At 44.9% G+C, this 71,412-nt stretch overlaps 2 protein-coding genes and 1 long non-coding RNA gene across 8 annotated transcripts; 1 reads left to right on the top strand and 2 right to left on the bottom strand.

Moving 5' to 3' along the window:
• Positions 1-19,749: 19,749 nt before the first annotated feature.
• RTP2 (receptor transporter protein 2) lies at positions 19,750-23,335 on the bottom strand. The gene is made up of 2 exons (XM_036348548.1): positions 23,172-23,335; positions 19,750-20,260 (listed from the first exon to the last, which is right to left on the bottom strand). The coding sequence occupies exons 1-2, from the start codon at positions 23,333-23,335 to the stop codon at positions 19,750-19,752; spliced, it is 675 nt and encodes a 224-aa protein (XP_036204441.1).
• Positions 23,336-39,702: 16,367 nt separating this feature from the next.
• BCL6 (BCL6 transcription repressor) lies at positions 39,703-63,034 on the bottom strand. 6 transcript variants are annotated; one of them, XM_036351219.1, is made up of 10 exons: positions 53,378-54,474; positions 52,168-52,206; positions 51,175-51,346; positions 49,447-49,668; positions 47,011-47,982; positions 46,543-46,736; positions 44,974-45,141; positions 43,745-43,875; positions 43,501-43,638; positions 39,703-40,917 (listed from the first exon to the last, which is right to left on the bottom strand). In XM_036351219.1, the coding sequence occupies exons 3-10, from the start codon at positions 51,333-51,335 to the stop codon at positions 40,774-40,776; spliced, it is 2,130 nt and encodes a 709-aa protein (XP_036207112.1). In that variant the 5' UTR covers positions 51,336-51,346; positions 52,168-52,206; positions 53,378-54,474; the 3' UTR covers positions 39,703-40,773. The 6 variants fall into 6 exon arrangements, with proteins under 6 accessions (XP_036207112.1, XP_036207113.1, XP_036207114.1 ...); XM_036351216.1 differs by lacking the exon at positions 53,378-54,474 and adding an exon at positions 62,960-63,034 and having other exon boundaries at positions 40,774-40,917; XM_036351217.1 differs by lacking the exon at positions 53,378-54,474 and adding an exon at positions 61,236-62,942 and having other exon boundaries at positions 40,774-40,917.
• A 317-nt stretch (positions 63,035-63,351) lies between these two features.
• Positions 63,352-68,101, top strand: LOC118676767. Its single transcript, XR_004974215.1, has 2 exons — positions 63,352-63,621; positions 67,909-68,101. It is a non-coding gene; the product is annotated as an uncharacterized LOC118676767 (long non-coding RNA).
• The last annotated feature ends 3,311 nt before the right edge of the window (positions 68,102-71,412 follow it).

The raw sequence follows: 71,412 nt of genomic DNA, 5'->3' as shown, positions 1-71,412 counted from the left end.
AGAAGTCCTGAGGGCCTAAGTGCCTTGCACAAGGCACACAGGCAGGAAGTAAAAAGGATCAGAGGGAGGATGCTCTTCCAGTTTAGCACCTTTCACACTCCCCTGACTCAGAGATGCCTGAGATACCTGGCTGAGCAGACTGCATCCAGGATACAAGTATCTCTAGAAGGCATCCAGGCCTCTCTACGGTGCAGCTCTTCTGGCCAGAATAGGATTGGCCACCTCCTGTGAAATAAATGTACATGTGGGTGACTACCTCCCTATATGAGTAGAAACTCGTTTTAATGAGAGACAGTAAAATCTTCTGAGCAGAGTCAGATGTTCAATATTAAGCAATGCAGGGAAAGTACAGAAAGTGTCTGTACTGGGAGTTAAAAGACCTGGATTCTAGTTCTGACTCTGCCACAATCCAACTGTGGGACTCCCTCTCTGGGCCTTAGTTTCCAGTCTGCAAAATCAAAGGTTTGATAGGTAACCTTTGTGGTTTCTTCCAGCCCCGATAATCAGAGTTTAAATTTGAGAAAATAAAGGGGCAAACTAGAGTGTATTGTAATGTTAAATGCTGTTTCTTTCTTAAAATGAGGACTCTATGTTAGAAAAGCTCCTGGTTGGGAAAGTATGAAGTGCCTTTATACTAAATCAAATAGCTGGGCCATAGGTGTTTAAGGCACTTCATACCTTCCCAACCAGGGCCTGTTTCCATGGAAGAGGAGGTGGCTTGTGATTGTTATTGGGCACCTATTCTCCAGACTAGTTCAGACAAGAGAAGAATGGTGTTTGAGGCTGGAGTGGTAGGAAGGAAGTGAAGACTGGTTAGGTCTGAAGTTCATTTTGAAAGAGTAGACAGAACATTCTGATGCTTCTTTGAATATAGACTTAAAAAATGAGAAAAACTGGTAACATTCTCTAAAATTGACTTTTTAGACTTCCTGGACTTTTTTTTGCAAGTGGAAAACCTTTTTATTTCCCAGTCAGAAGAAAGTAAAAATTACAGGCTATGGAGAGAAGAAACATGGAATACTGGAAAGAGCCCTGGACTGGATCTCTGAGCCCTAGACTTAAGTGCTCAGTTTTCTCCTGTTTAAAATAGGCCTGAACTCCTGCATTTGTTAAAATATGATTTAAGAACCATATCAAACAGTGTACGTAAAAGTTCTTGGTAACTCATAAAACACGATAAAAAGAAAAAGGCCTGTTTTTTTTTATTGCTGTTCAGGTGGAGGCAGCCAGCCCAAGCCAAGGGGTAAATGTTCAATGAGCCAGTCTTTGGGAGCTGGAATGTCCCTGTGATGCTCTGAGCTGGCTAGGAAGACAGGCCTTCCTCATACTGGGGGCATGTAGGGTGTGATTTGAAGGTCCAGGAAGAAGTGCAGCAGATGGAAGCTGAAATTTATCAACTAGAAAATAGTCTCTTCTCTTTTATATACTTTCTTCTTGGAGATACAGCACATTAAAACTTGGAAGCTATTAACACTTTAGTGTGAATTCATTTGTTGAATTGTCTTCCAGATTTATATCTGGCTAAAGAAAATCTAACATTTACTTAAGGTTTGACTTAAATAAGGTTGGGAGCAAGAGATCAATTTGGAGTAAGTGACCCACCTAGTAGGGGGAAGACTTTTTGGTGAATGTTGTTGGGGATGAGGGCAGGCTATGGTGAGCATGTGGATTTCCTGCTGAAGGACAGGAGCCTGACAATACCATAGAGACCTTTCCTTCTACAGCAACTCTACTACTATGGAGCACAAAATGAAAACTTGTAAACCTCACCCAGTTGGTGTGGCTCAGTGGTTGAGCACCAACCAGTGAACCAGGAGGTCATTGTTCAATTCCAAGCACACATGACCGGGTTGTGGGCTTGATCCCCAGTAGGAGGTGTGCTCAGATATGTGTCTTTTGTGCCCCTAGCAGAGATCCTCACAGATTATAGTTCTGTGCCTTAAAGGTCTATACGTCTCATCTATGAGAGATTCACTGAGCAGAAAGCTTGTCTCAGCCATGTTTGTATCTTTCTCAGAGACCAAAAAGCATGAAGCACAGAGTAGTTGCTGAAAAATAATGCTTGGGTTGGACACAAACTTCTCTCTTCTTATATGTGAGGTCTCTGGATTCTGTGAGTAGGACAAGCATCGCACGCTTCTGGTAACAGAGGACTGTATCATTTGACCTCTAACCCTAAGTAGCTGATACATTTAGGAACACATATCTATTGATCCTTTAGTCATCTCTGAGCTTCAGAAAGAAGAAAAGACCCTAAAAGTTGCTCAGTGTCACTGCTCCTACGTGCTAACTGAAGTGGTCATATCAATATGCTAATATAATCACTGGAAGGACTGGGAGGACATAACCATCCTCCACAGCATTAAGCACATGCCGATAGTGCACAACAGAAGTGAATAACAATGTTAACTCACCTCTTTGTAGTGTTTCACATTTGTTGAAGTGTGTTGATATCAACTGGACAAGGGAATGAAGGCCCCAGGTTATGTAGTAGTGTGTAGCTGGGCTGATGTCAGAGCCCTTTCTGCCACTCCAATATTTCCTCTCTCACCAGACATAGGTTAGGAAACTTTTCCCCTAATTCTCTCTTAGTTTCCCTTTCTCTTTGTGGATCCATCAGTCTCCCATAAGCACCCCACTTGTTTGTCTCTGACTTCTGCTCAGGGCTCCTCAGTGAAATGAAACTGAGCTGTGCTCTGCCCCACTGTGCCATCCAGAGAACATCCCCCAGGTATGTTTATTTACTTTCCTCCTAAAAACAATAAGGATATTTACTCATCAAGGGAGAGGACAATCTGTGCAAAGGCCCTGAGGTGAAAGCATGCCTGGTACAATCAAACATCAACAACAAGGCAAGAGGACCAAACAGATTGGGTGAATCAGAGAGGGCTAAGAGATGGGGCCAATAAAGCAGCCAGGAGCCAGACATAGCCCCTCAAAGGCTGTGGTAAGAAAAAAATTGAAATTTTTTGAGCAAGGAATTGACCTTATTTGTTAAATCTGAGGTGTGAAATCTGAGGTCTTCCATAAGCTTTCCTAGGGCAGCTGGCAGGAGAGAAGTTGTCTTGACCAGCTGGGTCTAGCAAAATAGGGCCAGAAACCAATGGACCTCTCCCCTGAACCGTGCAGAACAAATGGCAAAGTTCCTCTTTAGGGGATCCTGAGACCTCCACTTTGAAATGGAATGATAGAGACTATAATCACAGAAATGCCCTGTGAAGTGAATGTATCCCTACAACTACTTCAATTCCCCTGCACTCAAACCTCTGAGGATTAATCTAGACTTCTGGGTCTTAACCCTGGCTCTGCACCAGGATTGCCTAGGAAACATTTTAAAAGCATAGGTGTCTGGGCCCCAGTGCAAAGATTCTGATGCATAAACTTGTATCTCCTCTTCTCTCCTCCTTGATCTTATCCTCATCATCTCTCTCACATTTCCTTTCATTTTCTGGCTCATGTCTTCTTCTCTTATTTAACCCCAACTCTCCATTTTTTCCCCATCCCACCCTTGACACGAGCACAACAGACTTAATTCTGCTCCATCGCCTCTCCTGATGTTACCCCCAAAATTGAGGGCAGAGATAGGACTGGGGCCAGCAGGGGACCCATCCACAGACCAGAGCCTTCAAAATCATCGAGTCCCACCCATCCAGTTACATATGGGAAAACTGAAGTCAAGAGAAGGGAAGGAATTCAAGGAACTTTACAGCACACGTGTGTCACAGAAAGAATAAACACAGAACTGAGAAAATCAGAGACCCTTCATACATTCTTTCCCTGGCACAAGTGCACTGTGACATTCCTTGAATTTCTTCTAGCCAAGTGGTTGATATCATGTAACAAGATGGTCCTGTCCAGTCCTCTGTGTACCTCACAATTAGCTTGCAGCAAAACCCCACTCCCTGACGAAAGCTTTGGGGATTAATATTCAGGCCTTCTTGCTTCCTGTCTCCATCCATTTCTGGTTGTGTATTTTCTAATCCCATGAAACAAGCGGACCGGCTCCTCCTGGCGGTGACTGCCTGTGGCTGCATCAGCACACAGGGCAGGTTGCTGTTGTTAAACTGAACTCTCTTGCCCTCTGCTGGCTAGATTGTAGAAGACAACTTCAGCTAAAATTTTAGGGCACGATTTTATTCATTTCTTCATTTATTCGGCCGACTCTTTAAAAACAGCTACTATGCAGAGAACACGGTGCTTGGTGCTGAAGTTGCAAAGAAGTGTGCAAAAAAATATTCTCTTCCTGCAAACATTCTAATATTGAACACTTCGGGCCAAATGCTGTGCTGGGAATTAGAAAATGAACAAAACTTCAAAGAGAAGTGATCTGGTAAATTACACAGAACTTTATCTGCGCCATAGGATCCTATAATTAGCGTTAGAAGGGGCCACAAACACCTTCTAACCAAATTATAGACTTCTCCAATTAGGTCTAGAACCCCCTGAACACAGGCCTTAGGGACTATCAAGATGGGGAAGAAGCAAGTTATAGGGATTCTGTTTCATTGAACAGGATTTTGCCACAAAGTTTCAGAAGAACAAAGGGATTGGAGGGAAAACACAATTCAAAACCTGCAGTCTAAAACAAAAGGTCTCTTACCTGTGACCTGAATGCCCTCCAGCCTCACGAACCTTTCCTTTCGTTCTCTGACTCATGTCTTCTTTGCTCACCTAACTCCAACTCTCCTTTTTTCCACATCCCACCTTTGACTTGAGTACAAAGGTCTTAACTCTGCTCCATTGCCTCTCCTGATATTACCCACAGAGTTGTGGGCAGAGACAGGACTGGGGCCAGCAGGGGACCAACTGATGTCACATTTGTGGCTGGTCTCAGAGCCATCAACTTAATCACCCTTTTCACCCACATATCTATGGAACCTCAGCTTTGCAAGGTCTCTCCAAGAGGGAGGATGCTCCCAAGGGGGTCTGTCATGTGTCCAAAGCTTCTTCTTGTACCTGGTCACACCTTTGCCACAGAGCCATTATTCCCAATGCTGCGCCCAGAACCAAGGACACTTCCCTGGATCTCTGCTCTTTCTGGGATGTTCTAAAGTGGACACTAAGGCCTCTTACACCAGTGGCTTTCAAACTTTTGATGACAATTTACATAAGAAATATACTTTATGTCACAATCCAACATACGCACACACACACACCTTCCCACGTTTCTCAAAACATACATACTTTTGTTACTTGCAGTAAACTGGTACATTCTATTCTTTTTTTTAAAATATATTTTTATTTATTTCAGAGAGGAAGAGAGAGGAAGAGAGAGGTAGATACATCAATGATGAGAGGGAATCATTGATTGTCTGCCTCCTGCACGTTGGACCGAGCCCACAACCCAGGCATGTGCCCTTGACCAAATCGAACCTGGGACCCTCCAGTCCTCAGGCCGATGCTCTATCCACTGAGTCAGACTGACTAGGGACATTCTATTCTTTTTTTTTTATTTCTTTCTTTGGAATGCTGGCCATGATCTGCTAAATGAACTGTGACCCTACTGAGTCATAAACCTCACTCTGAAATGCACTGCTCTGGGTCCTGGGCCTTATGCACTACCCTCTGCATGGACCCTTGGATTTCCTAGGTTGCTGTGCAACCCTAGTGGGACACTAGGTACCAGGCCCTGCCATCCCAGGTGCTGGGCTCACTTTTCCTCTTCTTTCTTTTTCTCTGCCTCCCAGCCTTTTAGAGAATCTCACTGCTGTTTTAACACCAGGGTTTACGTGATTAAGCAACAAGGCTCCTGGCTGTTAAAACAACAGTGTTTACCAACTGCAATAATTTGAATGGTGGCCCCCAAAGAGGTTTTAACCCCAGGCACCTGTGAAGAAATGCGACTTTATTTGGGGGTAGCAGGGAGAGGTCTTTGCAAATATAATTAAGTTAGGATGTCAAGATGAGATCATCCTGGATTATCTGTGTGGGCCCTAAATCCAAAGATAAGTGTACTTACGAAAGATAGAGAAGACAGAGGAGGCAGTGGGGAGAGGCAGGCAGAGATTAGAGTGATGCCACCACAAGCCAAGGAACAGCAGGATTCACCAAAAATGGGAAGTAGAAGAAGGGCGGGGGGAGAATAGAGCTTTTGGAGGAACTGTGGCCCCTAACCCTTTAATTTCAGAGTTTTGAATGCCAGAACTGCAAGCAGATAATTTTCTGTTATTTGAAGCCACCAGTTTGTGGTAATTTATTACAGCATCTGTCAAAAACAAGTAGACTAGCTAACTTTTCCTAAGCTCTAAGGCAGTGGTTCTCAACCTTCCTAATGCCGCGACCCTTTAATACAGTTCCTCATGTTGTGGTGACCCCCAACCATACAATTATTTTCATTGCTATTTCATAACTGTAATTTTGCTACTGTTATGAATTGTGATATAAATATCTGATATGCAGGATATATTTTCATTGTTATAAAATGAACATAATTAAAGCATAGTGATTAATCACAAAACAATATGTAATTATATATGTGTTTTCCGATGGTCTTAGGTGACTCCTGTGAAAGGGTCGCTCGACCCCCAAAGGGGTCGCAACCCACAGGTTGAGAACCGCTGCTCTAAGGGGACCAGATGGAGCCGGATTCCAGTCACAGTCACCCTCTACATGTGGAGCCACTCCTCCCCCTCCAAACCTCCAGTGCCTTTGTGGAGTCAGTTTCATCTGCCAGATGTTTCTTCCAAACAGTAGTCTCCTAAGGGGCTCTAGAATTTCTTCTTGCAATTATTGCAAGACCCTCCCCCATCTCCTTCCAACATATAGAGCTTGATCAACTAAATCCCAACCATGGGCACAGTGAAATTTTTTTCCCCAAAAAGTTCCTCAATTTCCATGTAATGCATACATCGGTTTTTGAAACTGGAAACCAGGCTTAGCATGGCACTAAAAGCCCAGAGGAGTGAAATGATTTGCCCAAAGCCACACAGTGAATTAGTAGCAGGTGGGTGTTTTTCTGACTGCTAACAACATAAATATAAACAGTTTCAGGGTGTTCTCCAGCATTATGAGAAATACAATCTCTAGATAGGTAAGGCCAAACCTCCATTCCTCAGGCATATTTTGTATCCACTCAGCTTTCAACCTGTTTATAACACCATCTGCTTCACTTGCTGAAGGGGCATCACTGCTGTCTCCCTTTGATCCTAGCTCTGCACTTCTTACTCATAAAACCTTTCTGATTAATTGATGAACCAACACCATGCCTTGAGAGAGAAGAAAAAAAAACTATTGGCTAAGCAACATTTCCAGCAGGAGTCCCAGGGAAACAGATGTCAGCTTGGGTTCCTGACAGTGCAGCTGAAAAACAACTGTGTTCTTAGATCCAAGGAGACATGAAGTGAGCACTAGTCCCCCTCACCCCCTCCCCAGTCCTGAGATTATATGCCCATCTAGAGTCATGACTTCCAGATCCAAATTCCCATTTTCTTCTTTAAAAGAGAAGAAACATTTCTGTTCAGATTTACTCTTCATAACTCTAGAAACTGATGGAAACCACATACGTCCTATTCTTCTAGAAGCCACAACACACAGGAGTAGACCCATACATCTAAATAATTCGGAAACCAAGCTGTCTGTAGATTGCTTTTCATTGTAGCAATTACCTGATTATCTAGCAACTAGAGGCCCAGTGCACGAAATTCATGCAGGGTGGGTCCCTCAGCCAAGCCTGCACCCTCTTGCAATCCAGGACCCCTCAGGAGATGGCTGACGGCTGGTTTAAACCAGCAGTTGAACATCCCTCTCACAATCCGGGACCATTGGCTCCTAACCACTGGCCTCCCTGCCTGCCTGATCACCCCTAACTGCTTGCCTGCCTGCCTGATAGCCCCTAACGACTCACCTGCCTGCCTTATCACCCCTAACCACTTTGCCTGCCTGCCTGATTGCCTCTAACGGCTCATCTGCCTGCCTGATCGCCCCTAACTGTCTCTGCCTCAGCCCCAGCCACCATGGCTTTGTCTGGAAGGATGTCCGGAATGACGTCTGGAAGGTCGTTTGGCTGTCCCATCTAATTAGCATATTATGCTTTTATTATTATAGATAGTTTGCTTGCATGCCTGGTCCCTTACAAAAGGGGTTTTCACAGAGACTGTGTACCCACCCTGATTAACCCAGAAGATTGCCCCAAACATATAAAATCTTCACAAAATGCTGGTCAAATATTGAATGAATATAGACCCTAATGCTAATCAATGTCTTTGACTACTGTATTTACACAAACGACTCCTAAACTTACCTTTTCTCTTATCATGTAGTCCAACCTCTTTAAATCTATTCTATATCCTATGGCCTGGTTCAACTTTTAAATAAACATTTGATCACATAATTGTCTCCCTTTAAAACTCCAAATGCAGATCAGTGTCTTTTTTAAAATGTCCACACTCTTTACACAGGTTTCTGAGGTTCTCAGGAATGCGGTTCCAACTTCTTCAATTTTATTTCCCACTGATACCTCACCTTTAGAAAAGGTGTGTGCTCACTGTTCCCTAAAAGGGCCATACAGTTCAGTCTCTATCAAACTACTCATCCTGTCCCATTTCTCTGCAGTTCACGCACACTCAAGTGCTCTCAAAGTCTACCCACTCCTCAGGGAACATTTCCAATTTTATATTTTCTGGAAAGAAGTTAATCCAGATATTTTAGGACCTGGAATGTATAGGATTTGGTGTGAGTCAGGGGTCTCTTTAACAAAAAATAATACAAAATTATGAATGCAAAATTCTCTCCTATCATCATGGAGATAGCTTAATAGGGATCCATAAAACAAAAATATTGAAACTCACTGAGCACAAAGACTCCAAGGTAAGTGTGCTGAAAAACAGCCATGCAGAAGGACTATAAGAATACGTGTTAAATGCTTCTCAACCTCAAGACATTTACAACACACCAGGAGATGTAAAGATATGCTTACAACTATCATACAAGAAAGTATGAATTTATTAAGTATAGATTCAAGAAAGAGGTTGTGGGAATGTGCTGAATAATATCCTTAATTCTGTCTCTAGATATTTGAGACAGCTTCTTAAAAGATGGCATTTGGGAGTGGGGTGGGGGGAGACTTAAAGGAAGAAAATAAATAAGCTTTGGGAAAAGAATGGGAACCAGAGAATTACAGGCTTGGGGATCATTGTGCTGGAGGACAGGGAACAGCAAAAACACCGTGTGTTTGGGGAATAACCCATAGCACTCTGTGAGGGCAGCTCTAGTTGTACAGACTGATGAGCTGGGAGACTGTGGCTAGGGTCAGCTCCAAGTGACCAAAAATAGGGGTGCCTTTGAAAGCAGAAAAGTTTATTTCTCACTTGCATAAAATTTCTTGTTGATTTGATTAGGTACCAAATCATGTCTATCTTGTTCTTCTGCCATGTATGATCTTGACTTCATGATCAAAGATAGCAGCATCCATGCTGAGGGAGCAAGGTAAAAAAAAAAAAAAAAAAAAAAAAAAGAATAAAGATGAAGAGAGTACAGGACACATGGCTATTATCTGTGGGAGACTGCATGGCTATAACAGTGTCTCCCATTCCATATGTTCTTCTTACAATGTGCCTTTGGCATACCTCTTTTTCCAAGGCAGGGCCTTTGCCTCCTACTTATGAAACTGGGCAGATTTAGTGACTGTTCTGATTAGAATATGGTATCATTGATACTATGTGATTGTCAAACTAAGTCATAAAAGAGGTGTTAATTTTTGCTTTCCTCACTGGGATACACATTCGTGAAGCCTTCAGCCACCAGGTCAGTCTAACTGCCCTAAGGTGGCCATGTTTTGAGGAAGCCCAACAGCCCGCATGGAGAAGTGCCAGGACTATGTGGAAAAAGAGAGTTACCCAGCCAGCCCTAGATGCTTCAACCAGCCACTGTCTGACTGCAACTGCCTGAGAGACCCAGAATCAGAAGCACTCAGTTGAGTCCTTCCCATATTTCTGACCCTCAACAATGATGAGAGATCATAAAATGGTTACTCTTGTATTATACCACGAGGTTTTTTGTTAAACAGCAATAGATAACCTAAATACTATTTTTTTTTAGGAAGTTTCCCCCCAAAATTTCACATATAACTTCTGTGTAATGTATCTTTTAGCCAGAACTTAGTCTATAGCCATACCTAACAGCAAAGGGGTATGAGCTAAAACCCTATCCCTATGGGAAAAAGAGAAAACAAATTTTAGGAGATAACTGGTCTGCCACCACTAGGATAGAAACTGCTTAAAGACTAGAGATATATGAATACAATGTACTATTTTTTTTTCAAAAAAAAGACTTATTTAAAGATCACCTAATATGCATCTACATCTATATAAGTTATCTATAATAATAAAAAGCATAATATGCAAATTGACCAAATTGCCACACAGCGGAATGACGATCCAGACAACCTTCTGGATGAAGCCAGGATTACAAGGGCGGCTCAGGCAGCCAGGTCTGTGAAGGCCTACTCTTGTACAAATTTCATGCATCTGGCTTCTAGTTTATTTATAATCATCTTGTTTTAGTAAAGATTCAAATTAATTTATGGGAGTTGATTTTTTTAAATGCAAGTTAGACGTAGTAACTTTAGGTTTAAGGTGGTAAACTCAGCCCATGTACTTACTTCCCAAACCTTCCAAACTTTACAAATTCCACCATGGGCATTATCAAATGCAAAGCATCTATCTTGCAAAGAGATTTGTATGTACTAGAAACCACAGATGCTGCATTCCCAAAGCACTAAGAAACATATGTATATGTAGTGGCAGTCATGACAAGGCTGAATGTGGACCAACCTGTGGATCTCCATAGGCAAACAGAAAGTTGACCTCAGGAGTAAGAGGAAAAGACCACTTTTCTGACCAGACCAGAACACTAACATTCTGAAGCTTGGAGTGGAAGGGTATTTAGATGAGGGCAAGTGAAAGGACAGTCGATGGGAGCAAATCAATCCTACCTCTGGAACTGTACCAGGTCCCCAGGCAGAGAGCATCTGGTCACTGCACTAACTTCCTGATTAAGTTTGCATGAAATATAAGGCAAGGGGACCCTGTCTCCTAAAGTCACACCTAATAAGGTATCCATGTCAGTCAGTGAGAGAAACAGTACTCTTACAACCTGATCTACAACAAAACACAGCAAAGACATTTTTTCCTGTGCTCCCTGGACCATGCAGGGTGAACACATCTGAGTGAGCTCACTCCCCACCCACCCTTAGCAACAAGATCCCTCTTCAAGTGAAGAAAACTTTGGTAAAATAGGAATTTTCTTTCTTCCTTTGTTTGAGACCACATAATTTGAAGAGGCATGACATAATATCTAATAGAACATTCCCTACTTACCTGGCTGTAAACAACAGCAAAAAATAGTCATTACGCAAGTGAAAAGTTATAGTTCAAACACATGAAAACAATCTAAAGAATCAGAGTAAATGCCTCCATCTCCCCTATGGATATGACTATAAGAAACAATAAAACAAACAAACAAAACCTTACTGACTTTAGCTTGAATTTTTTTTACCAGATTTGTGAGGTATTGCACCAATAATTTTTACATTAGATTAGACAATATAAAAGAAAATATACATTATTATGTTGATAGCATAATTTTCTCTATATAATTGCCTCAATAAATTCCAGAAAAACATTGAAATAATGCCTATCAGCTTTTGAGAAGAACTCAGAGTAAAAGACTGTGATCAGAAGATGTAATACTCAGCCAAGTTAATTTTGGGGGGAGTGGGGGGAGTGGATAAGAACAAGAGAAAGGCATTCTGAGTCAGCAGACCAACTGCATACCCTTTCTGAAAATATTACTCACAAAAGTACCTCACATGAGCCCTAACCAGTTTGGCTCAGTGAACAGAGCATCGGCCTGCAGACTCAAGGGTCCCAGGTTCTATTCCAATCAAGGGCATGTACCTTGGTTGTGGGCACATACCCAGTAGAGAGTGTGCAGAAGGCAGCTGATCGATGTTTCTCTCTCATCAATGTTTCCAACTCTCTATCCCTCTCCCTTCCTCTCTATGAAAAATCAATTAAAATATATATATATTTTTAAAAAGTACCTAACATGAAAGAAAGTAAGTCAAAATAAAGAACTCAAAGTGGAGTGAACTGGTTAAAGATGGTGAGAAGACATCCTATATAATAAAGGCTAATATGCAAATTATCCGCTCGAGAGTTTGACCAACCAGGAGTCCAACCACTTGCTATGATATGTGCTGACCACCAGGGGGTGGTGTGAAACAAAGGACAGGGTAGGGGGTGGCACAGGATGAAGGAAGGCCCCAGCTGGCAGCCGGCAGCTGGCAGCAGAGAGAAGGAAGGCCCTGATCGCCCCTGATTGCTGACCAGGCCTAAGGGCCCTACCCGTGCACAAATTTCATGCACTGGGCTTCTAGTAAACCTATAAAATGTAAGAGTTGATTCGTAAATTAATATTATAAAACATAATGCATATATCTAAGATAACTCTTGAAAGAGAATGTATGAGTTATAAAGTCCTTTATTCATTTAATTATAAAATATTAGATTTTTCTAACAAAACTGGAAGTTGAAAGCTGGCAGAGAAGAGGATGCATGAAATTCCTCCTCACCTACCAAAATAATTAATAGCTTATATAATTTTCATGAAATGCATACAAGACTATGGGTAAAAATATTTTTTCTAAAAATGTGAAGATAATAAATAGTGGAATAAACATTTGTTGCATAACTTTCTATGGGAAAATGATTTTTAAAAATTTAACAATAGTGTAAAATAAATTTTTAAGATTAATAAGCATTAAAACAGAAATAATTTTTATGTGTAGTGCTTTCCTCCTTAATTTCTAAATAAACTATATATGTATATATTTTATCCTGTGATTTGGAAACACCCTTTTTAAATTTCCAAAAACTTGAATTTTATTTTATTTTGGTTAACCATTTGGTTTTCACAATTAAATATCTCACATTCAGGGAAAAAATCCTTTTGGCATATTTTTGTTTTATTTTTTACATTTATTGAGACATCTGAGTATCCCACAGACATTGAATAAGAGATATATCATTTGTCAATGCCCTGCAGCCAAAGATCACCAAAAATATATGTGTTCTGTAATCAATTGGGTTTTTGACTCATTGCAATGAGTGAGGATGCACCCTGGAAGAATGAAACATCTCAGAAAAGGATGTTAGAAAGAGCACACTGTAGCTCTGGGGCCTGTATTAGGAAAAGATTCTTGTGAGTGGGCTTTGTTCTGGATTGGGTGACATCAGAAAGTAGAGATGATTCTATGTAGATATCTTAATAATTCTTTTCTAGAAGGTGAGAATACAAGAACAAGGCAAAAGTTATTATGGGTAAAGAAGTAGCAGCCACTAATATTGGCCAGGACAAAGGGTTGTGTAACCATTTTTGTGGTTTGGACCATGTTCATGCTTCTATCTGTATGCTTCTACGTGGGTTATGGAGTGGTCTTACTCTTCCCTTGATCTAGCATCATCCCAGGGTAGTGTTATCTGAGGTTGGTGTTCTATGGAATTGTTTATGTTCAGCAGGAGAGCACCATGACCTCATACCTTCAGATGTTTTGGGCTGCTTTTCCCTTTCTCATCTTTTATAAAAAACATTTTCATATATGAATGCACACACACATACATAATAAAAAGTTAATGCATTTTATTTAACTAGGAACATTTATTCTTGTTTAATTAATTTACTATATATAACAGATAGTGACATAGTATATTTAAAACTTTAAGGAAGTAATTCATTCTTATTGTGGAAACAAACAACAAAAAGCAAATATACAAAAATGAAAATCATCTATATCATAACTGTTTTCAATTAAATTCAACATGCATTAACAATTGGAATCAGAAACGAATTGCCTGCTTTCACTGGTTAATAAATTAGTTAGTTGACCTTATTTTGAACATTGAATAAACAAAGCTTTCTGTGTTGTTTGACTTAAATTAGTTTTTTGACCTGCAGCTCAAATTCTCATTGTCCACAGAGCACTTGAAGAGATCTTTCACTTCTACCATATAACTAAAGTGAGAACTAAAACTATTCTTAGCTACTTGAATGTGAAAGAGAGATGGATGGGAAAAGATCAGAATGAGAAGGGAAACACTGAATGCTTCTCTTAATATATACATAGTGCCTGGTACAATATATATAGTCATTCAGATGTTCATAGAAGGCCTGAAGGCAGGGTTTCTGTTCATCACTACCTTTTTTAAATTTTGTTTTTAAAGACAAATTCTAAAAATGACTATAAAATATTTATTATGCTCTCCCCACACTCTTTATTTGAGCCCAAAAAATGTTGTCTTCACCCACTTCCAGCCTACCTGGTTTTCCTGCCCTATTTCTAGCCAGTGCTCCCAGGTTCCTCTGGTGTTCTGTGTTCCATCCCCTGCCTCTTCCTGTACTTATTTGCTTCCACTTCCTAAACATGAAGCACCTTCTTTTTTCTTCATGAAGCTTGGGATGCACTTAGCCCATTGCCAGCCCCAGTCTTGACCTCCTGACCACTTCTGCAAAACATCTCCTTACATGACTTCTCTCCTAAGAGGCTGTTCCTAACCCTTCAGCCCTAAGGTATGATGAGGACACAGTGTGAGCCCTCCAAGTCAGGGACTATGTCTGATTATCTTTGTGATTGTGCAATCTCTAGGATAGGTCAGGAATAAAATAGAGCACCATAGATATATGTTGACTTGTGGATGAAAATGAAGGAATATAGCTGTATAATCATAGAATCTACTCCATGCCAATGTTAAGGGGTGGTACTGGATTTATAATGACTCATTCTACTGTACCATTGAACTGGTACCCAGATCTCAGGAGTCTCAGTTCAGCATTCCTTTGCATGCCTTACTGTCCCCTTCATCTGTACTCTGCAAACAACTCCCACCAGCAACCCCTGAAAGCCACATTTGCTTTCTCAACAGTGTAAAATCAGCACAAAGATACACACAGGGTTAGAGCACACTGCCTTCTTGTAACACCCACAACAGAGATGTGGTTACAGGACAGATACAGAAACAAAAGACATAATAGTAAGGGACCTATCATGACAGGTCAGGAAAGCCTCATGAGGGGTGGGGAACAAACACTCATTCCATGTGACAGCAACAAACTTTGTGAGCACATGGTTCATTTCTCCCCCAAAACCTACAAGAGGTCTCTCCTAACCTCTGTCCTCATGCTAGCAGAAAATTTTTGCACATTTTTTCAGACATCTGTTTTCAGGTTTCTAGAATCCCAACTTCCCTCTCTGTCTCCAGGTACTGGCCTGGAGTCCACCTGTCACCTAGATATTAGCAAGTGGCTCTGTCTTCTGGGCAAAGTACTGTGTCCTTGTCCAGGATCTGACCTGAGTCTCAATATATATATAATGTGTTAAGCACAAACAGTCTTTATTTTATTTTCTCAAATTTACTGGGGCAACATTGGTTAATAAGATTATATAGGTTTCAAGTGTATGAGTCTATAAAACATCATCCATATATTGCATTGCCTGCTCACCACCCAAAGTCAAGTGTCCTTTCATTACCATATATTTCACCCCCTTCACCAAATTTAACTGCTGCCCCTCCCTCTCTGGTAACCACTATGCTGTTGTCTGAGTCTATGAGGTTTTATTTGTTTGTTTTTCCCAAACAGGATTATTTAATTCTTCATTTCTTGGCAGGCTGGACTCCCATACCAGATTAAAACTAACCAGCTCACAAACATTACAAAACTGGACACCTCACTAAACCCTAGTTTCCCCTCAGTAAGTGTGGATAGTAAGAGTGCCTGTTTCATAGGTTATTATTAAAGGGAAGTTATACATCATAGCTGGCACAAAGTCAGTATTTTATTCACTTCCAGCTTGGGGGTACCACGTACATGAAATATACACAGGATGATTCTTGCTGGGGGGCAGGTGTGATAGAGAATATGGCATACAAGACAAGAATTTAGTCAGTCAACCCTTCTGGGGACAGACGATGAAAAATAACCAACAGTGGTAGACAGACACACATGCACACAAGCGTGACAATACAATATAATAAGGGCAATAGCAGAGGAAGCCTCAAGGTGGTGCTATTCTAACGCTGCCTTGGGCTGTGAAAGAGGCTTCACATGGGACGAGTGCTCCAACTGACACTGAAGATAAAACAGTTGAAAGCTGGATGGGATATGTGTTCCAGGAGAGTTGGCATCAGGGTTAGATGAGCACAGGCTTAGCCCAAGTCGCAGGATCACATAGTGATTGAAAACTTAAGTTCTGGAATCAGAGAGGCCCTGAATTCCAGCCTCAGCACTGTGCCATAATAACTGGGTCATCATGCACCAGTTTCTAAACCTCTGTAAGTCTCAGCCATAAAATGGAGATAATATAATAGTACCTGCCTCAAACGGTGATTTTCAGAACTAATTGAGACAATGCACAAAAAGCTCTTAGCACAGCACTTCACACACAGTAAATTATTGTAATAGCAAATGTTTATTGAGCACCTTCTCAATAAATCTTCTATATTATTATTTCTAGGAAATGAGATGTGCCTGGCTAATGAGACTTAGGTGTTACCGTTAGCAGGAAAAAGCTCTGGAAGAGTTTAGGAGGGGGGTGGGCTGTTCATATCTGATTATTAGAAAACCACCCCAGGATAGTGGAAGGTGGGCTGTAAGGGAGGAACCTACAGGAATGATAACCATTAAGAAGGCTACAGAGGCAAAGCACAAAAATGATGCATTTGGGCAGCAGTAAACAGGAAGGAAAGAAAGGAAACCAATCCTAGAGGTCCTTGGGAAGAACAATCAAGAGGACAGGGCAACTGATTCATCATGGTGGTATAGGGTGGGGAGAGAAGGTCAGAAAATAACTCCCAGATTTCTGAGAAGTAGGAGGAGCAAGTTTGGATGGAAAAATAATGAGATCAGCTCTGATCATGCTGAGGGTACTCCCAGGGGGAGGTCAATTGGTCTGGGGGCCTAAAGCTCATCAGACATGCTTAGAGGAACTACAACAACCCAGAATTCATATGCAGTGAAAACGTAAGCCATGAATGGGTATATGTTACTGAGGGAAAACCAGCAGAGTCAGAGACTCCCCGGAAACACCAGTGTATAAGGGATGGTGAGCGAAAGATTATCACAGTGGAGAAAAAACAGGAGTGGGAGAGCCAGGAGCAAGTGCTGTCATGGCATCTTCAAGAAGATGATGCAAAATGCAACAGCAAGACCAAGTGAGATACAGACAGAAAAGTGGCCGGTGGTTGGGCAATGAGGAAGGGGTGAGTTTCAGGGACCGGGAAGTGAGATTTCCATGAATTAAGGAAAAAATAAGAGGTAGAGAGAAATGTAATCTTCTTTTGAGAAAGTTGGCTTTGAAGGAATAAAACATTACATGGCTATAGTTAGAGAGGATGTGGAGTCAGGGGAGCGTCATTTTAGTTCAGTAGGTAGAGGTATGAGAAGAATGAGCTGATGAAAAAGGAGAGTATGTTTATATTCTGGAATTTCTCTTAGGCCTCATCTCATTTCACCTACTTATTGTCACTTCGTTTTCAGTGGCACATCATTCGTCAACTCCTAGGTCTTAATTCAGAAGCCTCAGCTTTTCTGACCCATTTGATGCCTGCCCCTATCCCTAGTCCCACAAACAATGTCAGTACCAGATGTTTTCACTACATCCCATTCCTGTCCCTTCATGTCCCTTTCAGACTCCCCGTGTGGACCAGAGCAGGGCACAGACAGTCCTCTGGAGACCGCTTGATCCCTGAGCTCCTGATGTTTATCTTCTCAGAAGCCACCAGGTGTCTGAAGTTGAGCAACACCCCTCAGGCACATACTTTGTACAGGCCTACCTGAGCATTTTCTGTGGCTGACAGAGGGGAACACACCTCACATGCCTGCTCATTCACAAATGCTCCAGCCTGATGCTCTTCTGGCCACCCAGACAAAGGTAGATTCTTCCAGATTGCCCACCTCCTTGTAGGTCCACAGAAGAAACTGGATAAGCCACCAGAATCCCCCTGCCACAACTGGAGAAGAGAAAAGCTAGGCTGCACACCTGGTGGGCAAGTGTGACACAGTGCCCAAAGCATTTCATCTCTGGGAACACATCTAGCCAGACACAACAGCCTTGACGCTCATCTCCAGTACTCAGACCCCACTTAGGGCTGAGGCTCTAACGGTGGGCTACAGAAAGATGTGACTATCAGGGAACAATGTGGGGTGTGAATAAGAGAGTTTTCTTTTTCCTCTTCCAGACAATAATAATTACCAGGTCATATGACACCACACCATGAGTCAAACTGCCCAAGTCACAGCCATGCCTGAGGGAATGGGCACAGCAAATGCATTTTCCCTAATGGGGTGGTCTCATGAACTGGGCAAAGGAAAAGGGGTTGGGGACAAGTGCTGTCTTTACTGCTCATGCTTCCCCTTAGTCATCACCTCCCCTGAATTGAGACACTGTCACCTGGAAGTTCCTCATTCACAGATCTGCCCCTTCCCTCACTGTCCCCAGGATCTAGGACAGCTGTAGAACCTGCTACAAGGTATTTTCACACAGGACAGCAGAGTCACACACTATATCCTGTTTAAGCAGTGGTTCCCACAGCCCACACATTTCTGTAGAACAGGAATATATTCTCCAAGTCCCAAACCAAGAGTACACACACACACACACACGCACACAGTCATCATCTTGCAGTGAATTTCAATGTCTCCCCAGGAAATAAGTTCAAGAAATGTTGAGACCCACAGATTCCAATCAATTATCAGCCAGAAGCACAGACATTACATACTAGTATTTATTTGTGTATCTCTACTGGACCCCGCCATGGCTGTCCCTCCACCCAGAGGCTTCATATGCACTTTGAAACCTGTACCTACCTCTCATTTTAGGAATCCACCTACATTTAAGTGGGAATTTCAAGTTCTAAACCAGTGCTGTCCAATAGAAATGTATGTGAATATGTTCTATACCTGCACAGTACAATATGGTAACCACTGGCCACATATGGCTACTAAGCACTTGGTATGTGGCTGCTGTAACTGAGGAACTACATTTTACATTTTATTTTATTTTAATTAATTTAAACAGTCGCATATGGCTAGTGACTAACACACTGCACGTTGCAGCTCTAAATAATTCCAACCAAGCAAATGTTAGTACCAGAGTAAAAAATTAAGCCTTTGCAGGCTCTCCGGGGAGGGTGCTGGGAGAGAGGCACTGTCTTTATTGCTTCCCTGTAACCATGGCCTCCCCTTAATGAAGACACTCAGCCACACTGTCACCTGAAGATCCCTAGGCTGGGCAAAGACACACTGACTATTGACTGAAGATGCATTGAGTGGGGCCACTGACTTCTCCAAGGGGAACCATGGCAAGATAGTCCGAAATAGCTGAAGACAAGCTTGAGAGTGAGGTAGGGACAAGACAGGACATAAAGGGGTCCTCATGGGGTGTGGAATATGGACATAAATTAGAAGGCAGGGTAGAAGATGGGGCTGGAGAGAGACGATCCCTCCCTGTAGGTTTAGTACTCTTCTCCCCTTTCCCCATCACTGTACATTTTAATAAAAGGACCATTAAGTATCTCCTAGACTAGAGCAAACCTCTCATTCTGCAAACCTCCTAGCGGCAGCTTGCCCTAATGGAGGTCCAGAAAAGTAACTGAGATGTCCGGCGTCATATAGAATCAGGACCAGGACCGTGTCTCCCCCACCTCCCCCCACCCGCCACCCCCTGCAAGCACCATTCTCCCGCCCCAGCCAGCTGCACTAAAGGAAGACAGAGCCGTGCAAGGAGACCTGCAGGTAGACAATGAGCAGGCAGAGAGAGGCCCAGAAGAGACACCAGCGGAGAGAGAAGAAGCTGTAGCCCGAGCCCTCCTGGAGCATGGGCTTAGAGGCACCAGAGGTGTAGGTCGCCTCCTCTTCCAGCAGCTTCTGGCTGGGCTTCCAGTGCACGATGCCCTCCTGGCAGGCCTCGCAGAACTCACTGCGGTGCGGCCCGCTGTCCGGGCGGCTGGCCACGTGGATGCGGTACTGGCCACCGTCCTCGTCGTAGCACTGCTCGCGCAGGCTGGTGATGAGGTTGTCCACCAGGCTCTCGATGTTCTCCTCCAGCATGCTGGACTCCTCCTGCCGCGCCATGCCGCACTCATAGCAGAGCTGCTTGAAGACGCGCATGTGCACTGAACCCATCCGCTGGGCACGGTCCAGGTGCATGTGGAAGAGGATGACCACGTGGGGCGACTGCCAGGTGTGCCAGCACCAGGAGCAGTGGAACCTGTGGGGGTGGGAGAGAGGGATGAAGATGGGTCTCTCTCCTGGCGGCAGCTTGCCCTGGACAACTCCGGAAAGGAAGGGCCTGTGTGCCTGGGCCTGTAGGTAGAAGCAGAGTGTTTACAGCCCCCTGGGTTCCTCAGCGCTTCAGGCAGGCTCCCCAGGAGACTGGAGCAGCACAGTTCCTCAAGAGTCTGGCTTCCAGCTGTGCTCTCCAGCCTGCCTCCTGCATGCTCTCTGGTGGACTCAGCTTCCCCTAAGCTTGATGCACTCAGGACATGCACCTGGATGCTGCACAATGGTTATACTCCCCTAATCTGGGCCTTATTTCTCATTTGTGAAATTCAGGGTGACCGTGTCCAATAAGGAGGGTCAGACCTCCCGTGACTCTGATAGGGAGATGACCAGCACGTCTCACTCACGCAGCCTACCTGCTCCAGGGAGAAGAGGAGACTCCTCTAACCTTGTCAAGCACAGAACACCAAGAATCCACCGGATGGACGGGTGGAGGGGTGATAGGCCAGCAGGAAGAGCACTGCAGAGTTTGGTCCCTGCTCCTTTACAAAGAACACTCTCTGTCTCTTGACAAATCACCCCTAGGTCCCACTCCGCTCTACAGTAGAGAGTGGGAAAGTGGATCCTGCTCTGTCTCCTCCCCACATACATGCATACATGAACACTCACCATGTTGTCTACCCTGAGCTCCCTGGAGTCCCAGCCTCAGGAAACACTAAGAGAAGTGGCCTGGGCCTTATCTAGCCGAGCCCAACTCCATCAACCCCTGCCCAATGCACTCATCACCTCCAGGAAAGTTCCTTCTACCCCTGGGACGAATCTCTACCAGGCCCCTGTCCCAAAGGCTTTACAGGCAGGCAAGGATCTATTGGGCTGAATCTTCCCTCATTATTGGCCCTCTCTGGGCCCCCTATATGTTGGCCCTGAAGGACCTCTGATGAGGGACTCAATTCAATCCAACAGATACCACCAAGCACCACATAGACCAGGCTGTGAAGTAGAGGTGATGCCAAACCTGCCCCTGACCCCTTCAGCCCATGGACCACAAAGCACAGATCAGTACCTATCACCGCCCAAGCGGGATTGGCAGGGAGAGCAGCCCAAGTGGTCCTGAGCCAAAGGGCCCTTACCTCCATGCTGGCCAGAGCTATGGGACATCAGGACTCATGTGTCCCAAGGCTTAGAGGTAGAGTGAGCCCATGCACAGAATAGGACAGAGCAGCAGTTCTCCAGCCCTGCCTGAGGCCAGCTGGGAGACACAGGCCACTAGCTTGGAATAGGACCAGCTGATCCCTGAGGCAAGGAGCTCAGCCCTTAAACTCCTGGGTCATTGTGCCCAAGTTTCAAGTCTTTTGCACCCCTTCTACCAGCCAGCTCAGAAGCTTCATGTTCTCAGCCTCCTTCCACACTTTCTTAAATCAAGCTAATCCAGAGTTGTTTCCTCTCCCTCAAGCCAGACCTCAGATCGAATCCCAAAATACCAGACCTAGCAGAAGGGGACCTTCAGGATCATCAGCCTTTCATTTTTCTGAAATGAAACAGAAGCACTGAGAGAAAGAAAAACACAGTCAGGACCCAGCACATAACAGGTGTCCAATAAATGTTTCTTAAATTGATTTGAATTGAAATGAACCAGTCAACCTCTGCCTCTGTCAAAGACAGGTTCACTCTGACATTTACAGGTCTTGAAGCAAGAATACAAATGCAAGCTCCCAACTCACAGTCTGCCTCCTGTTCCCACCCTTCGCATCATGCTGCTTCTGAGGGGCTTCATATATAAACATGTCTGAACATCCAGCCAGTGTGTCCAATTCCTAGAACACAGCCACCTGTTAGCCTCCTATCTTTGAATCGATGGACCCAAGGAAGAAGCTTGCTAAGACCCCTGAGATGAGCTTCAGGCGGCTTGGGCAGGGAATTCTGTGGTCCCAATCTCAAATCATGGTATAGAAGAGGGCGAGGCATGTGGGCTTCAGATGGACACGTCTCCTTGGCCTATGGGAGAAACAGGTCTCCTATAAACTATGCAATGCTAGGCCCTACAAACCTAAGGGAAGTCCTACCCAAAGCTAAGTCTTTTTGTGACAGACCCATAAATAATAGAGTTGGAAGGCACTTAATTGGTCATTAAGCCAACCCCTGCTTTTGCAAATGTGAACACTGCGACCCAGACAGGGAAAGTGACCTGCCCAAGTGTACAGTTTATAGAACATAGCAAGTGGCCAATGAATGTTTTTGTATTCAAATCAAATTGGATTGAGCTGACTGGACATACCTAGGACTAGAGCACAGACTCCCCATCCCTAAGCTAAGGCTTTCCCTGGTGACCTCATGGCCTCCTCCCCTCAGTTCCCACCACTCTTTAAGAGATTATGAAGCTGAAGCCGGTTTGGCTCAGTGGATAAGAGCGTCGGCCTGCGGACTGAAAGGTCCCAGGTTCGATTCCGATCAAGGGCATGTACATGGGTTGCGGGCACATCCCAAGTGGGAGATGTGCAGGAGGCAGCTGATCGATGTTTCTCTCTCATTGATGTTTCTAACTCTCTATCCCTCTCCCTTCCTTTCTGTAGGAAATCAATAAAATATATTTTTTTAAAAAAAGAGATTATGAAAATAAGAAAACACTTAAAATGTCAGAGATTGCAGGGGCATTAAAGATATTACAGCTCTTCAATTACCATGGAAAACAGAACTCAAAGACAGAACACAGCAGGGCCACCTGGGAGTCAGTGGTACTGCTGGGATTAGAACCAAGACCTCTTTCACCTACCCAGCATTCCTTCTCTGCCCCTTCCTTGGCCTGACACCAGGATGAGGCTCCACACATCTCTCTCTGCCTCTGCCTGGAAGGTGCCCAGGGCTGTGCTCCAGGAATGCTTCCCTCCTTTCTGGCCTCTCACCTGCCTGAGGCATGCTGCTCCAGGTACTGCTTCCAGCCAGGGGCCAGCTCATTGGGCTTGAGGTTGGGGTCTATGATGAGCTCCCAGCTGTCTGCCGGCTTCGCTACCTCCATCTTCTCATAGAAGACTTTCTTCCACTCACAAGTGGTCAGGCTGGTAGACATGACCCTGTGGGCAGGTAGGGAGTTTGAGCTCCACCTGAGTGAGAACACAGAAGGAGCCCAGGTAGGTACAGAGAAGTTCAGTCTCTGTGATCTGAAAATCTGCATCACCGGGACCAGGAGGAAACAGTACCCAGCAACCTCCTTTGTCACCCTGGAGCCTGTTGCTATGGCAGCTGGGTGGGGCACCAAAAGCCAGGGCTGGGGAGAAGAGAAGTCTCAAGGGAGAGGTCCAGAGCCCTGAGCTGAGCTTGGGAAGAAGAGCTGGGTGTTGACACTAACTAACTGAAGCAAGCAGGGTGAGAGGCTCAGTCCAGACCAAACTCACCTTGGCCTCCAGGGCCCTCCAAGAGGCAGACAATTCAGTGGCCCTCCTTCATCATCCTTCCAGGAATTCTCCACATCATGTGCTATGGCAACTATGTCACCCTAGGGAGCCAAGAATAAACAGGGTTGGAGAGATGCAGAACCTGAAGCTCCCACATCCTAGATGTGCTTGGACCATCATTTGCCATGTGCCAGGCATTAACTGCTTGACCTGTGTGCAGGACAAAGCAGGGATTAGTTCCCCTTCATCTAAATCAGGAAATTGAGGTTTACACAGCTCTGGTAGCTCAACCAACACTCAGAGCCAGGCCTTCCAAAATGAAGTTCATTTGTTCATTCATTACAGTACTGTTGAGCTCCTAACGCATAGGGGTTGAGAAAGAAGTGACAAGGTCCTTTTGCCTGGGGAGATCTCAGACCAGTTAGTGAGATGGAATGTAATTTAACCTGCTGTGAAAAGCACAGCAATAACATTTTAGATTCATAGAGTCATAGAATTGTTAAAACTCATATTTGGTTCCTGGTCTCAGGCCTCACTGAAGCAGCTGCTAGAGGAACACATTTGTTCTGTGTTGCAGGGTCCTGCAGCCTGTGCTGCTGCTACAAGAGGCCAGGCAATAGGAGCCCACAGCTCCCCGATGCTCAATTTAAAGACTTTAGGGATTAGGAAGGAACTTGCCCCCAAATTTGCATAATCCAAATGAAGGCAGAATCCCAAGAGGGAGGGAGGCAGTCTCAGCTGGGTAAAGGTCAGTCTATTTGGCAGCTAATTCCAAGTCTGCTCCAATATCTGTGTGGCCTTAAGATCTAGTTATTTCCCTCCATGGACTTCGTTCCTCTCACCTGCACATGGGATGCTGTGCTACATGGCATCCAAGGCTTCCTTTACTTGTAATCATCATATGGCTCTTTAACCTGGAAATTGGTCCCCAGACATGTGGAGGCACACAGAGTGCAGGTCATGCAGGATTGAAAAGGGTTGCTGGGAAACAGAAGGGCAGTTTGCACTGTTGTGTTCCAGCCATGGCACTTGCACCCAAGTGGTTTTTGCATGGAGTGAAATCGGGGACAAGACTATTGGATTTTTCTCTGGGAATGGAGAAATTAGGGTTGGGCTGAAGACCTCAGAAAAGACAAAACTGTGTCTTAGAGCCCTTGACTGAGAGCTCTAGAAAGGATCTTCATTTTTTTTTAAAAAAAAAATCCAATTTCTTCATTGAATTCTCTACCTCTTAATCTAACCCTCCTGACATTGAATTACGACATCTGAAGTTCAGAAATGGAAAATGAATTGGCCGAGGCTTCAGGACTGGGCTGCTCAACCCTCATGGGGGCACTCTCAGCAGTCAGCTTCCAGCCCAAGTGAGATGGGGGACCCTTAATTCTGAGAAATGGAATGAACTGCAGAGCTTAGAGGCACCTTCTAGGAGTAAATCTCTGAGAAACACTGTTCCATCATTCCCAGAAAAAAAAAAATTGACAAAGGAAAAAAAAAACCCACAAAAACACAGAGGGCGAGAATCGTCAGGGTTTATCTGTTTGTCTTTGCCCAAATGATGCAATCCCCCTTAGGCCTACTGTAAGGTTTAATTTAGAATGAGAGACCTCTAAGCAGAGACTAATATAATTCATCTTTCTGTACAACAGCCCTGTTTTCTCTAAAGAAACAAACTTGCTTGTGAAACAATCAATGAACACAGTTACTACCTCAGTTTTCTGCAAATGTTACTGGGTTGCTTCAGAAGTCACAATTTAAGAGCTCACTAAAGTATAAATGTGTTCAGCTGTAGCCACATCACACTCTGGCAGGTTTGTTATATGTTGCTGCCATATTTTTAATCTGTATGACACTTTTTGAAATAAAAGAATGTTTATTCATTTATAAAATAAAATACTATGAACTTACATTCTTCCAACAAAATTAGCAAAGGAGAGAGGAATAAAAGAATTAAACCCCTCTTCAATTTGGAATGTGAGTTAATAAACACTTTTGTAAAATGTCCATTACTTAAATGTTACTTATTAGAATAATACAGAGAATGTCAATGTGGAGCCAAAAATATAAAAGTAATGAAGGGTTGCGGGGGGGGGGGGGGGGGGGAGGGAGATAAGTAGATACCACCTGGGGGATTTTGAAAATTATATGTACCCTTACTCCAAAGATTCCAGTACATGATCTTGAGGTGGTGTATACAGTGCTTCCTCAACCCACTCCAGTTCTGAGAAAAAACGGCCATTGTTACTGAAGGGAATATGTTTTCCCACAAGCATCTTGGGTCAAAAAAAAAAGTTAGCCTTTTCAAGTTTACCAATTGAAAGAGTTTATAAGTAGCATCACTATAGCTGCTATAGCACAATATCGATCTGTAGCCCCAGCATATAGATGCTTCTCAAAACAGTGGTTGACATGTCTGATATGTCTGAGTGAAGTAGAATTTTATTGAAAAACTAGAGGCTTGTTGCATGAAATTCGTGCATGGGAGAGGGGGGGTTCCCTCAGCCCAGCCTGCACCCACTACAATCAGGGACCCCTCAGAGGATGTCTGACCACCGGTTTAGACCCGATCCCTGTGGATCGGACACCCCTCTCACAATATGGGACCACTGGCTCCTAACCACTCACCTGCCTGCCTGCCTGATCACCCCTAACTGCCCTCCTCTGCAGGCCTGATATGCCCCCAACTGCCCTCCTCTGCCGGCCAATTTGGTTCTGATTGGTCAGTTTCTATGCCAGTTAGCATTAAAAACTCCACCTCCTAGGCAGCCATTGGCTCCTCACAGTTGACCCAGATTTTGTTCTGATTGGCCAGTTTCTATGCTGGTCAATGTCCCTGGGCCTATCAATGGGACCTGATCAGAAAGGCAGGGATGATCAGCAGCCCTGGTGGAGGCCTGGAGAGAAATGGAGGCATGGCTGTTGGTCAGGCCGGGAGAGAAAGAGAGGCAAGTTCTGATCAATGGCTACCACAGAGGCTACGGATCAGATGCTGCCTCTCTCTCTGCAGGCCTCTCTCCGGGCCTGATCCGCAGCCCCCTAGGCAGTCAGTGCCGGGTCAGGGCGCCTGCAGCGCCCCAGTCAGTGCTGGTCGCCATGGCAACCCAGCACTGACTTCCTGTCTGGTCAGCCTTCAGTCATAACGGTCCTTAGGAGGCTGGCTCTTTATTATATAGATTAGATATCCTCATCCAGCCAGCATGGCTCAGTGGTTGAGTGTCAACCTATGAACCAGGAGGTCACATGTCATGGTTTGATTCCTAATCAGGGCACATGCCTGGTTGCAAGCTTGATCCCCAGTAGTGGGTGTGCAGGAGGCAGCCAATCAATGATTCTCTCTCATCACTGATGTTTTTATCTCTCTCCTTCCTTCCTCTCTGAAATCAATAAAAAAATTTTAAAACATTAGATATCCTCCTTGAGGCTAGGTTTGGGTAGATCCAGTGTTTCCCCTCTTTATGATAACAAGCAATTGTGTTGATAGCACCAGTAAGAATAGTCTTCTAGACCTGTGACTATAAGTCTGATTCCAAGAAGCTATGAGCAGCAGGGCTCCCCTTCCATCCCACTGTGAACACATATTACATGGCTCCTGTGTTATTGGAATTCACATTTAACGTGAGTTGTAAAGGACATACACAGAAAACTCTATTTTGACCTAATGATGGGGGACCCATCATAAATTCACAGTGATATTTTCCAATGGTGTTTTAACATTGACTTATTGCAAAACTATTTGGGGGAAATAGCCCTTAGAAGCTTTATTGACTATATAAACTCATTAAAAACATTTAATATTTAAATTTTGAGTATCAATTGCTTACCAGGTTATAAATTATTTATTTCTCCATTTCTCATGACACTACCTCAGAAACATTACCTCAGAAATAGAGAAGGAAACCTGTGTCTCAAGAAGAAGTCGAATATATCCAACATGGAGGTCCTGAATAATCACTGACACTATGGCTGCTGTTTGTTATCAAACAAAATAATAATCTTTACAATAAAGGACTTCCAAAATGACTAATGAGAAATTATACATTAAACAACTTTAACAAATATTCTGTAAAAAAAAAAAAAGAAAGAAAGAAAGGAAGAAAGAAAGAAATATAGAAAACTTAGATAGACACTTGTATTTCTTAATTTATGTATCTTGGCAGCTTTTCCACAAGCTTACCTAATTGTTTATTTACTTTATACTTATTACAGTACACATTTTAAAATGTTAGTCTATTAATTTACTCTTGATTATTATCAACTATTACCAGTGTTTAACTATTAAAAGCACAGAATGTCTAATAAATCATCATAGATTTCCCATTTAAAAAAAAAATTGATTCAGTAGATCTCAATTGGCAGTGCACAACAGAACTTTCTATGGAGTTGTTTTGGATAGAGTAAAGGTGCTTCCCATTCCTCCTGCAGAGGGGTCTGGATTTGCAAGAAGCTAGAAGTAATCAGAACCTAAGGCTAAGGCCCATTATTGATATGCAAATCTGATCAGGTTGAAGCTTGAAATAATTCAGTGATTCCACATTCCCTCTAAAACAGAATCTTAACTCTTTGCACAACATTAAAAAACCCTTTATAATCCAGGTCCCACACACCTCTCAGGCCTCACCTGTTATTACTCTTCTCTGATGGAGATGTACAAAATGATAGGGAGTTTAAATTGTCAATAAAGGTTCTATGGACCATTTTCGCCAATGGGGGTTCATGAACTAGATCCACTCATGCTTTTAAGTCTGCACTAGTTCATCAGCATTTGTCAAATGAACAGACATCCACAGGATACCTCCATCAAAGTGCTTTAAATCTTCTAGCTGGCTTTTAAAATATAATATTCCAGGAGGACAGGAAAATCTTAACCTAAATTTATGCTAGTAGGCAGGAAAAGAAGGAGTTTGAAAACAATTTACACTAGGGAGTAAAATCTGTGATGATAAAGTAGACATGTAGGTACAAGAGGCATAAGACTTACTTAATCTGTGTCACTCCATGCAAAGCAATTAAGCAAAGTCCAAGAGGGTGAGGAAACCTTAAGGTTAGTCCAGAATGGTTTCAATGTTCAGGGGACCTATTGATGGAAACTGGTCAGAGTACTACACCAAACTCATGGATAACTGCAGTTTCTACATGGGAGTCCAGTCATTCTTCCAAGAGACTTTATATGATGCAAGAAACAGCAGAAACTGCAACCCAGTTCTTGTAGCACCAGGAATTGGGCAAAGAAACAACAAATTATTTCCTCATCTTAAAAACTTGTGGGGAAGAAAATCATAATAAACCTTAATTATAATGAAAGTTAATAGTGATAGATGCTTAGTTTGTATCATGAGGGTTTCTAACTACATGGCATAAAATAATTCATTTAAGCACACAAGAACTCAATGAGCTCAATACCATAACTATTCTCCCCTTTTTACATGTAAGTAAACTGAGGCACAGACAGGCAAAGTAATTTACTCAGATTGATATAGTTAGTAAGTGACAGTTCCAGGATTTGTACCCAGTCTGGCTCACCGACTACATGCAATTATCCACCAAACTCATTGTAAAACTTCAAACAAAAGTATATCCTATCTAATAAAAGAGAAACATGGTAATTAGTGTACGACCGCTACCCTTCCCATTGGCTAATCAGGGCGATATGCAAATTAACTGCCAGCCAAGATGGCGGCCAGCAGCCAGGCAGCTTGAAACTAACATGAGGCTTGCTTGCTTCAGTGACGGAGGAAACCAACATTCCCTGCCTGCCTTGCCGGACTCTGAGCCTGCAGTTTGAAACATTGTAACAAATATAGAAGCTAAACAAAACCCCAGAAACCTGATTTCAGCCAGCCGGGATCTCAGAGCTGGAGTTATACATTGTTTCAATTATAGAACCCAAACAAACCAGATACCTGCTTTCAGCAGTGGAGGCCTAAGAGCAGTAGCCTCAGAGCTAAAGCTGGCCCAGAATAAAAGAAAAAAAGAAAAAAAGGAGCGGTTGGGAGCTTCCGTCACCTGCCAGCCTGAAAACAGCCCTCAGCACCTCACCCAGACTGTCCAGGCACCCCAGTGGGGACCCCCACCCTGAAGGGTGTGTGACCAGCTGCAAACAGCCATCATCCCCTCACCCAGGCTGGCCAGGCACCCCAGTGGGGACCCCCAACCCTGATCCAGGACACCCTTCAGGGCAAACCAGCCGGCCCCCACACGTGCACCAAGCCTCTATCCTATATAGTAAAAGGGTAATATGCCTTCCAGCACCGGGATCAGCGGAGCTGCGAGACCTCCCAGCACCAGGATCAGCGTGACAGGGGGCAGTGCCCAAACCCCCTGATCCCCCTGCGGCTCTGTGTGTGACAGGGGCTGGGGCCACAACCTCCCTATTGGCCCTGCTCTGTTCGTGACAGGGGAAGGCACCCAACCCCCTGATCAGCCCTGCTCTGTGCCTGATAGGGGGGAGCTCCCCAACCCCCTGATCGCCCTGCGGCTCTGTGTGTGACAGGGTGCGGCGCCCCAACCCCCTGATCAGCCCTGCTCTGTGTGTGACAGGGCGTGGCGCCCCAACCCCCGCCCCCCCCATGGGCCCTGCTCTGTGTGTGACTGGGTAGAGCCATAACCTCCCCATCGGCCCTGCCCTGAGTGTGACAGGGTGCGGCACTCCAACCCCCTGATGGGCCCTGCTCTGTGTGTGACAGGGTATGGAGCCCCAACCCCCCTGATGGACCCTGCTCTGTGCGTGACAGGGGGTGGCGCTGCAACCTCTCCATCGACCCTGCCTTGAGTGTGACAGGGGGCGGTGCCCCAACCCCCCAATCGGCCGTACCCTGAGTGTGACTAGGGGTGGCATCGCAACCTCCAGATCCTCCCTGCTCTTTGCATGACAGGGGCGGAGCCCCAACTCCCCAATCAGCCCTGCTCTGAGTCCGACCAGGGGCTGCACCTTGGGATTGGACCTGCCCTCTGCCACCTGGGAGCAGGCCTAAGTCAGCAGGTCGTTATCTCCCCAGGGGTCCCAGACTGTGAGAGGGCACAGGCCGGGCTGAGGGACCTCCCCCCTTCCCCCCGAGTGCACAAATTTTTGTGCACCGGGCCTCTAGTTAACAAATAAATGAAAGTTCCACTTTCTTTTTACCCTACCTCTCTCTGACCTTCATTTTTTTGGCCAAGTTATTGGTAAAACTTTAGAATTTACTTGATTATAAAATGTATTTGATAAAAAATAAATTATGATTTTTTTTTAATCTCTATAACTCTTTAAAATGTTACATACCATCAGTATTTTTCCAGTTTGGTACGTGATGATTTATGAGACACGGAGTCTTGTTTGTGAGTCTGTGTTAGCTCCTGAGTTACCCCACCCCCACCCCCACCCACCCCTACCCCCCTGCTGACACCAGCATCAGCACCTAAGCAGCAGGGTCCTGCTGGGCCCACCTGCTGCACAGACACTGCCTTGTTGTCATTATAACACTGCCTCTATGTGAAAATCACTACCCAAAGGAGGAAACTTTATTAAAAGTTGATAAAGTGGTTCATTTGTGATGTGAGGCCATGCTTTGGCCACTTAGGATTCTCTCTAAACATGAATCCAGTAAAAGTCAGAGTGCCTTTGCAAATATGTCTGAGTTTTTGACTTGTGGGATTCCTGAAGTCTAGGAAATACTCTCTGGAACTGTCAAAGGTCTACTCTGTTGGCATAAAGGTCTCTGTGGAGAGCCAGGCGACCTAGGTTCTTGTTTCAAACTTGTATTCACCCAGAGCAATCGCTTTCATTTCCTGGGCATTGATTTTCTATTTGCAAATTTCAAAAGTGCTGACCTCGACAGCCCTGTTCACTCTGCGGTTTTGGTGTCTGAGGGCACCGTGAAAAGGAAAGTGCTCTCACCGACCCACACAGACACCCATTTAGAAGCCTGTAACTGGCACACCTAGACTGTGTCTGCTCACCTTGTCCTGGTTTTGGTTTACTTTTGCTTTCAGTGTCCCACGGCTTCTTTTGGCTTTGCTGTACTTACGGATCCAAGGGGATGGAGGCAGTGGCCACTGCAGGGTCTGTTTTTTTAGTCCATTAACAAACAGTTATTGACTCCCTGTTCCTGCCAAGAGTCGGGTGAGGCTCTGAGGCTGTTGGGATGAACAATACATGGTCCCTGCCCTCCTGGACTCAGTCTAGGGCAGCGTAGTGTTGCCATTGTTTACAGCCTTGAAACAATCGCACCTTCACTGCGCGACATCCTATCCATCAACTCTTGTCTGGTTCTCTTGCTCCAACTACTGCCCTCTTCTTCTCTCACCCACAGTTGTCCAGAGGCAAAGTTTTCTTCAATTTAAAGACAAATGGAATTTTTGTAGTTCTCTTTTTATTATTGATGTTTAACTTAATTGCGTTTTCTTGAGAGAATGTTGTCTGTATGGTTTCAATCATTTGACATTTACTGAGGCTACAGCTGTTCTTTCTTTATTATCCTTTCCTGTATTTAGTTTTTAAACATTTATATTGAATCTATTTAGAGAGATACTATACTATTATAATTAAAGCTTCAGATTCTAGAACCAGATCTAGATTTTAAGCTCAGTTGTGCCAGTTACAGGCTTCTAAATTACACTGATGAAGAACAAATTAGTGGTTGCCAGGGGTTAGTGATGAAGGGAGGAGGAGAGGATGGCTATGAGGAAGTTTTGTGGGAAGGGGATAGTTGTGTATCTTGGTTGTGATAGTGGCTCTATGAATCTACAAACACACACACACACACACACACACACACACACATACGGGTGCATGTAAAAGTGGTGACATTTGAATAAGATTTGTGGATTATATCAACTGCAACAACTTCCTAGCTTTTTTTTTAGTGTGTTTTTATTGATCTGCAGGGAGACAGAAAGGAAGAGGATAGAGAGATAGAAACATCAATGAGAGAGAAGCATCATCCATTGGCTGCCTCTTGAACACCCCCTACAGGGGATTAAGTCTGCAACCTGGGCATGTCCCCTGACCAGTAATTGAACTGGTGACCTCTTGGTTCCTGGGTCAACACTCAACCACTGAGCCACACCACTTCCTGGCTTTGATATTGTGTTATAATTATGTAAGATGTTACCCTTGGTGGAAACTGGGTGGGGAAGGGTACACAAGACTTCTCTGTACTATTTTTGTAATTTCCTGAGAACCTATAATTACTTAAAAATCAAAAGTTTTTTTAAAAAATATCCCGGAACATTGTGAGCATTCAATCAATGTTAGTATTATTTTGTCATAGCTCTCACGTTTTTCTGCATTTAATATATATTAATTTTGAAAGTACATAAACAGCCCTACATGTTATTTAAAAAAAAACAACAACATTATACATCAACAAAGTTACTGTTAAATATATAGGACTTTGGGCCCCTTGAGCACTGTTAGGTAGGTTAGTTTTTGATAACTAGTGTCATTTTGTATGCCCCTTTTGAGTTGTGATAATATCGGAAGCAGGTATAAGGAAGCTCCAAATCCGGGGTCTGAGAATGTTGGTCACCTGGATGCAGGAAACTCTGGAAAGAGTAGATGAGAAATTGCCTCCAACATTTGAACTCTCTGGTTTTAATGAGTGATTTCTATTCCCAGGACTCCTAGTGAGAGCAATCACCCATCCTGTCTCCCAGTTGATTACTTAGGCAAGAAAAGCCACTGTCGCGGTTTCCAGAGGGGCCTTTGAGAGCATCCTGTGCAGCCTTTCATTTACAGTCAGAAACTGAAGGCCAGGGAGAAGAAGCTTCCTGCCCAAGGCCAGTTACCTTAATCCAGGCCAGAGCTGTTTGTCCTGGATCTCACTGTGGCCAGCAGGGATTGGATGATGCCTCCCCCCAACAACTATCCAGGGTCACTGAGTATGACAGGAGAGGAAAGCTCAGGGGGCACCCCCCTCCCCACAGACTTGGAAGGGGAGCGGAGAGGCGCCCATGGTGCAGCCAGTCCACACCTGGTACCAGGCATCCGGAGCTCAGGGCAACACTGTGACATAGATGGCAGCTACAGACATGCCCTGGAGGCTTCCTCTCTACATTCAGAATTTGAGGTTTTTAAAAATATATATGTTTTTTAATGATTTTTAGAGAGAGGAAGGGAAGGGATAGAGAGATAGCAACATCAGTGAGAGAGAAACATCATCGATTGGCTGCCTCCTGCATGTTCCCTTCTGGGGATCAAGCCCACAACCCTGGCTTGTGCCCTAACTGGGAATCTAACCAGTGACCTCTCGGTTCCTGGGTCGACACTCAACCACTGAGCCACACTGGCCTGGCAGAATTTGAGATTTTGACTGAAAGAGAATCTCAGTTTTAAAATCCTAAACTCTCTTCATAGACAATGTTGCTCGGTTGAAAAGCTGTGTCCTGGGTGCATGAATATAGGAGCAACTTTTTGTTCAGTCATCCGGGCTATTTGAGCTCCTCACTGCAAGTCATTCCCATCCCTGCCACTCACTAGCCCTGCATGCCTAGCCTCTCCTCTCTGAATCTGCTTCTTCATCCACCAAGTGAGATTTTTACTTCCTTAACTGGCGAGATTGTGGTTCAGATTAGGTGAGCTCTTGGAAATGAAAGCCACTGGTGACCTGTAACGTTAGTTACACTTATTGTTGTCATCTCACAAGATCCTGCCTCCCTCTAAGCTTCTATTCTGGATTGGCCTCCTTTGCCTGAGAATTGAGATATGACCCCCCTCATTTCCAAGGAGAACTGCAAACCTGAAACTCAAAGGCATGACGTTCAGAGTGGAAATTTACACACCCAAGTAGGTCTCCGGAGAAGAGGTTTTGGCGCCAGAGGGCCTCACATCACATCCCATAAAACCACTAGCCAATTCCGTTGGATGGCTTCACCAAGATGAAGAAGAGGGTTAGAGGAAGGGAACTGGCACAAAGGCATAGAAGGCCAACTAGAAAAAATAGCACTGACCCCATTTGCACCACCTTGCTTCCCTGGAACCAGATAAAGCGGCGCCTTAGCCATCACTGCTTGGCCTACCCTGCCACCTTGTGGCGGTATTCTAGACTGCACTGGGAGAACTGCCTCCTAAAACCTAGGTGCCAGAGGAGCAATAAAACCAAGTGGGACCCTAAAGCACACACTCACTCTCTCGCTGCTTCTTTCAACAAACCTGTGCAGATGGTTTCCAGGATGAGGAAATTCATGGACGGTTGCTATTGAAGGACGGTTGATATGTCTGGCTAGGGGTGGTGGGGCAGAGTCAGGGAAAAAGGACATGATGAGTGGTGGGTGTGGTGTGTACAAAGACACTGGTATGTTTGGGAGAGGACTTTAGCATATGAATTTTGGAGGATGTACAATTTAACCTACGACAGAAATTGTTTGAGGGAGGGGGGCTGGTGACATACTCTCAGAAAGAAGTGAGGCACCATCCTCACCTCTTCTTTGTACCTTGTCCCTGCTGTCACTATTTCTACCTGGTGTTCCCTAACATGAAGTCCCGTGGAGAAATGCACCCTCTCCCAAACCTGTACAGATGGTTTCCAGGATGAGGAATTTCATGGACGGTTGATACTGAAGGACGGTTGATATGTCCGGCTAGGGGTGGTGGGGCAGAGTCAGGGAAAAAGGACATGATGAGTGGTGGGTGTGGTGTGTACAAAAAGACACTGGTATATTTTTGAGGGTTTACCAGGCAGAAGCCTTCTCACTGCAGGTGTATGGTCCTGTGCACTGGATCATGCATGCTCACAGGGACTGGGCTCCTGCATGCCTGCTTCCATATTTGTCCATGTTTCGTTTTCCCAACTTGACTGCCCACACCTTGAAGAATGGGACAATGTTACAAGCCAAACTGGGAGTCAGGAGACCTCTTCCAAAGAAGTTCTTGGTGTGACCTTTTAAGTGTGTCTCTTTCCCCTCTAACCTGGTTTCTTCACTTGTAGAATAGAATCGTAATCACTAAGGCCCCTCCAGTTGTAATATTTGGCTCTGACCCTAAGCCTGCTTGTTGTGCAAAAGGCAGGGAGAGATCCAGGGAGCTCATCTCTGAGAAGTGCTGAGAAGTCTGTCATTGCTGTTGAATGAGTCAGACTCACTTACTAAGAGGTTAACCCTGGGCCTTAGGGAGTATTATAATAGTTCAGGCTTCCAAGATCCATGGGTCCCCTTCCTAGATTGCAAAGCCCTCCTTCCTCAGTGCCTGTGTTTCTGGAATGCCACTTCCTTAGGAATCACTGAGGCTTCCTTCTCCTTCACTGAAGGTGTATGGTCTTGTACACTCGATCATGCATGCTCACAGGGACTGGGTCCTGCATGCCTCTTAGAAGCTTCCTATAGTTGCTTTGGGGCTTGGAGGAACATTGTCTTTCCAAGTGGTTACAGTATTTGGGGTAGACCACTTTTGGGGTCTTACCTGGGAGGGATCACAGCATACCTCAGCCTTTACTATTAAGAGCCTAGACTCAATTTAAGAGTATATAAGGGTCTTCCCAGTGGCAGACAGCTCAGAGACCTGGACACCTGAGTAAACTATGCTCTTTGGTTCCAGAAACAGATACTCACACAGACCAGGCCAACTATGGTGTAGGAATAGAGGCAGGGACCTTATTATGAAGTGTTTATAAGATGAATGGAATCTTCTAGAAACCTAAAACCAGACAGAATCCCTCAATCAATGACAAGCTTCCTAGAACTTGATACTGGAAGGTCACCCTTGTTCCAAGCCTCCTCCTTGGGGGACCTCACTCCAAAGCCCTGCCATTACTGCGACCCCCCCACTCTCCACAGGTCAACTTCTCTGTGCTTCTCTGCCCTGGTCTCATTCTCTTAGTGTTTTCCAAAATGCCTCCGGTAGAACACAGAACAATTTTGAGAAGGCACATGAATGAACATTTTTATTTTGAATGCTATTTAATTTATACTTGGGGAAAATATATCTAAAATGTGAGTTGATCGAAAGAAAAATTATATATGTATGTATATATATATGTATATATATATGTATATATGTATATATATTATATATATGTGTATTATATATATGTATATATATGTATGTATATATGTATGTATATATGTATACGTATATATATATGTATATATACGTATACATATATATGTATATATATATAAAATTATATATATGTATATATATGTATATATATGTATATGTATATATGTATATATATATATGTATATATGTGTATATATGTATATATGTATATATGTATATATGTATATATGTATATATGTATATATGTATATATGTATATATGTGTATATATGTATATATGTATATATATGTAATTATATATGTATTATATATGTATATATGTATATATGTGTGTATATATGTGTATATATATAAATTATATATATGTATACATATATATTATATATATGTAATTATATATGTATATATATAAGAAAAATTATATATATGTATATATATATGTATATATATATGTATATGTATATATGTTCAAGGTGAGATGCTATAGCAAAATCATGAAGATGGATGACAAGTGAATGAAATTTGAGAAACACTGGACTGGCTGGTGGTTCTATGTTTCAGAAAAAATTCCCAGGACCATCTTGGTGGCCCAACATATTAGCATCCCCTCCCTAGGCAACACTTTACATGCCACACATAATAGGCCACAGACCTGCCTGTGGTTGGTTGGCCTTGGATGCACTCTCCATCCTTAGACAAATTAGTGGTCAGAGGAGTGGTTACATGCTATGAGATATGGCTACCCAAGTTCTGACTCTAGCAGGGACTGAGACAGTTTCTGGTGGAGCAGCTTCTGTGGGCAGGTGCAGTGTGATGTGTTTTTATGGGCTCCTGGTTCCATTGTAACTGTTGGGCACTGTCTCTATCCTGGAGTTTCTGAGGTGGGCATGCGGTTTCCATCCCCCCATAAACTCTGCTTTGAAGGGTGACTTTGAGAATTTAATGTGATCATTGATACAAAAGTGCTTTGAAAATCATAACCACCTCACAAATGCAAGATGTTATTATCACTGCTTAACACACTTATTGCTATGAGTGGCACAGAGAGAGGAATGGGAACCCGGATTCCAAAGATAGCTCATTTTCCTCAAGAAAAGAAAATGATTGAAGTTTCACCAACGACCAGTTGTCTGAACTCAGACTAGTTAGCCACTACTTGGCTGGGTGACCTTGGCCGAGTCCCTGCCTCAGTTTCCTAATATCTGAAATGGGAACAATTGCATCTGTTCTTCCTTGTCTCAGATTGGAGTGAGGAGCAGAAGCCTACCCTCCACTCTCTGTCCCCGGACACCGGGTGAGGACAGTGGGCAAGTTCTTGCATGTCTCCTGTCTCAGTCCTTTCATGGGTAGAGATGACAGACTTGTATTAGGTGATTCTTATCATCCCCCATCCTTTCCAGCTTCTAAGCTGCTCTACTTGATTCCAACCACCCCTCTTCTCTGGGTCTACCCTCCTACCACCACCCTGGTCTTGAGAAACCCTTCCCTTAAAAATCCCACAAAACAGAGAAGGACCTCAGGCGCTGCTGTTTTAAAAGTTATGTGTTTGTGAAATGTTGCCTTCACGTCAGGCTTTTGAAATAAAAATTCTCTATTCCCTTTACCCTAGCTTATCTGTTTAGAGATGTTTGCTTTTTACTTGTTATTGATCATCAATTGGCTACAGTTACTCACTCTTTGATCTTCTCTTTTGTTTGAACTTGAAGCCACCCACACTGTCTGCCTGGGCCCCCTAGTCTCTTTATTAAACAGTAATGATATATAAACAAACTCCTAGCCCCTCAGGGAACCAAGGGGCGCTAGGGCCAGCCTCCCTCGGGCCTGTGAATTGTCATTCCTGAAGTTGTCTGTTTTTTAAGTTCCTTTGCCAAGTTTCTATGGGAGCAGAGGGATCACTTTCTCCCTTTTCAAAGAGCAGGGTGAGCTGAGGCCTCGAGCTGGCAAGTCCTTTAAAGTCACTTTCAAAGGAAACCTGAGCTGGAAGGCCATGTGGCTGGCAGAGGGGAGTGTGACTTTCAGAGGCTCTCTCTCAGGCTTTGGGTGGTCAGCTCCCGGGAGCTTCCCAGCACGTGCTCAGGGCCTGCTGCAAAGGCGCTGCCAGGACACACCATCCTGCCACCAGCCACACAAGGACTCAGGAAAGGCTCTGGTTCATGTCCCTGCCCCGCGGTCAGGGGGGTGTACAGGCATTCTCCTCTGGGCCAGGGGCCAGGACCACGCTTGTCCTCCCTGTTCTTTGGCCTTGTCAATCAAACTTGGCATTTTTTTTTTGAGGTAAATTAAAACTAGGTGCCAAAGTAAGCTAGGATGAATTTATGTCTGAATCATGACATCATAAGTGACCTAGATAATCCAATCCGCTCATGGGCAGGCTGGAAGGGGGACCCAGAGGACAATGATTGTCCCCCACACATGGGAGGAGATGGCTGACCTCTACCACAGTTCTTCAGACAAGGACCACCCCTGCAGTGATGGAGGTTTGCTTGGCTAGCAGCCATTCATAAAGGTTCCAAGTCTATAGATGTTTGCCCACCGCTCAGCAGATACCAGAAAGACACCGATGCTGAGAGATGTATGACTGGGGCCAGAGGCCTTCATACCATCTTCTGGTCTAGACCCAAGCAGAGTTGTTTATGAAGCCAGGAGGCAAGATGAACCCTCTCGCATCCCAGAATGGGCAAATTCTCCAAAGCCCAGAGGAGGAATCAACTCACATACACTTGTGTCAAAAGGACTAGAACTAAAGTCATCAAAGCTCAGCATAGAACACTGAGTGAAAAACAAATAACAAAAAAACACAGAGGAGGGAACCAGCCAGAAAAAGAGGTGAGAGATCCATCCAAAATCCCCCACCGAAGCTCACAACCAGGGTCTGGAGTCTGTGATCCTTCCTGGGCTGGGAGATAAAGCCCCAGCTTTGGTTCCTACACTCCACCCACCACCCGCCGCCGCTCCCCCACGCCCCCAACCCCACCAGTGGCTGTGATCACTCCCCACTATGTAAGAGCAGAGGAAACCAGACCCATTTAAGTCCCGATTCCAACACAAAGAAAGACCCCTGAACAAGGCATCTCAACTTTTCAACATTTTATTCTTGTATTTGTACAGCTATATGTTACATCGCGGTAATGCAGTTTAGACACAGCCAAACCCTGTCTCCGGAGCAGTTCTAACACAAGCACGACGCAGAATGTGATGGATGAGACAAACATTCCCAAAGAGGCTGTTAGTGACAACTTCCAGTCCCTGTGTCTGCCTACACTTCAGAAAGGGATGGAGCGCTCGCCCATCCATCGTTGAAAACTTCCATGAAAAAGGCACCGTAGGACACGTTGTATAGGTATATACAAACCGGAAACTAGAACAAAACTACACATTTTTCCTTCCGCAGCTTTTTTTGTTCTTTTTTTTTTTTAATACACACTTGTAAATTGTAAACCTTCACTTGCAAAAAAATACAAATACACTGAGGCATTTTAGACAAAATATTTTCTTACTTAAACAGATGCAATACTTAAAATATTCTCTTAAGTGCTCTTTCTCAATAAAGATTCTCAGATCCGTGTCTGCCTGCAGATACAAAATCGAGCCTTTAACACAATGTCATATTTTTAATATATCTTTTTTAGGTTTATATATATATATATTTATTTTATATATATATTTATATATTTACAACTCTGCCATATATTCCTTCACCTTTGGTTAAAAAAATTAAAGCCCTCTGTTTGATAACATACCGAAGTCTCTTCTTTTAAAAGAAAGCACATTTACATACAAAAGAAACATCTGTTCCCACAAAACATATACATTCCTCATTTTGCAGACTAAGTCAAGTCAGAGCTTTTGCATACTCTCCCACTTTGATGTACAAAATGATTCTGCTTTTTGCTGACATGGTTCGCCTTGCACATAGGAGAAGAAGCAATATTATTTTCTTAATGTTGGATGGCAGTGGGGGAAGGGGAGCTGCCTTGGCTCCCGGTCCCCACGCCCCTCCCCCCACCCCCCATACCCAGCTATGATTTGCACTAGTTGATGAAAGAGGCACTACATCATGGGATGAATGCTGTAAAGTGTTACAGTATCCTTTGGGTAGATTCTGAGAAGGGGCTCGAGTGGAAAGCGTCAACACTCCATGCTTCAGCAGGCCTTGGGCAGCTCCGGGGGCAGGTCGGTGGCGGACACACGGTATTGCACCTTGGTGTTGGTGATGGCGCCATGCTTCTGGCGCAAGTGAAGACGCAGCTGGCTTTTGTGACGGAAATGCAGGTTACACTTCTCGCACTGAAGGAAAACCAGAGGTAAACTGTTAGCTGTCATCGGCCCAGGAAACATGTCATTGTTCAAAGGCCCAGAGAAGGAGCTTGGCCCTGTCTCTCCCTGTGAGCCATCCAGCAGCTGGGCCATGTTGCGAGCCCACCTGAATCTGGGATCCTGCTAAGAGACCAGTACTGCTTTGTGCAAATGCCCCTTCCCTGCTTTCCAAAACGTTGCCCAGACTTCTCTCCTGCTTAAGCTGTATTTCCCTGACTTAACTCCACAAGTTCAAGTCTTATCTAAAAAATGCAGCTCAGGTGAAAACTCCCCTACTTATTAAGGTGTCTCTGAATCTCTCTAGAATGAAAAGAATCCCTCTTCCCATTGAACCTCTGTAAGATTTCTAGCCTTGTCTTATTAGGTGGGGAATGCTTCGAGGGCAGTGACCACTCCTTACTAAACTTTATAAACTTCTTAGTATCTAGCAGAATATACTTCTTAGGCAATTATACATTAAATCTGAACACATTTGGACAAATGGACTGACTCATGAAAATTGATGAGTCTAAGGATATTCCTTAAAAATGCAGTTAGACTCCTCCTTAGTGTGTACACTTTAGGTACGCTAACAAGGCATCACCAGGTAGAGCTGTTTCTTGCTTTGATTCAATGAATGGATGCTAATGGTTTTAGTGGAAGAGTTACTTAAAAGTAAAATGAATGACTCTATGGGGTAACCTGTACATAATCCTTGAAGAGAAAAAGGCAATTTAGGTAAAAAGAAAATCCAAATAAAATATGGACTTTAGTTTGCAATAACATATCAGTATGGGTTCATTAGTTGTGACAAAGGTATCATGCTGACGTAACTCATAAGATATTAACAACAGGGGAAACTGGGTGCACATAGGAGCTCTCTGCACCTCCTTTGCAACTTTTCTATAAATGTAAAACCATTCTAAATAAAAGTGTAATAAAGTGTGTTCATATAGAGAATATGTTTTAAAGTAAAAATGGAAATACATTTATAGAAATAAACAAATCAAACGGGCAGAACAATGAGTAGAGCCCTGGTCTCGGGAGAAATGGGGCCCATCCATGCCACCCTCCGCTGTGTGCCCTGCGTGTGTCATTTCTCTCTCTGGGCCTTGGCTGTCCCTCTGTATGGAACAGAATCAATACACTCTGCAGGTCACTCCTAACTCAGACATCCTGTGCATCTAACCTTCTAGAGGATAATTATAATAGCAAAGATTTATTTTCCTCTTACTACATGTCAACTGCTCTGCACATTTTAGCGAATTCATTTACTTAATACAACAACTCTACGCGGTAGGTCCTCTTATGGGCTCAATTTGTAGGTGATAAAATTAAGGTACTAAGAGGATAACTAATACACCCAAGAATAAATGGCAAGTAAAAAGATATTCACTCAAGGATTAATAAACAAGACAATGAAAATAACCCCATTTTTCTGCTAACATTTGTGATATGGGTTAACCATTCTTCAGTTCTTGTGCTCATCACTAAGTAGAGTGATGCCATATTCTCTTTTCAGATTAGATGGAAACTAGAAAGATAAAAGAGGCTGCGGTCTCAGTACTGCCCTTCGGGGCCGAAGAACCTCAGTGACTGAAAGAGAACAATTTGAAAACTGCTCTCTACAGCATCCTCATCATTTCACAGAAAAAGAAAACTGTGGCCCAGGGAGAGGGGCAGGGCTTGCCCAAGGCCATAATAAGAACCAAGATATCTCAGCTGCCTGTCCAGTATCTTCCCCTCTATAGCAGAGATCTGCAAACTATTTTTCTATGGAGCCAGACAGTAAATATTTTAGGTTTCATGGGATATTTTACATTCTCTGAGACAACCACTCAGATCTGCTGCTGTGTTGTTAAAAGTAGCCACAGACAATCCATAAATAAGTAAGCAAGGCTGTGTTCCAATAAAACTTTGCTTATGGACTGAAATTTAAATTTTATAAAATTTGCACGTATCACAAAATATTGTTTGTTTGTTTTTTACACACTTGAGTGTATAAAAACCACTCTTAGCTCATGGAATGTTTAAAAATTAGCCTATAAGCCATTACTTTGCAAAGTCCCTGCCCTGGAACACCATGATTCTGAGGGGCCAATCATGGCTGCTGGCCACCTGTTCCTTTCCTTCTTGAAATGTCCTTTTCTCTGTTTTATTTTATGTCACCACATTCTTCTACTCCTAATGCTATTGTTGGCTGCTCCTTTTCAAACTCCTGAGCTCGTCTTCAGTAGACATCAAGCCCAGCACTGAGGCATGCTGTAAGCACTCAATAAGTATCTTGGAATGAATGAATGAGTGGCTCCACCATTTATGGATTCATAGTCCAGACCTCTTTCCTAAGGCCCCGATCACTAAACCCATTACCCCCCTTTAAAGATGAGCAAACTGAGACCCAGGCCAAGGTCAAGCAGGGTGTCTTTGAAAATCAGGCCCAAATCCATGTCTATGATCCCAAGTCCAGTGACCATCCCATTGTGCACTTGAGACAGGAGCAAACAGTTCTGCTGCCCTGCCCCTCCATGTCCCTGTCCCTCCCAGGTCAACCAGTAGCCACAAAGGCTCCCTTACATGGTAAGGTTTCTCTCCCGTGTGGATTCGCAGGTGGCTTTTTAGAGTCTGAAGATGCCGGAAACGGGTGCCACAGATTTCACACGGATAGGGCTTCTCGCCAGTATGGATAAGCACGTGGGCGCGGAGGTGGGCCACCTGGGCAGAAGAGCAAAGCGTGAGAGGCTCTGTCGGGGTGAGCTGCACACCCCTGGGCAGCCGCATGCACAGGCCGAGGGGTCCTTTCCCCAGGCCTCCAGCTCACCTGTACAAATCTGGCTCCGCAGGTTTCACATTTGTAGGGCTTCTCTCCAGAGTGGATTCGAGTGTGGGTTTTCAGGTTCGCCGGTCGGTTGAACTGGGCCCCACAGATGTTACAGCGATAGGGTTTCTCACCTATTACCGAGGGAAAAGGAAAAAGGATAGCTATGTTCAATGGAGTTCACCATAGTCTCTGGCTCCTGGATTTCAAAGCAAGCTGCCTTTCCCAAGACTGTTCTGACTTACTGTCCCTTGGAAGGTGTCAAAGAGGGGATCCAGGGGCCTGCCTCCCCTCCGCACATACACACAACAGCACCCCTTGATCACAGTTAGAAGCATGGAGGGGTAGAAACAATGCTGGGTGTGGAAAAGGGAGAGAGTGAGGTTCCAGGAAGCCTTGCAACCAGCTTTGTCATCAGGATCATCTCACAGTGGGACTCGGAAAAGTCACTCTCCTTCTCTGGGCCTCAGTTTCCCTCCCTGGAACCTGAGGGGCGAACGTTGATGGGTTGGAAAGGCTCTTCTAGCTCTTCGCTTGGATAAGACTGACTCACTAGTCAACCCACTCCACAGGGAGATACCATCAGGTGCTCTAGTTTCTTTCAGAACAAACATGCTTTTCCGCTTGTGGCAACTACAGCTGGATTCCATTGGCAAAGGAGGTGGGGCCTGAGCTGGATTAGGTGTTCAGACAGAGGAAACCAATAGAGGGCTGTGCCTTCCTTCATGGAAAGTTTCTGGGATAAAGGAGCCATTTAAAATACCAAGAGAGAGTCAACTTTGGACAACAATCAGGTTATTAGAAGCTACCCGGTAAAGGAATGTGAGGTGATAAGGAATAGGCCCTTAGAGGAAGTCAAGAGGCATGTGTGTGTGTGTGTGTGTGTGTGTGTGTGTGTGTGTGTGTGTTTCCCTGGCTTTGCAAAAACCAAATCTACTTTGTGTCTCTCAGCCTTAGTTTCTCCTCCTCAACAGTGGGATCAACACTCCTGACTCCAGCAAAAGAAGAGAAGCAGAACAGAGCAGCTCAGAGGAAAGACGAAGGGTACATGGAGTGGACCAGCCACTAAGCAAAGATGTGACAGGGCTAGAGCCCTCATTCAGGCCAGGACAGGGCCTGTTCTCTGCCTCACTCCACTGGTACCAAGCCCCAGACTACTTTCTCTGGAACCCTTTCCATTTCCTGACCCCAGGAAAATCAGCAAGCTCAGGTGGGATGGGGCAGGGTCATACCCGTATGGACGGTCTTGTGGCTGGCGAGGTTGCCCTTGTAGCGGAAGGAGGCCTGGCAGCGGTCACACTTGTAGGGTTTGTCACTGTGGGTCTGCAGCGTGTGCCTCTTGAGCGAGGCTTCCTCAGAGAAGCGGCAGTCACACTCATTGCAGAAGAAGGCCCCGTTCTCTGTCAAAGGGTGGGAGGGGACACGAACATCAGCGGGAGCAAGAGAGATGGGGCTCCAAGGCCCCTCACCTCCATAGCCACCCCAGTGCCCCTGCCCACCCAACATACATGGGATCCCAGAGCAAAGGGCCTGTGGAGATTTTCTTTTTCTTAGCATTTAGAAGGATAAAGGAGGCATTTGAATACTAAGGTACAGAAGGAAGCTCGAACCAGCAGGTACCCATATGGCCCACAACAGCTTGAGGAAGGCACCGCGGGACTCTCCCTTTTCTGGAGAGTGCTGAGGACTGGCTGCTCTTATCAGTTCATAGTTTTATTTGTATTCATTCACAGACGCCCTTGGCAAGGCCCTTCAGGTCCCTGAGCCTCTGTCTGTGTCTCTATCTCCAAAATCAGGATAATAAACCCCTGTCCTACCTGCTTCATAGGAGCACCTGACATAACAAAAGCAGCATAGGAATGTAAGATTAAATCAAATGCAATGATACTTTGAAGTCAGTGGGAAGATGAATGACAAACATGGTCACCCTTGCACCGATCTGCATTTCATGTCTCCCAAAGATCTGGGAGCCTGGGAGACTACAGATGATGGTGGGAGCAGAAATAGAGGCCCAGAGAGAAGGAGCTCTAGTGCAGAACAAAGGCAAATGGCCAGAGGGACAGACGGTGACATTACAGCTGGGAGTTACAGCCCCTGCTCTCTTAACTATAGGTCCACAACCCTGTGCCAAATCTCTCAGTGTAAATAATTTATTTTTCCTTTCGTTATAACAACTTGAAAATGACACCTCATGGTGGGTCAGCCCTGATTCGATTTCTGCGCTATATTATGGGAGCCAGAGCTGCAGGAAGACAGACTTTTTCATCTGGTAAAAACTGGGGATGTCACACACAGACTATTCAGAAACTTTAATTTAATAATTCTGTTCAACTAATCTAGTTCAGCTAACATTTACTGAGTACCCACTCTGTTCTAGAGACTCCCTAGGACCTATGGGAGATGCAGGAGTGAATCAGTTCAGATGCTTCCCCTCCGGAACGGACAACCCAGCAGGTGCACTAACATGCCCATAGATCCTGCACCTGCAGTTTAGGCCCAGAGGGGCTGAGAAAGCACTGGGAGTTACAGCCCCACAAGCTTCTTTTTTGGGAATGAAGCTACAAAGTCTGTTTGATCATTCTCTGTTACCCAGGATTAACTCTAACACCCCATCTCCTGCTTTGGTCAGCCTAGTTCCCTACAAGGTCAAGAGTGGAGCGATCAGCTGGTGCCAATGGTCTTCATCAGGAATTTCTCCCAACCGATGACAACAGCATAAATGCAATGGAAGACAAACCCCCACAAAGCAGAGGCAGGGGCGGGCCTCTCCCTGGTCGGAGAGGTCGGAGGGTGGGACTCACCACAGCTGGAATCCGAGTACTCAGAGTGGGTCTCTCCCATCTCCTCGGGGAACGTGGGGCCGGTGGTGTGGAGGCACATCTCCGTGTGCTGTGGGGACTGAGAGCCGCAGGACGTGCACTTCGGGGGGTGCAGGTAGAGGGGCGAGTGGCTCTCACTGCTGCTGCTGCTGCTGCGGGGGGAGCCTGTGAGAGACCTGCGGAAGGAAGAACAGAGTTTCAGCTGCTGAAACAGAGGCAAGCCCTCCACCGGTCCCCACTCCCGGACCTAGTTTCTTTCCCACAGTACAGAGGCGGGAATTCCCTGGCTGGCTATGGAAAAATCTTCATCCTTACTTAGGCGAATTCAATCATTAGGCACTTATCCCACTCCTCTGATAGGCTCCGATAGCCCCTGCATCCCTCAGAAGTGACCCCTGGAACCCTGCCAGGTAACCTCTGAGCCCAGGCCTGGACTGCCTCTTCAATCACCTGTTGACAATGTTATTGAGCCGGCTGGCCTGAGGGATGGTGGAGTCCTCCCCATTGGCGCTGAGCTTAGCTGGGGACTGGAGGTCAAGGTTCTCTGGCTCCATGGGCGGCTGGCAGGCTGGTGGGGCAGGGTAGGCTCGAGGGGAAAGGCGGCCCAGCTCGGCCTGCTCGGGCTCCTCCGGTTTGGCGTTCTGGTTGAGGCTGTTGAGCACAATAAACTTGTATTTCTTCCAGTTGCAGGCTTTGGGGTCCGTGGGGCTCTTGGCTGGAGGGGAGCCAGAGGTCTGAAGGATGCAGGCATTCTTGCTGCTGCAGGACTCTGTGGGCGAGTTGGGCTGGCAGTCGGACTTCTGGGGACTCTGGGGACTAACCAGACCCTTCCGGTTTAGGGGTGCATTGGGGGGCTCGAAGTGCAGGGCAATTTCATCCTCTGAAGAGGGCCTCTCTTCCTCCTTGCCGGCCTTGTCACAGGGGAAGTATGGGACATTCCGGGCCGAGGGGGCAGCTGGCTTGGGGCCCTCGGCCACACTGTAGTGCATGTCACTCCGTGCCTCCTCTGGGGCCGTCTCCTTGGGTGAGTAGATGTTGCTGTGGCACACACTGTGGGGTATCTCCATGGCCAGCCGGCTGTACTCCCCAGGGATTGGCCTGGCACTATCGCAGGGGAGGGCCCGCTCCTTGGGGAAGGGGTTGGCCACAGGCATCCGGGCATCCCGCAGCTCCTCATCGGAGAAGAGGAAGCTGCTGACAGGGAGGTGGCTGTACACGGGATAAGAGGCTGGCGGTGTGGACAGGCCACTGTACAGGCTGGGGGCAAAGGCTCTGCTCTCACACCCCGGGGGGTTCCTCAGCGGCAGGTTGTTCTCCACCACCTCGCGGCCCCGATAGGCCATGATGTCTTGGGGCATCAGCATCCGGCTGTTCAGATACTCTTCACGGGGAGGCTTGATGGCAGGAACCATCTCTGCTTCACTGCAGGAGAAAACAAGAGAAGACACCGGCCTCCAAATTAGAACCACTACACAGACGACCTTCCAAGTGCCACTGTCTATGCAACCACAGTTGTGCTTGGGCCAGCGAGACATAGGAAATATGGCTTTGGAGTAGGGAAACACTTGCAATTACAAGGCACTAATGCTTGAAATCTAGCAATCTAGCCCACAGTTGAGTAAATAGGCCCAGTGAAGACAGTTACCCACACAATCTGAGCCTGTTTAAGTCACATACATAAGTAGGAATGTGACTCTGTAATTCTTTGGATTACTATGGAATGTAAAGCTTTCAGAGTCCTTATCTCAGTTCGCCCAGGCAAAATCCTGCAAGGAAGGGAAGGCAGGTATTACTGTCTCCATTTTATACATATGGGAACTAAGGCTCAGGGAGGGAAGAATTCATACAGTCCTGGTGCCACATGTGCAGAGGGCCATAGGCAAACTGGTGCCCTGGGGAGAAAAGGACTCGAGTCATAGGTAAGTGGACTTTGGAAAATAGGCAGCCTTGCTTGTGCAGGAAGCCCTGACTCTGAAACAGCCAGACCTGGCTTCCAGTCCCAGCTGAGCCACTTAGCAGCTGTGTGACCTGGAGCAAGTTACTTAACCGCTCCAAGCATAGGGCCTGACCTAGAGAAAGCACTCAGAAATGATGGCTCTGATGATCTTGCCACCATTATCACCCACAGAAGATAAAGAGGTCTAGCTGCATATACTGGAAGGGACACTATGTGGGCGAAAAATAGGCCAACTCAAACATGATCACAGTTAACAGAGCTAGAACCAATGAGTGAATATTAGGGGAGCCATTTCAACTTGCCATAAAGAGGAGCTTTCTGACTGTCCAAGGTAGACTGCATGGCTCTGGGAACGTTGCGTTCCCAGCTCCTGGTGGGGTTCAAACAGAGGCTAGAAACCCTTCTGTTTGACAAGGGTTACAATCACCCCAGAGCAGTGAATCAAATGGTTCTAAACAAAGCTCCTCCCTTCTTTGGCTCTCAGATTCCTCACCTTTACATAATGGTATGTCTTCCCAGCCCTTGGATAGGGAGTAGCTAAAATAGAAGAAAAATCTAAAGGATAAGCAAAGGCTTTGGAACAGAGAGGAAGAGCAGAAGAAAGAGGTGAGTGATAATCATAAAAACATCCACAGAGGAGCTGGCATCCAAGCATGGCTTTACAGGGTAGGTGGTAGGAAAGGGCGTGTCAAGTGAATGGGAGAGAGCCGGAGGTGAGGATGCACGAGGTGTATCTGGATAGCAGTAAGGAGTCAGGTTGGCTGGAGCACAGGATTTCATAAGGGCAGAAGTGTGCAAAAATAGTGGAAATGTAGGTTGTGGCACATTACAGAGGATTATTTTTTTTTTCTGTATGCATGCAATGTCCAGGGTTTCTCATCCCTTCCGATCCCTCTCATCTCCCAGCCTTCCACCTGGTGGCAGCTCACCTGGCCTTGATAAACTTCCGGCAAGTGTCCACGACATGCTCCATCTGCAAGTACATAGCTGTGGCCATCACGGCCATAATGTTGCCCTCCCTCAGGTTGAGCCGAGATGTGTACATGAAGTCCAGGAGGATGCAGAACCCCTCGGGGTTGATCTCAGGATCCAGATTGATCACACTCAGGTTGCATTTCAACTGGTCTGTGAAGATGCTGTAGAACAGGCCACTGTAAAACAAACACATGTCTCATTATAGCAGGCGTACAGACTCTCATCAATTACAGTCAGCATCATGTGCAGCCCCTCTCCCCAGGCCCTACCTCCAAAACTTCCACAGCAATTAATAATAGTGCCATTTACGGAGTGCTTATCAAATGCCAGTGAGTCATTAAGCACTTTTTATATTTATTCTTCACAACCTTGCCAGGTAGATACTATCATTCTCCCTCTTTTCAAATGAGGAAACGAAGATCAAAGATGTTAAGTGATTCTCTCAAAGTACCAGAACTTGTTTTCCTTTTAGTGTTATAACTGCACAGATGACCAGAGTTAAATTTAACACTCATTTGCAGTAACTATTTTTTATTATTTTATATCTTGGAGATAAGCCTTTTCCTTGTTCCATCTCTTTTTCTTATTTTACAACTCTTATTGTATTTTTTAAAAACTAAGTTGAATAATGATGATAAATCAATAAAATGATGCCTACATCTACATTCTACTGATTTTTTCTAAAATCCCATAGACTATCACAAGTTCAGTATTCCTAGAAGGTCCAAGTCAAGCCTCCCATTACCATGCTGTCTGGCTGAGGAAAGAGCACTCAGAAGCCAAAATTTAGGGCTGCCACCTCAAGTGTACTCTTCCTGTGTTGCAGAAGGGAGCCCCACTTCCACCAGTAAGAAGGAATGCAACCTTGGGTAAGATACTTCTCTATACCTTAGTTTCCTTATCTGCAAAGCAAAAACAATAGTATCTACCTTACAGGGTTGAGGCAAGAATGAACATGTAAAGCAGTGGTTCTCAACCTTAGCTGCACATTAGAATCACCTGGGAATCTTTTTAAAATCCTGATTTCTGGGCCTCATCCGTAACAAAGAAACAGAATTTCCGGAGGATGAGGCCCAGAAATCAGGATTTTAAAAAGATTCCCAGGTGATTCTAAAGTGCAGCCAAGGTTGAGAACCACTGATCTACATAATGGAGGCAATCATGCCATCCATGACACAGGCCACTACAAAGATCCAGGGAGATGATGTAATATAAAATTGCTGTGAACACTTGAAATCCTTGACAAATATGAAAATATAGCTGGCTCACTTTCACTAACTTACCCATGGAAATACAGCCACGGTATAAAAGAAATACAATTATGGAATAAAAGAGCAAAATATTTCAAATTAGCTTGCTTAACATATTTTAAAAATCTCTTTCACTTTTCATTTTTTTTCACATGTGAACTGAAGTTATTCTCCATGTTTGCTCCAAACACATCCTTTCTTGAGACAGTATGTGATTTCTTCTCCCTCTATTCCCACAGAATAGAAACGCTTTCTTCTCGAAAGGTGTGGGCATTCATTCCCTTTCTGGGAGGCTACCCAGTCAGGCTGGACATCTGGACACAAATCAGATGTGATCCCAAACATAGCAAGAGGCCCACATGTTCCACCTCGTTCGCTGCCAGCACCATCACTCCCCTTATATTCATCTAAATTTCCTTTCCAGACCCTCACCTGCAGGCCATGAGGACTGTCTTATGGGCTCTAAACTGCTCACGGCTCACCACTATGACAACATCAGTCAAGATGTCCCGGCTCCGGAGGCGATTAAGGTTGAGAAGAACGTCACTGGCATGGCGGGTGAACTGGATACAGCTATCAGCCGGCGAGGCCATTTTGTCTTCACCTGCAAAAAGGGGTCAAAATCCTATTAGTTAACCAGAACCTGTTTCTTGCTTACCAGGAGCATGAGAGCAGGTAGTTCAGCCTGCTAGCATGGAATGCAAACTGAGGCCCCTTGTGTTTGGTCTTTAAATAATTCGTGGCCCATCTCTGGATATTACTGTTCACATCTGTAAAATGGGGAGAATAATTTTTGTCCAACAAATCGGAATAGAAAGCCTTTACAGAAAAGGGGAAGGCAATGAATATTGTTGAGTGTTTTCCCCACATATCAAATACTCTACCAGGACTGAGAAGCAGTGAGTGTGTGACAGGGGAGAGAACCAGGCTTTGAAGGTTAGCATACTAGCTTGACCTTTTTTGAGCTGTGTGACTTGGAGCTGGTTGCTCAATGTTTCTGGGCTTTGGTTTTTCCCAAAATGAGAGTAGTAATACCTATGTAGTTGCAAAATTAGAGATATGTGCCTGATCCATAGTCTAGGTTCTGAAAAATTGTAGCTATTCTCATCAGTATCTCATTTCTCCTCTATCAGGCTTTAGAATTATCTCAATGTTCTGACGAGCACCTAGCACATTGTTAGTGCATAGTAGGTGGCTACATTAATTTGAACTAAAATAATTTGGGGAACAAATGATCACACAACAGTGTTAAGATAGTCTAACGCAGGGGTACAGGATGAGGGCTGGGAGTGATAGAGAAGGAATCAGCAATCCTTCACCTCATCTAATGAAAACTGGCAAAGTTCACAGAAACATATGCATTGGCAAATTCAAAAGAAACAGTTTCCCCACAAAATCTTAAGGCATATAGTTCAATTTACTTACCCAATGCCTTGATTCACAGTCCAAAATTTTGCTTAAAACCTGCAGGGAAGAGAAAAAACAAACAAACAGAAATTGATTGAATGAATGTAAGATTGTCCACTATGGTCTTATTTTAGAACACACGTGTTTAGTTTTACTTTGATAGCTGCAGCCTGCCAGCTGGTGCGGTTTTACTATAAGCTAGGAAGCATTTTTCCAGCTCTGCTCTTATGAAAACAACAGGCACCCGAAGCCCTGCGATAATGTTTATGCCCTGAGTACTGGGGACACAGTACATACATATACATATACACATATGTTTCCTTTCTCAATGGAAACAATGTTCACTACCCCAAAGCCAGTGCATTTATGGGAAAGAAAACATTTAAAGAAAGAAAAAAAAAATCAGTATTAATAAGGATGATCATTCAGGGGCCTAAAATCTTTGGATGCTTTTTGAAACCTGCTAAAACATTATTTTTCCAAGTCTTAGAATGATTCCACAAGGCCAACAAGGTCAATATCTTTACCCTAATTTCGCTAGTGACAAAACTGAGACTCAGGTTCAAGTGGCTTTCCCAGGACAAAACAGCCAGGCAGTACTTCCTGACTGTCTGAAGGTACTGAAGTACTGAATACAAAATCTGCAGAATACAACCTGCAATGGCCTAGCTATGCTTTTCTTAAGGATCTTTGCCTTCTGTTTAAAAGTTTCCTCTCCCTTCCCTCCTGGGTCTAAGACAAGATATACTACCACAATCTTGCAAGTTTGTGCTTCCCCCTGCTGGTGAAAAGATTTAATTGTCGGATTTAGCTGAGAACTGGCCAGGGAGCATTAATGAAATATGTACCTTCTCCAAATTGGTTTCTTTAAAACAAAATAATTTAAAAGCACAGGTGGAAGACTTTCGTTTATGACAGTATATGGGCTGCAGAGCAACAACAACAACAAAAAACTATCTTAGCCCTCTTCCCCACCCCCTTTAAGAAAAAGCCTAGGCCTTAGTTATTTTCCAGGTAAAGGGGCCCGAGGCCAGGGAGGTCTTGTTAGACCACATAAATGGTGAATAGCCCGGCCCTAGGTCTTCTGGCTCAAATTCCTGACCCTTTCCAAATCAGCCTACGTGCTGAAGAACATGCAAGACAGCACCCTGACGTGGGTGAATCTCATTTTTAAGTTCCTTCCCCCCACACAAACACTTTGCCCCCATTCCAGGCTGCTGAGTCTTACCAAATGAGCACTAAAATGAGAGGTTTCCTTGAGTCTGTAACCAAAAACTGACAATTCTCTGTGGTCCCAAGTGCCAGTCACTCAATCTCATCGGCTTCAAGGTTAGGTGTGTATGTGAGTGAGTGGGGTTAGGGGGAAGAAAATGGGGGAAGGGAGAGGACAGAAAAAGACAAAAGAACCTATTTCCTCCTCTCCCCATTCTAACTCAAAATGGGCAAAGAGAGAGACACTAAATTGATCCTAACAATAGTTCAATGATTGGTCTCCTTTGAAAAAGAATGTTGAAGGCACATGTGAGGTTTATTTATAACCCCGCTCCTCTTCCCTCACGGAAGAGATCCTTAAACACTTCTGTAATACCTAAGGCTGTCCTCCAGCCAGCTGCAACCACCAGCTCTCCTGTGGATTTCCAGTCACACACCTTTGGACCACAGGAAGCCCAGATTTGCCATTTCACCTTGACACTTGTCAATGATTCACTCCAGATTCGGATTGAAACAAACAAAACAATTCCCCTGGGTCTACTATCAGCCATGCTCCGGGATGGGCCCTTTTCACCCTAAACCTCTGCCTGGGTTGTCCCAAAATAAATTCACACACACAGAGGTCCATGTCCTTACTAAGTCCACTCCTTCCTACATAGCTCTGTCTCAGGAGGTTCCACAATTAGTGAATATGTGGGTTATGGTGGGTGTGGGTGATGAACTTCCCTCTAGATGCTGCATGTGTGGAGGGACCACTAGCATTTGGTTTGTTTTTTACAGACCACTCAGCTCCTTCCAGTCCATTATTGTATCTGATCCTCATAACAGCCCTGATTTAGTGGGGGAGGACACTGAGGCTCCAGGGGGATAAGCCTTGCCCAACATCTCAAAACTAATCACCAGCAAGCCCTGGGCAAACCTGTCTGCTAGCTTCAGAAACGCACCAGACACACACAAGATTCATTCCACAAAAACAACCAAGAGATCAGAGCTGTCCAGGAGAAAGTGACAACTGCAAGGGCCCAGACCTGGACTCCTCTGAATCCAGCCCACCCCGCCCCAGCCACAGTAACTACCAAGTGAGAGTTAAAAAACCACGAAATGAGAGTTAAAGATTGTCTTCTCCTCCCCCCGCCCCCACCCCCACCCGGCAAACACACACACACACACACACACACACACACACACATACACACATACACACACACACACACACCCTTTCCTTTGTGCTTTAAACTTAGGCACCCTCAGGAGAAAAGGCAGGTCCTTTAAAGGATTTGGAGAAGAAAAAAGAGGGTCCTCCCCCTAAAATAAAGAAAAGAAAGAAAGAAAGAGGAGAGAGAGAGAGAGAAAGAGAGAGAGAGAGAGAGAGAGAGAGAGAGAGAGAGGGAGAGAGAGAGAGAGAGAGAGAGAGAGAGAGAGAGAGAGAGCAGAAATGACAGACCAAACAGGAGATGAGAGGAAGGCTGTTCCGGCGACAGGGAGCCAATACAGAGACCCATTCTTTTCCTCCTCCCTACACTCGGTGGGCACTGGGCAGCCCCATTCTCTCGCTCACACACCCAAGCCCACCCCGTAGCCCACCCCTTCTATACGGTACCTGGCTGCCAGGGGCTGCCCACCCGGGGGCATTGTACCACCACCGCTGCCCATCTGTCTCGAGTCCCCGTGGGCTCGGCGGAGGCCCCGCGGGACTACCGTGGCAGCCCTGAATTTGGTTGTATTCAGATAAAACTTTTCGTGCACCTCGGGAACTAACATTGTGTGTGCCTCTTTCTTTTCCTGTTACGCCCGTCAAGGCAGGGGGCAGTGAGGGGAATGGCTCAGCCCTCTCATTCCCGGAACGTCGTCGATCTCCGCTCAGCGGAGTTCACGGAACACTCTCTGCCTATCGCCGGCTCCAACGAGAAGTAACTTTCCAGGAAGCCGCTGGCCCCCAACGGCCGCCGGGATCGCCGCCTGCGCCGCGCGGGCTGCCGGGGATTCACCGGGAAGGGAGCGGGGTGGGGGCGCCCCGAGGCTGGCGGGGAGTACGGCCACGCGCATCCAGGCACTCACAGCTCGAGTCCTACCCTTCCCCGCAACAGTTTTATAAACGGGGATGGTCAGGCGAGTTAGTAGCAGAGCCAGCCGGTCTAGACCTCAGGATTTCGGGTCCATTTCATGACTTCAGGTTGCCCAAGTCTGGCGTTTATTTGCCTGGGGCGTCATTTTTTTTTTTTCTTTTCTCTTTTCGCTTGGCCCCGAAATCCTTTTAAAGAGGATAGTTAGGCGAGGCGTCAAGGCCTAAAGGTAGAGGGCTCAGGGTCTCTATGCAGCGTACCCCAGCCGAGTTGCAGAAAAACTAAACCGAAAGCCCCTTCCGCCTACGTTGGCAAGTAGGGGAACACAGCTCGGCTGGGTTTCCGCCCCCAAGTCTTTAGAATAAGAGCTGCCAGGCCGAATCTGGCCAGGTTTCGGGTTTTCCGAATTCTATTTCTCCGAAACCCCGTAGAAACAAGGTTAGGATCCAGGAGAGGCCCGGACGCCGACCCCGCTGCGCGCGCGCTCCAAGGTTGCCGCGCCTTCCCGTAGCCTTCCTTGGAATTATATTTATCTCCTATTTATCTCAGCAGCGGGCTCCAAGAGGGACTTTGGGGGGCTGGGGTACCGGGGATGCTAAAGACGCAGCCTTTCAAGCCTCAGCTGGGTCTTAAAACTGGCGTTGGCGACACCCAGCGCCGCGCCACCCGTCAGCAAAGGAGGCGGTGTTAAGGTCCGTTGTTCAAGATTGGGCCTCTGCAGCCTCATACTTTGAGGCTTTCTCATTCCTTCGCCCGGTGGAAGCGAAGGCTGAAATTTAATATGGGATGGGGTGTGAATCCGGAAAAAGAGGTTAAAATTAAGTAAATGCACTTATTGGAAATTAGGAGTCCTGTAATATGAATATGTTTCACCGCTACTGAACACTAGAGGGAGCCCTCCCACCAGGGCTCGATACCAACAATCCCACGTCGCCCCGCCCCTTCTTCCTTCCCATTGACCTAGTTTCGACAGTTTCGGGAGCTGGAGAACTCGGTCCTCCACGCCCCCCCCCCCCCCCCCCCCGCCCAATCCTGGCCGGCCGTTGGGTTATTGGTAATCTAATAACTCCAATAACTCGTTGAGAAATCCAAAGGGGCATGTGGAAGTGTAAAGCACTGTTTAGGGGCAGGGACGAGGAATTTTAATAAGGGTGCAGCTGAGCAGTGAAACCCGCATCGCGGTTCCTGCCGGCGGAGCGCTCCCTTTCTACGTAGCATCTCTACGAGGGAGCAGCTCGGGTCCAGCCACAGTGGTCCCGCAGTAGGGGATGGGGTTAAACTGTGGCGTTGTTTCTGTTCAGTGCGGGACTCTCTTCCAGCTTTTTCGCTGGGGGACGGGAGGGTGGGGAGTCGACAGTAGATGAAAGCCAATTTGATAATGTGGTGGCCTCGGCAGTCGTTTTGGGTGACCGAGGTGTTCAGGAACATTATGTCCTAACTTTCATTTCTATCACGTTTCTGACAAAAGCGCTCTTTTAAGCCTGCAAGCTTCTAGGAAATGCCATAAAACAGAGGGATGTGTTTTATCAGCAAGATCTGAAGAGGAGCTGCAGAAGGGACGCTCCCCCTGCTCCCAGCTTGCGACAGCCTTCCAGAAAGGTCCGGCAGGCAATGCCAGCAAACCACGTCCCCGAGCAAAGATATCTCGGTCATCCTGGTTGGATCCGCTCGGCTTCTGCAAAAAGGCCTGCGGGGGAGGGAAGTGGCATGATCTCCCCAAGCAAACAATGCCTTTAAAAATCCGATCTGGACAGAAGTCAGCCAAGGTCTTTATTCACGTTAATGAAGATGGAAGGCACTAACTGTCCTTGGAAAGCGATGAGTCAAACTTGACCGCTCTTCAAACACGTCCCCAGATTCGTTTCCAACCCGAACAGAGGCGCGTTTCTCCGACGCGGCCTCCGACAACTCCCCCAGAGAGAGAGGCTAAACTCGGTTCCGGGGACCTGGGCTGTGGAGACGACAGCGTCTCCTGAGGCTGTGCGTGCGGCCGTCGCTAGGGGCCGCCAGGACACCGACGCACGTTTGCCATCTTAAGTTTTTAACTCCCAGAAAGAAAAGTTTGTTCTGAAGCGGTTGTGGCACAAATTCTATGAGGATTACACTCTGCCGGTCTATACGACCCACCCACACAACTGATTTCTCTCCAAGCCACTTAGCAAAGTTTAGAAAGAAGAGGATGGAGAGGAATTTCAGGATCTAAATGTGAGCCTCAGGTGCTGCAAGATGCATCTCCACATGTCCAGGGACTGGGCCTTAATCACTCCCTAACACACGCCTCCCTCCCCCTCAAGGTATGAGCCCCCCCCCCACACACACACACACACTCCTCAGCACAACTGTAGGCGTTTCATGTTAGTTACTGAAAATCTTAGGCCATACTTTATAAACCAATTCCTCCAAGACAGCTGGAGAACCATTTCCAACTACAGTGACCTGAGAGGTTGGAATTAAGGCTCTCTGACTGCTGTTCTTTCTCTTGCATACCTCAAAGGAGCGGAGGTAAGCTTACCTTTGACTTTCAGTCACTAACCTGGAAATTCAGAAACTTAAAATCTGGCCTGGACTAAGTCAGTGTCTCACCATTACAGGTCCCCTCATCAGGCCTGTTTCCTCAACTGTAAAGAGTTGTATGTCCTAAGAGCCCCCATGGCATCCCTCCACTACTAACATCCCTCAACCCCCCTCAGTCCCAGCCCCTCACCCGGAGAGGTAACCCCGATCTGGAGGTAGTGTAATCAAAACGAGTTCTTTTGAGTTCTTTTACGGTTCTCTTCTTGGAGGCAGATGCCCATCACTAAGCAATCTTGGATCGGGTAAGCATCCCGAGGCTTTATAATTTTCATCCATCTTACCCAAACTTTGGATGTCGGGTGACATCCTCAGTGGAGGCTGTCCTCCCTGCCAGACCTAGTACCAGGTTGGGAGACTTGGAGACCAGAAGTGGCCCGGTCCACCCACCGCCCAAAGCTGGAATCTTGGCAAGACCTATCACTAGGTGGCAGACTCGGTCCATGTGAAAATCACTGGCGGCCACAACCTTCCACACCCGACTACCCCCAACCTTCCCCCCACCCCCTCCTCCTCACTTTTTGTCTGTTAGGGGGAGGGAGTTGCCATCATAGGCAAAGCTGGAAAACATTTAATTTACTAGATGTAATTCTTTTCTTCGCGATGCTCACGCCTCTGGCAACCACAACACATTATCTGGAACTGAGTCCCTGGAGTAGACTGTGATTTTTTTTCAGCCGGAAAGGCTGAATGTATTGAAAAGGGAAAGCAAGGGTGCACTTGTCTTCAAAAAGAAGAACAGAATGGCACTCCATGGCATTTAGCAGAGCTCCCTGTCAAACACTGGTCGACCAGCAAGGAAAGTCTATAGTAAACCCCTGATCCCCACAAAGAAAGCGGTCCCTGGAGCTCAGCTGCAGGGTTCCACCCAGGCTTACAGCGCTCCAAAAATCCGGGAGAGTGGGAAAGAGGGGACGAATTTGGTCTTTTGCTGGGGCCACTGATCTGAGGCCGGGAGTCGAAGAGGATTGGGAGAAGCCTCTCCTGGCTTCCAGTGGGGCGAAGAGAAGCCTGCTCGCTTTGCCACAACGCAGCACCCTCGCTGGGATCTCTGCTGCAGCGTTCCCACTTGTTGCGCAGTGCAGGGAACCAGCATGCGCCACACTAACTTCGACTCTGGTTGGGCTCCAAACCAAGCTACAGACCAGACCACCATCGCCCGCAGCAATCCCCTAACCTCACTCCCGAATCTCTCCCCCCGCCCCCACGCATATACCACCATCACCGCCAGCAAAACTACAGGGCTTCCAGTCATTATGGATCTTAACACTGCTAATAAAGCATTCCTTCTTATCTCAATGTCAGACAGGCAACAGAATTCAGGTGCTCTGAGAAGTCAAGTCGAAAGGGAAGGGAAGGGAGACAGGTAACAGAATTCAGGTGCTCTGAGAAGTCAAGTCGAAAGGGAAGGGAAGGGGGGCTACCTCCTCCAGGAGAACTCCCTTGCTTAAAGCCAACTAGGCAACCTTCCTCTCTCTCTGGTTCTCTCTCTCTCTCTCTCTCTCTCTCTCTCTCTCTCTCTCTCTCTCTCTCTCTCTCTCTCTCACTCTCTCTCTCTCTCTCTCTCTCACACACACACACACTTATTGGAACTACTTTGCTGATTATACGACACCATCCTAGCTGAAAATCAACTTTTCCTCTTCCTATTTGAGAGATCAACTGCAAAGTCCCTTTTTAAAAAGTTAGTTTTATATCTACTTGTTAAAGGCAAAAAAATAAAAAATAAATTCCTCATAAGGTCATTTCACAATATTTTTCAAATTCTTTGACTTGTGCACACAGAGTCTCACCCACCGAGGGGTGGCGCTGCCACACCACCTCCTCTGAATCTTAAGTTTTTCATAACAAAGTGGCTTGTGAGTGTGGCTACCAGGCAGGAGAGAGAGGGAAGGAAGGATTTTGACATCTAGTCATGGCTAACATTTACTCAACCAATAACTGGAACTCTTCAGGGCTCAGGAAAGGACAGCTTAAGAGTTTAGAGTCCCACCCCTGTCCACCAAGCCCAGAAAGAATTGGAAGGTCTTTTCAAGAAAGCATGGGATAAAAACCCTTCCAAACTGAGCACAGAGGAAAGGCCAATTGGAGAATTCCCCCTTCCTCTGGCTGCCTTCTCCTTCAGGTTGCCTAGTTTTCACAAACAGCTTCTGGCCTTATTGTCACAACCAACAGACCCTTAAAATCAGCCAATGCGCTTGAGCCTGCAGTATTAGAAAGTCTTCCAAATAGTATGATATTGGAAACTTCTATTTATAAATGGGGGGAGGGGAAATATTTCTCATCTACAAGTTTCTATTTTGGCCTGAAGACTCAACAGTAGTCATTTGAGCAAGGGAATGCCCATTTCCTGGTGCCCTCTTTCCATTTCTTCCTCCTCCCAAGAGACATATCTTTTCTCTCTCTCTTTTTTTTAAAGTATATATTTTAAAGCAAGAAAGTGATTTCACCTCATTCCTTTGAGCTCATGTTTGCTACCTCCAGGAATAGCGTGTGGACTAGGGCCAGATGAACTTCAACTTGGGCTGCAGATTTACGAGGTTCTGTTCCAGTGCCAAAGGCTCTTGGTAGTAAATCGTGAGCAAAACAGATACCTGTCTCCCTGACGGATCTTGCCCCCCTCTTATATTTTTTAAGTTATTTATTAAAACCACACACACACACCTTGCAAAGAAAAAGGGAAACTGGCAGTCTCTGTAGAGGAAGCCGGTGGCATCGCTCAGAGCCACAAACTGTATTTCTAAACAGCCCTTTCCCTGGTTCCCTCTCTCCTGCCCCACTTTTTTTCTTTCTGGACAGTAATAAAAAATGCATCTACTGACATTCACTTTACTTATTTAAAAAAAAAAGTTACAAGATTTTTCTTCTGGAAACTATAAACTAACTAGAAAAAAAAACCATAAAGGATTAAATTCTTTTGGGGTTTTGGGGGTGGGGTAGGTGGCTAGCTCTCTCAGAAGGGACACAGTAAACAGCTCTGGACTTTCAGCACACTGTTTAGGGTCATTTCCCCTGCTCAGCTGTCAGGACCCCCACCACCAAGTCTTAACTACTGGGAGAAGGCATACAACAGTAAAGGGGTCTTTTTCACTCTTTTAAAAATCTGTTGTGTTGTGTTCTTGTTTTTTTCATGGGGGAGCTTTAAAACTCATGATTGCAACACCAGTTCCATTTTTTGCCAGAGTTCCAATAATACAACATCATACAGGCAACGCAATCCACAGCTCTCAAGAAATTTACCATGATCTGGTCACTACAGCCGGCAGCGGGCTGGCCCCTCGCTCCAGCTGTCGCCGGGAGCAGCCGACTTCCGAGGCTCCAACTCCCAACCAGCTCCCGCCCCGGGCCGCCGCCGCCGCCGCCGCCTTCTCCCATTCCTACTCCCTCGAGAAGAGCCACAGGTTGCAAATCCAACCAACCGCACATTCCGATTTTGCAAAATCACTCACAAAGATCTCCCTTTCGCGCCCGCGCCCCCTCCTCCCGCGCCGGGTCGCCCGGCCAGGTCCACAAAGTGTTCTCTCCTCCCGGGTCTTGCACGTAGGAACGCGGGCTGGGGCTGTTTTGTTTTCCCCTCGCCCAGTGCAAGGACCTCGGTAACGTAAAGCCTAATGTTGGCCACTTTCCGGCCCGCCGTTGTCATTTTACAAAGACTGCACCATAGGAAAAATAAAATAAAATTTAGGAACCAGGGGGAACAGCCATTGGGAGCTAACACCAAGTCACGCAGTACCCAAAATACAAACACCGCGATCGCCAAGAAATCCCGCCACCTTCCTTCTCTGCTAGGCTGTCTGGTGAAGGTTCCCGGAGTCCCCACACACTGAACAGCACCGCAGGTGCAAACGCGTACCCCTTGACCACCTCCCACCCCCAAATCCCCGTCCCGCCATCAGCTTCTCTCCTTAGGATGGGAGAAGGAGCGCGCGGTGTTTCCGACTCCCTTGTCTGCAACCAAGAAAGAATAATTTCCAAAAGTATTCAACATCCCCGCCCCCAGGCAAGCTAAACCTCCCCCAAAACACAGGGAAAGGGGACACCAAAACGCTCGCATCTCGTTAGGAAGATCACGGCTCTGAACGGAAAAAGTAGAAACTATACTTCATCCGAATTTTAAGGGGATTAAAAAAAAAAAAGCCACCGAGGAGTTCGATTGCATTTTTCCTTCAAAATCTCGGCTCGGAGGCAGTCAATCTAGAGGACCGAGGCCGGTGGAAGAGAGCCAGCGGGACGAGCGAGCGGGCGGTCTCCCTCCTCGCCTCCCGGAGTTACTAAGAAGGACGGGAAGGGGATGGCAGAAGAGGCCAGGGCAAGGTGGAGGGACGGAGGGAAGCCGAGGCAGGAGCGAGGTTAGCAAGGGAGGCAGTTTGCAAGCTAGAAAAGAGGGGGAAAACACAGCCGCACGAATCCAGCGAGATCACAAGCCGTACGCAAGCAGGCAGCAGAAAGAGCGAGAGCGAGGGCGAGAGCGCGAGCGCGCGTCCTCTCCGCGGTCTAGGGCCAGACAGCCCCCAGACTTGCCCCAAACACCCCCCAAACACTGTCTCGTCCTCTCTGCTCAGGCCGCCCCCTAACTGTCCTCCTTCCTCTCCTCCACCTCCTTTTAAAAAACCAAAACAACACAAGGGAGGGTGGCAAAAAGCCTCCCCAAACCGGCCGATTCACTCAGACAACAAGAATCAAATAACAAATACATAAAAATCTATATCCTAGAGTGGGAGAGACGTGGGACTAATCTTCGGCATTTATTTTAACACCTGACAGCTAGAATAAATAAATATATACATTTATATCAATAGATACACATAGGAAACTTGGAGCCAAAGCATTTGGCAAGAGCGGAAAAAAAAGAATTAAAAGGTAAAATAATGATCATGAGCAGCGGCGGCGGCAGCGGCACCAGCGGCAACAGCGGCGGCGGCGGCGGCAGCAGCAGCAGCGGCGGCAGCAACAGCAATAATCACCTGGTGTCCGGCCTTTCCTAGAAACTTCTTGCATCACCACTTCTAAGAACCCCAGTTCTAAGAATCAACAGAGCTCAATTCTCGGAATTTGAGCTTCGGACTTTACCACTGCTACATGGCAGGGGAGGACTCTATGTCAACTCTGCGGGACTTTTGCCTCCCCTCGCCGGTACAAAGCATTCAAAGCATAATATTTTTCCACAGATCGGTATATTTAGAGGTACTACTAGGCTGGGAGTCTCGTATTTGGAGGTTCTGGTTCGAGGCTAGAGGGGGCGGAAAGTGGACCTCCCTCCCCGGACTCAGGACGATGGTACAGCCTGCTCCGCCAGCGTCACGTGGGCGGCCTCTCTGTGACGTCGGCGTCTTCGCTGTAGCAAAGCTCGGCCTCTGGAATTCTGAGAACTAATTTGCTATTCGGTGACATAAGAGGGGGAGTGCGCTTTGCTTTCCTGGGGTCTGGGGCTAATTCCTCCTCTCTTACCCATAAACTCAGCTCCTGGAGCTAAATTACACGAAAGGGAGCGAGAGATTCGAACCGTTGGGAAAAGCCTGTTATATATACTAGGTTTAGAAGCGAATTAGAGAAAAAACAAACACCACAGTTCTTTGCAGCTAGAATAGTAGGCACCACGAGAAAAATATTTGCCAAGCAGTTTTCGGTGGGTTCATTTGCTTTATTTTTATTTGGGACAGTTTTTGTTTTCCTTGTCAATGTGATGGGTTGGGATTTTTGGTGGTTGTATTTTGATGGTTTTCGGATTTTTGCTTCTGATGTTTGCCTTTTGCAAGTTTGTGGTGTTACGTAAATCGTAGGATCCCGCAAAGGTTGGATTTGGGTGTCTCGTGTGTGTGTGTGTGTGTGTGTGTGTGTGTGTGTGTGTGTGTGTGTTTCCCTAATCTCTCAAGCTTTTTAAAGAAGATGTGCTATTTTAATACTGATGCTATTACTGAAAGAAGCTGAAATTTTTGGTCGTATGTAAGCTACCCAACCCCCGCTTTTGGGGGGGTTGAGGGGGTGGTGGTGCAGCAATTTTGTTTTTCCCCTTGGACTTTTACTGAGAGGAGGCTCTCCTGCACTTAAGTGGCTGTTCAGAGGATTTGTTTTGTTTGGGTTTGTTTCTCTCCAGGACAGCAAGTGGTGGGTTTACTCTTTCTGTTATTGTAGACTTAGGAAATTTCTTGCTGCAGAAACGTGTGTGTATTTAGGTATGTGTACGCATGTGTTCTACAGAATTCTGTGAGCCAAAAATACCTGTTTGTGTTTTGCTTTTTCCTAAAGTCTTGATTCCTCCCCACCCCCAACCCCATTCCTGTCTCCTTTCAAGGTCGTTGTCAAAAATCTCTTCTGTCTGTGTTCTAAGACATCAGCCGGAGGGAATTCTAAAGGCCTGCCATGCCAGAATCACAGATACTGCGTGTATTTAGAACAGACTGTGCTACAACCATAATGCGCTGCACGCAGCACAGTTCTCAGCTTTCAAGCTGAGTTGGGAGGAGGAGGAGAAAGGGGAAATCTTTCTTTCTTCCTTCCTTTCTTTTTTTAAAGGCAAATGCAGTGCAGAATCATTTCACTGTGGGCCTTGGTTTGTTTATTCAGAACTGCCAGTTTCCCTATTTAAATGTTGGTTGGGGTTTTTTCCCCTCCTACTCATCCCTGAATGAGGGAGACTCTTGTTTCTTTAATGTCTCTCTCTTTTAAAAAAAAGGGTGTGAGGGGAAAATAATATTTCAGATTCCTCAAGAATTAACCCAAAATGTTTGGACCAGAAGCAGATTTCAAAGGTCAGGCTGTTCTAAGCTTTGGCTATGAGAGTCCTTCCGGCGATTCATTAAATTACAGATGAGTTCTTAAAGGTTTCACAAAATTTCTGCACATGTTAATTTCCAATAACGATATCATCCAAAATAATGTACCTCTCCATCCCTCAAATTTGGGTTTATAATGGAGACGTGAGCAGAGCTATGAAAGATTGCTGGCTGTTTCCTGGGATCTTTGGGATCTCTTTCCCAAAAGAAGTCTATAAGAAGTTCATATCTATTGCTGACAATGCTGTGGTTGATGCAGCCCCCTTTTTAAAAGGCTGCGTTGGGGGTTTTAGAACCAGGAGAGGTCCAAAGGAGGTGATTATTTTCTACATGGCCCGGAGCTTAGGAAATACGTAGGTCCGTCCCTGAGAAATCTGAATAGTTTAATATTTATTTACAGCCTCTCAGAAAAGCATGTCATGTGACAAATTTTTTTAAAAATATACATAGGTCTAATCCTGTCACTGTTGTTGAAATGAACATTTTACCCTTAAAGGCACATGATATTGTCAAGTCGCAGATTCATTCTGCCAGAGGCTTATGTTTGTTTTTTTTAATCATCTCATTTCCCCTCATTTTCAAAGAGTTTTAAATGAATCCCACTGGATTCAAAATGACAACTCGACTTTACTGAAGTGAGTTTATTTGTGTATTTATATGTGTGATATTTTTTTTCTTTTATGAGCAATAAGAACTTTAGGGTCTCTTGGGAGTATCTATATGGTTTGGAATGTGAATTGTATGAATCTGCCCTATTATTGGTGGTACAATGAGGTTTTATGATTTTTGGATATTTTTCTTGTGAAAGTTGCCCTCTAGCCTCATTGGTCCTTCCCCCAACCCCACCTTAACACACTCAGCTTGTCCCTTCTGCATTCTCTTTGCTACTTCAATTTTAGCCCCATGGGGGCGCTGAAGAGCAAAGGGAAATCTGCTCCCTCTGGCAATAGAATTAACCCGAGTGGGGGCTGGGAAGGAATCCACCCTTTTTGTACCTCAGTCCTCTTTAATTCTCTGCAGGGAATGCTAGGAGGGAGAACCCACCAGGCTTGACTTTGAGATGATTAACCCCATCACTAGGGACCTCAAACCTTCTCAGCATATTATTTCTGGGACCACGTTCCAGAGTCCTACCTTTTCTTTTCTTTTTTCTTTTTCTTTTCTTTTCTTTTTTCTTTTCTTTTCTTTTTTCCTTTCTTTCTTCTTTCCTCTTTTCTTTTTTCTCTCTTTCTTTTTCTTCTTCAATTTTTTTTTTTTTTTTTGCCAAATCAAACTGTTTACATTGAAAGAAATTCATTAACACAGGCCATTACAAGAAAAAAAAAAATTATTGAAAATATTCCGAAGGTAGAGATTTACTTTTAGGTAGGCCCCTTCCTCTCTATTGAATGAGTGGCAAGGAAAATTGTGCACCCACCTCTCAATCTCTTTTCAATTCCTAGGAATAAACTTTATCAAATTTTATACCAATTGAATTTCTTCCAGCATATTCTTCCTTCTCTCATTTTAATCACTCTCCGTTAGTAACCAGTTCGCATCGCTATGTAAGTCTCCCTCACTACAGCAGTGCTACCATTATAGGATTAAAGGTAAGATTGACTTGAATATATTCAAATTCTTTTAAATCATCCTGAAGAAACTCTAAAGAGAAATTCCGTGTCTGGAGTCTTATGTGTGATTCCTGGAGATATGGAGGGGCTGTGTATCAACCAGTCCTATGATTTAATGACTCTACTGGCTATTAATACTCAGAATAGGGGACCAGCCCAGCCTTTGCTCGGTGGACTGGGCATAGTAATAGGTTCCTAATTGCAGCTGCTGGGTAAATATAAGCTTTGTTATAAAATAAAATATCCTGGTCCTAATGTTACAACTATTTAAGGAAAGGAACACATTTTGCATCCAGTTCCACTCATGAAATCTTCCTCACAATTCAGTCATAGCTGAAAAGGAACCTATTGTTGGAATAAACACTGTCTGGTCTCATTCTAAGGGGGCTCCAAACAGGAAATTGTTTTCTCCTGTCAGGAACTTCTGCTACCTGGGCAGATCTATAAACTATCACATTACAGAATTACAGACTTTCAAGCTGAAAGGGACCTTGCCCATCAATAACACAACTCCCCCAGGTTTCCTTCTACCAGGGGAAGCTGGCCCTCAACTGTAGACATGCGTGACCCCAGGAACACAGCTGAAAGGGGGTCTTTGTGGATTGATGGTTCTGTGTCATTTTAGAAAATCAGGGTGATATGACTATCTAGGTTTGGAGGAAGTTACCTTATTTTCTGGCAGAATTGAGGGAAGGGAAGCAAGGCTACTTTGGGCTCTGTGTAAATTATAAACTGGTTCTCAGAACAAACTCCAAGTCATGATAAGTATTGACTTTTGATGGTCATTTGAATTTGGTTATGCTTGTCACCTGTGCTGTTGTGACACTATTTTTGATGGATATTGGAGATGTTATTTACTTGACATGAAAATTTTTACCTATTCATTTTATTTCAATTCCTTCATTTAGAGCTATTGCAAGCAAGCTCAGTATATTATCATTAGAGAGAAAAAAGGAGTTTTCTTGGTATTTTTCAGAGATATGGAGCAGAAAGTTTTGAGACATTAAAAAAAAGATGATTTCTAGCCACTACTTTCTGAAAAAGTGCCGACGTTTAATTTTGATCCATATGCTTCCTGCTTTCAGCCTGTATTATTCTAAGACTTGTTTTTTCTTTTCAGCCTAGATCAGAATTTTTCCCCCAAACACTGATTTTTCCACTTTTCCCACTTACATGAAATGGAAATAAATATCGGGAGCTTAAAATAGAGAAGTAATTGGGGGGGGTGGGGGGTGGCATGTAATCATTTGTTTATTGCATTCGATCACTGTTTTGAATAGCAGGGTTTTCACTTCCTATGAAACCTTCGCATGAAGGAAAGCAGCAGCTGGACTCTGAGAGGGATGAGAGGAGGAAAGCACTTGAGTGTTTGTAAACTCAGGGTGGAGGGCCCACCCTTCTGCCCGCTGCTGTACTTAGCTGTCTTTACTACTTAAGGCTAGAAGTGGAAAAACTTGATTTGCATGTTGTGCCTGAATTTTTTTTTTTTCTTTTTTCTCCACACCGCCCTCTGTACACCTGACCATGCAGAAGCCTATCTGAAGCCGGCTTGATGGCAGGGAGAGCTGGAGAGCGGAAGAATGTGCAGCGGGAGGGAGTGCTTGGTACTTTTCCATTCACATCTCCACAGTGGCTTTTCTTGTTTATTTCAGCCTCCACCCGCAGGAACCTTTCTGCTGCTTGAAATTCGAGTCATTAAACTGTTCCCTGTGGTCAGACTACAGATGTTTGGTGCATGTTTCCTACATGTCGGTGTCTGTGTAGCATATGTACCTATAGAGACACACACACACACAAACGTGTAACTCCACAGGGGCATAGTGTGAGGTTGGGGCGGGGCGAGGGGGGCGGGGAGGGGGAGACACTGGATAGGTTGCCAAAAAGCCTTTGTTTCTAATTACAGTTCTGCCTGGAAGTCCTTACGGGACCTGGAGCAAAACCACTTGTCAAGACTCAGTTTCCTTGACTATGTGAAGGAATAACCCAGATGATATGCATGTCTATTTGTTCAAAATTCTATACCCATGTATCTAAATGCATATTTACATAACTTTAAGGTGGGGAGGGAGAGATGGAAAGGAGCTTTGTGTACCTGGGATGGGGGAAAGGGTTAAAATTTAAACTTCTAAGTAAAGAAGGCAATCCCAGAATTCTCACCTCTATCAATTTTTAACCAATTGTAGACCAAAGTCTGGGATTATGCTGAGTTGGGTCCAAAAGCCAACTGAAGATTTTAAATGTTAGGAGTTGGAAGAGGCAGTTTCTAAGACCTTGTACTTTTGATCTCCAGCATTCAGAATCAAATGTGACAATTCCCAAGTGTCTTTTCTGCCCTAGAATTCTTCTGTAGTTTTGTTTGTTTTTGGAAACTGTCCTAGTTAATGATAGAAAGGAGATGACACTTGTAAACTGGGCAGTCTTTAAGCCACAGAGCTCCATGTGGGTGTGAAAAATATGTCATAATGTGGAGAGAGAGAGAGAGAGAGAGAGAGGAGAGAGAGAGAGAGAGAGAGAGAGAGAGAGAGAGAGAGAGAGAGAGAGAGAGAGAAACCTAGAGAGAGAGATTCCTAGTAAGAAACTTAGAGGTAACCCAGCCATCACTGCATTGAAGGTAATTATTTGAAGTCAGAGGAAATTACAGATGAGGAGTTTGCCTTTACAAAAAAAAAAAAAAAAAAGAAAAGAAAAAAGCCTTGGTCTACCAGAAGAAACTTGAAGTTAATGAAAGAGATATTTTCCATCAAATTAATATTTCCTATATTTTTAAAAAATATTTCCTATAGTTTTTAAATCTTCATTCTTGAAAAAGAAAAGTCTAAAATTTTTCAAATCTGATTGTCTAGATAAAATAAGGTCTTTAACAGCAGTGACCGCCATACTACCACCATCTCTCCACTGGCTTAGACCTTCTGGAATATTATTGGTACCCCATGGACAAGGAGAGGTGGAGCCAGTTACATAATATACTAGAACTGGGAGGGTCCTTAGCAATTATCCAATCCAACACTACTGATTTTGTATAATTGGAAATTGAGGCCCAGGCAGAATGTTTTTGCCACACACACTGAATCACTGACAAAGCTGGATCCAGAATTTGGATGCTCTGGTTTAAATCTGGGCTATGGCTTTTCCATGCTTATCATGGAAAGAGGATTTGGAGTGGGTAGCCCTGAAAAATAGACATTTTCTGTGGCCTTACATTTACAGAAGGCCTCACATTTGGACTTTTACATGATCTTCCCAGAGTTTCTCCATCAGTCTTTCCATACATAGACAGATGGAAAGAAGATCATTTTACATGTGCTTTGTGTTGGGTCCCAGCGTAGGACTCAGTATATGATCCCCCACAGGCTCCTAAGGTACTGTGATTTAATATAGTTAATAAATCTATAGTTGTTTTATGAATGGTGCAATTGTATCATAGTTGGGTGCATGTTGAAGATAATAATTTTACATTTAAAATATCATTTGGCCTGAAAACAATGATGCTGCAGTAGCAGTGAGCACACCAAGCAGATCGTGACCTGATACATTCTCCAGTATCGGGAGGCAAGGCTTTTGAACAAATGGCTAATTCTAGTTCTAGGACTGGAGCAGGAAATACACAAAATTAGAATGGGACATCTTGTAGCACCATAGAGTAAGGAATTGTTAAAAACAAAAGCTGTATCAATGAGGGATATTTCAAAGAGATCCTAAAGCCACCTGAAGAGCTCCAATGGCCAAATCTGGAAAATTTTGAGCAACAAAATAGAGTAATATTGAATTACAACCCAAAGTATAAAATGAATATCCACGAATCCACACAGATATAAATAAATTATTAAATATATGAATAAATGGGAGAAAAGATATAAATCTCCCTTGCAGAAGAATTCCAAATAATTTATGAAGATACACTGCCCTCAAAGAGAGGAAGTATAACTCCCTACTTTTAAGTGTGAGCTGTGCATGGTGCCTTTCTTCCAAAGAGGACAGTATGGGAGGGCGGATGAGGGTGAGAGGAATTTTGTGTAGACAAACCTGCCAAACAGAGTACATCAAACCGGTCATCAAGGACAACATCAATAGTGATAAACCATGGTGATTGTATCTACCTTTGATATGAGGTGATGAAAATGGTTCTCTACCTACATGACTCCTCAAAAGCGTCAAGGTCATAAAAAAGCAAGGAAAGTCTGAAGTAGTCAAGAATAGCCTGAGGAGATATGACAACTTAATGTAATATAGTAATCTAGATGGGAGCATGGAATAGAAAAATACATAAGGTAAACCTAAGCAAACCTGAATAAATGACGGACTTAAGTTAATATGGTATCAATATTATTTTGTTAATTGATACAACTGTTCCATCGTATTGTAAAATGTTAATAATAGGGAAAACTGGGCTCATAGTTGTTCTCTGTACTATCTTCTCAATTTATATATAAAGTTGGAGAGGGGAGTGGGGAATAGGGGCATATCTTTATTTCCTTTTCAATACCAGAAATCTCCAAAAAGTGAGTCGGGCCTCTCTCAACATCTGAGAGGGCTTGCTTCCCATCCAACCATGCCCCCAAAATAGAATCAACGAAATAAGGAAGCCTGCATTTATTCTTTTAGTTTACTAAATTGAAAGCGATTTAACTATTTTCTGTATAAAGAACTAAGAGGAGAACACTAGGGAAGCACCAAAGGCCAAATGTTGTCATGATGGTAGATGACTTGAGACACCTTATAAATCCACTTATTCCAGGTTTCTTTGTGGAAACCTTCCATGGAAACAAGGCCTAGAAAAATCTTTCCATCAGTCCATATAGGACAATAGGACTTGCGGATTCATCACTGAGGTTGGGGGAGCCTCAAGAGCTTCATGGATTATGTGCTCTTTCATTGTACAACTCCAATAGAACTTTGGATCTCCTCAGAGTTGAATAGCAGAGTTGTAACCCTGGGGTATCTAAAGAACTGCTGACTGGACCCCAAAACTCTAGAAATTTTTATTCATTTTCTAGATAACATCCCATAATCTAAATTGGGAAGGTCAAGAGAGGA

Source organism: Myotis myotis, unplaced genomic scaffold (assembly GCF_014108235.1).
Source record: "Myotis myotis isolate mMyoMyo1 unplaced genomic scaffold, mMyoMyo1.p scaffold_m19_p_2, whole genome shotgun sequence".
NCBI classification, from domain to species: Eukaryota; Metazoa; Chordata; class Mammalia; order Chiroptera; family Vespertilionidae; genus Myotis; species Myotis myotis.
The sequence above is the reverse complement of the archived record's forward strand: the minus strand, read 5'-3'. Positions and strand labels throughout refer to the sequence as shown.

Coding starts and splice junctions, on each gene's coding strand:
- RTP2 (XM_036348548.1), bottom strand. CDS start 23,335: ATGTCTACCAGCCTGACCACTTGTGAGTGGAAGAAAGTCTTCTATGAG. Junction 20,261..23,171: donor GAGCAGCATGCCTCAGGCAG/GTGAGAGGCCAG, acceptor CCACCCCCACAG/GTTCCACTGCTCCTGGTGCT.
- BCL6 (XM_036351216.1), bottom strand. CDS start 51,335: ATGGCCTCGCCGGCTGATAGCTGTATCCAGTTCACCCGCCATGCCAGT. Junction 47,983..49,446: donor CGGAAGTTTATCAAGGCCAG/GTGAGCTGCCAC, acceptor TTTCTCCTGCAG/TGAAGCAGAGATGGTTCCTG. Junction 45,142..46,542: donor GTACTCGGATTCCAGCTGTG/GTGAGTCCCACC, acceptor ACCCTTTGACAG/AGAACGGGGCCTTCTTCTGC.